We start from the raw sequence: 72,089 nt of genomic DNA on the forward strand, positions 1-72,089 counted from the left end.
GTGCATAACACCGCCACTGTATAGAACATATCATTTCACGTATATTTTGAGATCTCGTACTTAAACTGATATAATGTGCGGATATGTCATGAACACCTTTATCAGAAAAATAAGAAAAATTCCTAGTATTAAATAATACTGGTATTAAGTCATATTTTATATTTAAGATTTTAGCCAATGTAGTTGTCCAAAGTTAAAGTATAACAGCAGCAGATTTAGTTTCATATTGTGCAAAATTGAAAACTTGGCTTAAAGTTAAATCTGGTATTTAGTCTTAAAACAGTTAAGAATAATAAATTGTTAAGGAGCTGTATGCACGCTTAAATTTTGTATATATATGTATGAGTAAGTGAATGATTAGGGTTTATATGGCGACGAAGGAGTCCTTTGAATGAATATACGTATAGTGTGCTTCCTTGTTGCAGGATTGATTTCCATCGCTCTTTTATCGAGTCCTGCTTCACTGATTTTATACTGATATGGGTCAACCAGTCTTTGCACTATCCCATTAACAATTAACGCCAAGCGAGGAATCTACAGCTTCCTATTTTCAGGTCTTAGGTATGAGCCGACTCAGGACTGACCCTGGATCTACCGCCCCAGAAGCGGAAGCTCTACCAACTGAGTCATCGGGGCCGGTATATCCGTGTATCTATGAAAGTATGTATGTCTGTATATGTATGTATGCTTGGGGATTTACTTCGTATATATTTATGACGACGAGGCGCCATTAGGTATGGGTACATCTACTGTGTGTTTGTGGCACGACGAGTCCATTCCGCCACTGAAGTATCATACCGAAGACACCTTCCACGACACCCAACCCAGTTACATTATATTGACACCGGTCCACCCAGTCCTGATTCCTTGCTGTAACCTGTCAACGCTGAGCGCCAAGCGAGGCATCAACAAGAACTATTTATAAAGTTTATGGTATGACCCGACCCTGGTTTGATCTCAGGTCTCATAACTTCAGACGGCTTTGATTGTGTTACCTTGAACTCACAGCGACCGAATTGGTGAGAGACTCCTGGGTTATTACGCTGCGCTAGAAACGCCATGTGGTTGGATATAACATATATTAGGTGATATGGCGTACAGGCACGTCTTTATTTATTTGGGTTCAACCTTATAAGAGCATAACGTCGCTTTCAACGTTATCACGATTACGTCAGTACCGTGTCTAAGGAATGCTTACTTTAAATCTGGTGTACAGTTTATGCTTGTCATTTAGAAGCTGGATAGATATGGTTGAATCATCAGAACAAAAGTAAATTACATCTCATAAATGTATTTATTTAGAACCTTGAAAAGAGTACATGGCACTCATGAGGCAAACACCAACAAAATTCAGTATAATGCGCAGGTGAGGAAGTGTGAGGAAATTTAAGTGACATTTAGTTAACATGCATATCAAAGCCTTCAAGGTTAATGATTTCCTATGTACAAATTCATCTTTTCCATGCACAAAATAGGTCGCAATAAACTACAGACAAGGAAACTGATGATATTGGTATAAATTTATTTTGGAACATTTGCAAATGATATTTGTTTTAAAAGCGGCTAGAATAACAAGATGTCATAATGTGCCATAGTGTTGAAGCCGTACAGGTTGTTTTAACTCTCCGTACAAGATATCACAAAATATACTGTCTAAGGATTGTCTAAATGAGATCTTATGAGACTCTGCTGTTGTTGCTGTTGTGATCTTGACTTTCAAGCCTGTTGTTTGTTTCTTCATCTTCATCTTCTTCAATAACGGTGAAGATTTCACGCTTAACACATGCGGAGAAATGGAATTCTTCGTTGGAATCTTCATCGGAGGAAGAGGAGGCCCACAGCTCCCAGCTGTTGTTGTTTTGGCAAGAGGAGGATGCTGAGGCCTGGCGAGTCAATTCTGCCACATTGGTAGGCAATACTTCTTCAGATCCCAGCTTGTGTAATATGTCCAACAAGTGCGAGTCGTCGTGACGATGCCCATACTTAACACGGTCCCAGTCGACCTCTCGGAATATCTTGTGACGCATGATCTCTCTGGCACCAGCCGAGAAACCCAGCCTTTCGGTCACAGTCGGTCGGAGCTGAGATGTAACGAAATTCTGAGCTGTAGGTGATAACATAGATACGTCCGGTGTGAGAACTAGAGACGCTCTGAGCTCGGTCTCAGCTCGGCTCTTACCCTGCCAGGGACTTTTGGTAGTAATGATCTCATAAAATATACAAGCGACTGGCCACAGATCCCAGAGTTTCACCGGTGGAAAAGGCGACTGGACTTCGGGGCATGCGTACGCAGGTGTGATCTTCTGACATCTGGTAAAATTTTTCAAGTTTGCTAAACTCACTGCAGAACCGAAATCCCCCAAGACGGGATATCCTTTGTCATCGATGAGGATATTACCTGGTTTAACATCCAGGTGGAGAATAGACTTACTGTGGAGAAAGTCCAGGCTTGCCAAAATGTAGGCGCAAATCCAAATTGCCTCTTTCTCACTAAAATATTTCCGAGGGCAATCTTTTCTCATCCAGTGAGCAAGGTCCTTGTTTTTGTAATAGTCCATACAGATATATCGCTCATCACCAAGAACAAAACTAGCGCACATTTTCACCACAAAGGGACTTTGGCAATCCATGAGGTGGACTGCTTCTGTTAAACTGGTTTCATAGTTAAGCGTTTTCAATGCGAATGCTTCCTGACGATGTTGTAATGTGATAATATCAACCTCGCTTCTATGGTTTCTCGAGATGTTCCTTTGTATTTTCCAATCGTATGGACGTAATCTGTACCAGAACTCATCACGGGCGAATTCCAGCCTGAACTGAGGAGGGGAATCTGCCCTTGGTGAAATTATTTCAGAGAGATTAAGAGTTAGGTCAGGTTTCTGATTAAGTTTGTTCGGCGGATTCATGGAAGGAATCACTATTAAATCTGCATCACAATCAATTTCTTCAATAGCACTCAAGACAACAGAACTAACAATTCCAGAATTTGGCAGCGGATTTGTCACGTTGATATTTTGGGCGTACTTGAGTCCATTTGATACTTCTATCGGCGTGTAGCAATTTCTCATTGGTAGTTGATGCACTAAATCACCAGGTTGCTTGTAAAGAGGGACTGGACATGATCTCATAGAGAGAGGAGGACTTACTGTCTCTTGTGAACTACTGTCTTCCACTGGAGACTGATTGTCGGTACTGGATGAACCGTCTGAACTTCCTGGCTTTTCTCCATTCACCGTTGACTCTCCAGAGCCAGTCTTCTGCTGTCGTGGAGAGCAGTTAGGTTTCCCGAAGTTGCCTTGGCTAACATAGACGAACTCACTCTCCGCTGATCCTATGTTTCTCTCAGAACACCGCACATCCTCTTGATGTCCCTTTTGTCCCATCAGCCAACAGTCGTGTTTCAGAGGGTGACAGCAGGTCCCTACGGGGTTATCTACCCGGATTGGGCGTGACCACATGGCCGCGGTTCCTGATATGACTGCTGTTAGTGGCACAATGTCTTTACGAGTCTCTTCTCGAATCCCTCCACAGCAAACACATGTTTTCCAAATTCTTCTTGTAACCTCCACTACTTGTTGACGTAAACGTTTAAATCTCTTAAAGCGTCGACTCATCTTTTCACGTATAAGTCTTACCTAAAGTTTCCCTTAAAACTCGATGGATATTGAATGCGAAGAGATGCATGCACATTGTCGTCTGACGACGTTGAGCGTACAATGGTTGTCCGTCGCAACGTCATCCGGGTACTAAAACACCATTGTGTCGTCGAGAGTTCGGCAAACGTTTCGCGGACGTCACCGAAATCATACCCGCCACCAAACAGGGGGATGGAATGAGTAGCACGTTCGTCAAAAGATAATTGAAAATAGAATCTCAGAGAATAATAGTATTATGACACAACTATGGAGAGCACAGGTGGCTTATCTGTCTTGTATTTTGCTTTTTATGGATGTCTTAAATATTCAAATGTTAGAATAGGAATACAGAATAATACAACCATTTTCTTTGATTGTAAGGATATCAATAACGTTCTGTGACAGTACTTTATAAATTCTAGGTTTGAGTTGAAACCGTCTCTTTACGAGAAAGCCGGACTGTCACTAGTCCTAAAAGGATTCATGATTACTTGGTTTATATTTCTTAATACGGAGTACATGATGTGGCGTAATACATGTACATTAAAGTATTAAAAACTTTCAGCCTTCATGGGGAATAAAAACGGCTTTAAACTATACTTTTTCTAAGGCTCCAGCAGTCAGCTCGGATATTAATTTGCCTTCTGTGGTGACGTCAACAGTGATAGCTGCCAAAACAAGACACTTTTTTTTCAAAATTTTGTGGCCATATATTTCGTCATTTTCCTTAAAACCGTACTCTTGGTTGTATAGTAACTTTTCAGGTATCCTTTAAACAATGAGGTGGCGCCTGCGCTGCTTTGGCAGACCACCAAACCACCTCATCGATCAAAACTTCTGCCTGACCACCTATGTACAAGTGAAATATTCTTGACGATATAGAATAAATGAAACAATGAAATCAGTGAAGAAGGTAAAGAAAAATTTACTATCGGATACATGTAGATGTGAGAAGCTTGCGATAAATATTAGATATATACAGCGATCATCGAACTCAAAGAGATAACTGGCGATAAGGAAATGATGGATGGAATGTAGAGGAATTCGGGGAAACAAGATTGGACTGCTAAAACGGATCAAACATCAGAAAGCTTTTGGCGCATAATATTTTAAAACTTTGTAACAAAGCATGTTTAAAGAATCGCCGCTTTTTCTCATTCTTTTGTATTAATTTTCTTCTTTTTGCGATATGCCATGTCCTATTTTGTTACGTTGCGTGGCACATAAGTGATGCTAGGCGAATAGGGGCTAGAGATCTTGGAAGACTGGTGTTTACGTACAGGTAATTTGTGCTGAGCAAAGCAAGTAGAGGACGCTGGAAACCACATAACCTTGTACCACATACTCATGACACCGCACGCACCACACTCTCTATGTTCGTTTTACATCACGACTAGCAAATTTTGCAGAGAAATCTGGATCGACGTCAGCGTCATTGGGATCACAGTGATGAGGAATAAAGTGATCTCAGAAAACACAATTCTGTCTGAACCTTTGTTTTTATTAACACATTTGCATTCTTTTTATCTAAAATATACGCAGCATAATTCTAAAGGGCGTCTCAAACAAAAACCGCTAAAAAAAAAGACACTTTATCAGATGAAAGACCATTAAACACCCTCCAGAAAAATAGTTTGATTTTCTGTCGTTAATTTTCTGTTGGGACCCAGAGGTTATCAGTGACGTCACAGAAATATTTCTGGCTTGGAATAGGCTGTTTGAAAGTCCATTTGGTGAATGCAATCACAGCTGTAAATGACGATGCATGAAATATAGCCATCTATTTGTGTCAAGTGGCAAAAGTGACATAACTGCTCCAATATGGTCAGAAATGGCCACCCTAGAATCTAAAGTTTTAGATGTATTTTTTACTAGGTCGAATAGTATTCTAAAATAAAAAAATCAATCTATTTCCCGGGACAATATTTAATGTTCTTTCATCTGACATGTACTTCATGTTAGTGTATTCTTTGCCTTTAAGAAAACCTATGTGGGTCGCACATATCGGATAAGTCAAGCTTTGTCTATCGAGATGGCAGTGATGCAAAGCGAGCATAGAAAGCGGCTCTTCAAAGTAACTGATATATACAAGACTGAAAGTTAAAATGGATACTTTATTCCGAGAGATATACAAATATAAAACTAAATGATGAAACAACGTTAAAATGTGATGTTCATTAGAAAATAATTAATAAAATCGCTTTTATGCAATGCTGAAGCCATCAGAAATATAAGACGCCTCATCCCAGTATCAATGTACGGAAGCCACGTACAGACATTCTCGTGTGCAGATTTAATGACAAATTACAGGTGAGTGAGTGCTTGGGGATCAACGTCGCACTTAATAATTTTTCAGTCATATGGCGACAAAGGAATCCTTAGAGTGCATGTAATGTGCCTCCTTGTTGCAGTGCGGATTTCCACCGTGCTGCGTCACTGAGGCGGCTTACCGAAGGCAAGTAAGCTGCCCCGCCCGAGCCTTTATACTGATACGAGTCAACCTGTCATTGCGCTATCCCCCTAATGCTGAAGACTAGCGAGGAAGTTACAACTTCGTCTTTTAAGATCTCAGGTGTGACCCGACCCAAGCTTGACCCTGAATCTAGCGCCCTCCTAAGCGGACCCTCTACCAGCTGTGCTACTGGGTCCGGTACAAATTAAAAAGTACCAATAATTTCAATTTGCTACAGTGGCTTGACCAAATTAAGGATTTATTCCCTGCCACATGGACATTGTACTAATGACTACATTCTGTCATCACTGAGGTAACAGGGTTTCTGTTAAATTTAACAGTTTTATTTTTTGAGTGTACCTTGCTTAGAGCTCTTCTCCGTGTGATATCGCGTTCTCATTGGTGAGGGGATCATGGTTGTTCAAGATATCCAGAATAATAGTCTTTGCGTGGTCATAAGCTGTGTTGCCAAATGCGTCTTTCTTGTCCATCTGGGTACCGTGGTCAAGCAGGAACTCCACAGTATCTGGTAGATCGGAGCAGACAGCCTGCAAGCGCCAGAGGGTAAATCGAGTTTACACACGTAAACCTTTAGGTTTTAGCCGTAACGTATAGTACAAAGAGTTGAATAAATCAACTGTTATTGGAGGGCATGTGCGGGACATTTGCCGCCTAATGATGTCGGTTCCAAGCTTTGTAAAAACACGCCATTCTGATGGTCTTATGCTGTACTCGGTGCTTGTGAACTACTTCTTTGCTTTGTGATGATATCTATAAAGAAACTTTGAAGACCTATCACAAAAGAAGTACGCCGCTTAGACCGACTTCTGTAAAACACGTGAAAAGATTATAACTGTATAATCCACATACCTCCGACTCCTTCGGCGTTCTTTAGCCAACGAAAAAGCCAAAATGGCCCATTTAGCCCCTGTACTGTAGATGTTTTGTATGGCGTAGTACCTGCTATCGGAGATGTAGGGCCTATATTTCATCACGCAGGTGTTTGACCCAAATTCCTCGAATTGGGACTGTATGTTAAGTATACGTTCGACGACGCTTGAGAAGGATTACTTTATACAGTATGAGGCGTAATAATATACCATATTCTATTACCCTTTGATTCCTTTTTATTACATACAACGCACTACTTGGCTCTATGCGAAGTGCACATTATCCTGGTCGTTAGATACCCCCTATCACGAGACAGAAGCCTTTGACTTCTGGACGGGTCTATTGTAGTTCTATGGGTGGATAGAGGTTGTTGTTTACATTGAATAAAGCAGACGACAAATATAAACAAAGAAACAAAATGGCTATTTTTTCTGTCGGAGCGAACGTTTATTTTAAAGAAGAAAACTATCAGGTTACAGATAATTTAAAGCCCATAGGGACGTTTGAATGCTACACAGTAAGAGTTAATAATGGTTTCACGAAAATTTTTTTTTTTTACATAGGACCTGATAATTCTTCCTCCGGGTCTTTCTTTCAGCGGCCTCTCCTAAACGTCCCAGTTGACCACAAACCATGGTATGGCAATCAACCAATGGGTCTCAAAAAGTTCGGATCCATGATGTCTGATATTTCCCGCCCTGCAAAACTTAGCCGCCGGTACACGAATCATTGCGTCTGGGTTATGACAGCCACAGTTCTTACTGATGCCGGGGTTTCTGTTATGGACGTTATGTCTCTGACAGGCCACCGCAATGAATCCAGTGTACGGAGTTATGTCACCAAAAAGGTCCGTTTCAAAACGCCGTGAAATCAGCATTATCCTGCATGCTTCATGCGTACGTGTTATCAGAAAATGTTAAAAGTGAAAATGCCGTTGAGTGAAAATACTTCCATGTTAATCACGCCACTCCCAGTGCAAATGCCCGACGCTAGCTGTCGACTATATTGTTACACGTAATAGTAGCAATACCATCCAAATGGCAAAATCCCAGTTTTCAGTCATGCCTCAAAGTTTTGGAGGGCTGTTCAACAATGCAACAATAAATAACAGCAGAGTTCACATCAGCTTCACATCCTCTGGATAGCGGACTGGCTGCAGATCGCCATTTTCAATTCCCAATCCTTGTTTGATGTTTATCCGAGTTAATAAACCCTTTTTTTTTTTATCCACAATGTTCAGTCCGTTTACTCATGTTTTCTCTCCGCGAACGCTATGTCTGACTGCCGCCAATATATTGCCGTTGACCCAGATCTTCAAATTTGGTACATCATGTGACGTTTATGCATGAGTGCGACCTGTATATTTTACGTAACTGGTACGGCGCACTGAGTGAAATATGTGCACGGGGTTGGTTTAATGTACTATAACTTTGTACAGATTGCGTCATTACAAATTTAAATTGTGATCCATCCATTGTATTTCACAATACAATAAACGCAAATCATATTTATGTTCATGATACCTTCAACATATAAATTATAATATATTTATTTGCTTACTTATAATAAGCATAAACACATATCTATGATGTTGTTATTGTTTTGTTATTTATCAACATATGTTGAGAAAGAAATATTAAATTGAAAATGTGAACTGAAGTGTTCCATTATTTCAACATTCGTCACCCAATGTTAAGAATTTGATACAGAATACAACACGACCGCAAAGCATTTACACAAGTAAACCAAATAAATTTCAGTATCAAACTACTGTTAACCTAATTTTGTGTTTGAATTATTTATTTTTCGTAGGTAATTCAAACTTCAATTACGTTTAAACAGTTGAGCTCCCCACTTTTGTTGTCGTTTTGCTGATGCCAGAGGTTTCCAGCTCCTTTAGCTCTGTCAGACAGAGTTTGGGAAAACTTTTGATCTGCCCGAACTCTCCCTTCCAGCAACGAGCGACCTCCCCGGCTCACTATCAGTGTGGTCGCTCTTGGACACCGTGCCTTTCTCACCGAAGCCTACCCTGATAACAGCGTCTTAGCTGAAATATGAAAGCAACACTGCAGATGTGTTATTTTATAGTGCTTTATTTTATAGTCGGAATTGTTTTCGAGAAACAAACGTATTCTTTTTACTATTCTATCCTAGTCGTGAAGCACGTCCGTAATATTTAGCATGGCTTTTTCACACCCCCTGTAAAACACATTATGGTTTCGTCGAGAATTAGGTCACGCCCCTGTAGAACGTTCGGTTGGACGAGTGAGTGAGTGAGTGCTTGGGGTTTAACGTCGTACTTAACAATTTTTCAGTCATATGACGACGAAGGAATCATTAGGGTGCATGTACGTGTAATGTGCCTCCTTGTTGCAGGAAGGATTTCCACCGCTTTTTTATTTAGTGCTGCTTCACTGAGACGACTTACCGAAGGCAAGTAAATTGCCCCGCCCGAGCCATTATACTGATAAGGGTCGTTGCACTATCCCCTTCACGCTGAACGCCAAGCGAGGAAGTTACAACTTCCTCTTTTAAAGTCTTAGGTGTGACTCGATCAAGGATTGATCCTGGATCTACCGGTCCCGAAGCGGACGCTCTACCAACTGTGCTATCCGGGCCGGTCGGTTGGACGAAAACAACGTGTCAGGGAAAGTGGGGGCGTTTTTGCTCTTAATCTATACCGCAATGGCGTTTTTGTTGTAATTACGAAAACATTTTGCTTCTACCAAGGTAATAGAATAGAAATAATGTTGGCGTCAGGGTGGTCTAACGGTAGTTTTACATAAAATCGATGTGGAAGAGTTTACAAATTTTAGGTCGAAGGCGACATATATCAGTCCATAGACCTTACTTAATATCTTAATTATAGTGCACGCCTATAGTGCGTGAGGAACTTACTACATTAAGGGGTGTGTGCAGGTCAAAATCTGACACGTTAATATCCGCCCCCGCTTCACACCAGGCCTCTAATAATGGCATGTCCTCCATCGACGCAGCGCTGGCAACAAAAGAATGAATGAATTAATGTTTTTTTATTTTATTATACACGCGAGGTTAACCTTTGCATAAAACTGAGCAGAGCTCTGTTTGCGCACATGTTGTTTGCGCTTGTATGAAAATAGGCAAAGCTCGGTCCATATACACATGAGGTTTACCCTTGTATGAAACTGGGCATAGCTCGATTCGTTCACGCGAAGCCTACGTTTGTATGAAACTCGGCATAACTTGGTTTGCACACGTGATGTTTACGCTTGTATGAAACTGGACAGAGCTCAGTCTGTACACGAGGATTACACTGGTATGAAAATGGGCATAGATCAGTCCATACACGCGAGGTTTACCTTGTGTAAAACTGGACATAGATCAGTCCACAGACGTGAGGTTTACCCTTGAGTAAAACTGGGCATAGATCAGTCCATACACGTGAGGTTTACCCTTGTGTAAAACTGGGCATAGATCAGTCCATACACGTGAGGTTTACCCTTGTGTAAAACTGGGCATAGATCAGTCCATACACGTGAGGTTTACCCTTGTGTAAAACTGGGCATAGATCAGTCCATACACGTGAGGTTTACCCTTGAGTAAAACTGGGCATAGATCAGTCCATACACGTGAGGTTTACCCTTGTGTAAAACTGGATATAGATCAGTCCATACACGCGAGGTTTACCCTTGTGTAAAACTGGGCATAGATCAGTCCATAGACGTGAGGATTACGCTTGTATAAAACCGGACAGAGCTCGGTCCGTCCACGTGAGGTATACGCTTGTATAAAACCGGAGAGAGCTCGGTCTGTCCACGTGAGGTATACGCTTGTATAAAACCCGACAGAGCTTGGTCCATACACGTGAGCTTTACGCTTGTATAAAATAAGACAGAGCTCGGTCCGTACAAGTGAGCTTTACGCTTGTATTAAACTGGACAGAGCTCGACCCATACACGTGAACTTTACGCCTGTATAAAAACGGACAGAGCTTGGTCCATACACATGAGGTTTCCGCTTGTATAAACAGGACAGATCTCAGTCCGTACACACGTGCGGTTTACACTGGTATGAAACTGGGCATAGTTCAGTCCATACACGTGAGGTTTACCCTTGCATGAAACTGGGCAGAGCTCAGCCCATACACGTGAGGTTTGCCGTTGTATGAACTGGACATAGCTCGGTCCGTATACATGTGATTTACTCTTGTATAAAACAGGACCGAGCTTGGTTCTTGCACGTGAGCTTTACGCTTGTATAAAACCGGACAGAGCTTGGTCCATGCACCTGTATGAAACTGGATACACGGAGGATTCGAACCCAACTTTTTTTGTCTCTTTTTTTTGTATGTTTTTTTTTTATTTTTTTTTTCATCGATTTTTTTCTGTAATAATACATATACGTCTTGTCGCTGGTTGAAAATATAGGACATACCAACAAAGTTCCATGGCTAGTTTAGTGAGCGGAATTGATACTTTCGCTCCAGCCTTTACCAACAAACGTATCACTTCCAAAAGCTTCCCACGGATGGCGTCTATCAGGGGTGTTTTCCCCTCGCCGTCCTTCGCGTGGACAGACGCTCCGTTCTTAAGGAAGTACTGGACAATGTTCAAATGGCCCTCAGAGGCGGTGACGTGAAGACCTGTTCGTTTGTTATAGTCTGGAACAGATATATCAATTCCCTGAAAATGTAGAAAAACAAAGATACCTTACATTTATATAATATGAAGGAATAAAACAACTCATAAATTAACTGGTGGAACTCCAGTGTGTCATATTCAGTTAGTTTACAAAACATGTTTGCATGTTTATCAACTTTTTACACTCACAGTCATGCACACTGGACTATTTGTGCTTTAATATCCAATATATCCACGATATTACCAAATTTTAACATGTTAGTGAATGGAAAATTATAGTTGTGGACTGTGGCCTCCTCACTGAGCAGTGGCCAGCCACACTGGACACGCATGGTATAGGGGAGGCAACTCACGCTATTCAGGAACTTTTCCAGCGCCTTTAGGTCACCACTGTGAGCAGCAGCACACATCAGTGTTGGGAAAATAGCATCCCGAACCTGGACGATTTCCTGCCGAATTAAAACGTTGTTTTTGAACTTATACCGACCACGAGACACCACTTTTCTAGACAAGTCAGATGATGTGAAGTTGTCCTTCGCAACATGAATATAGGACTCGTACAGGGGAACGTCGAGGAAGTGAGGCGGCCACATGCCCATCCCAAATCCACATCAGTTGGCCGCAGTTTATTCAGGTTATCAAATATACTGGACAAGTTTTGTATCATATATAATTTTAGGCTATATATATATATATATATATATATATATATATATATATATATATATATATATATATATATATATTCATTCGCGGTCATCAATCAAATTATGCGTTAAGAAGGGAATTACAAAATCATGAAAATAAGACTTTCCGTGAAAAGTTTTGTATCCTTTTTGTTTTAAAATTCAAAATTTGATAAATCTGTCTTTAGCCGCTGTGGCCGAGGTGGTTAGCGTGCCAGTTTGGCCAGTTCAAGTCGAGCTCCTGAGGTAGGTTTTAAGCAACCTGCGAATGGTCATGGGTTCCCAGACTTCCACTGGTAGTATAGCATCCCAAACCCCACTACTATTATGCTATTATTTTATTACTGGGACTGGTGGGGAAAATAGAATCATCTCTACGGCGTTGCCGTTATATGCACACATGCTCATCTGCAGCCACTTTTACATCATTTGTGTAAGACCTGAACCTAAGTAACGTAAGTGGCCAGGTCTGCCAGCAACCTGTGGATGGTTGGCAGAGAAGGGAGACAATTCATCGATGTTATAAACGTTACATTTGATGTGTTCTTATAAATTCACGCCGAACAATGTTAACCTGTGACTGATCGGGGCAAAACAACATTTCTCGCCCCTATCCGTGCACAAGACATCTGCATTTACTTCTACATGTCCGTGTGTTACCTAAACCACAATATATTAGCTATTCTAACAAACTTAAAACCATCCTCACGAAAGTGAAGCAATTGTCATAAGCGACCTCTCCGTGGAAATATGGTTACTATTTTATTTGAAATGAACCTGCCTTTTTTCTCCTTTACACCAGAATACTGTCAGTTGAAAGTATGCATTCAAAGGCGTTCCTGTTGGTAACCCCGACATGTATAGGTATGGCTGTCAACTTACACGTACCAAACACATTTTCTTTGTGGCATTCACGGTTTATGAAAAACACTCCACGAGACTGATGTTGTTTTCTGGTTGCCAAGAAAATGACTTTTGCGTGGTCCGTATCTCATACCAACATTACCACACTTAAAACATGTGGCCAAAGCATGTCTCACCAAAGTGAGGCGGTGAAATTTGTGGCCCAAGTAGCCACACTGGAGGGCAACATTCCGAATAAAGCGCTTTCCTTTCAGATTTCTAGCATGAGTTAAGGTGTTACATAGTTCGGCGTGAATGTAAACACACGAGACATAAGATATACGAACTGGGTGAATTACCGCCCTTCTTTACTTGTGTGCCTTTCGATCATAGCGTTTAAAAAGGCTTCCATATTTTCATAACCTGACTAATTACACTGAGGATATGAGTCAGTGAATTTGTGTTTCCTCTCAAAGTACATAATGGTGTCAGAAATCTGAGAAGAAAGCGCTTTATTCGGAAAGTGGCCAACCAGTGTGGCCACCCGGGCCACAAATGTCACCGACTCACTTTGATTTATTTGATTATTTGATTGGTGTTTTACGCCGCTCTCAAGAATATTTCACTTATACGACGTCGGCCAGCATTATGGGATTATTATGGGAGGAAACTGGGCAGGGCCCGGAGGAAACCCACGACCATCTGCAGGTTGCTGAGAGACCTTCCCACTTACGGCCGAAGAAGAAGCCAGCATGAGCCGGACTTAAACTCCAGGCATGCTTTCGGCACATGAAGTGCGGTAATGTTGGTATGAGATATACCGACATCAGTCTCGTGAAATGTTTACCATAAACTGTGAATGCCACGAAGAAAATTTGTTGCAAGATTTTTATTATGATGCATGTAAGTTGAATGGATACTTTCCACTGACAATTTTCTGATGAGTGAAAGAAAAAAAAAAACGTTCAGTTCAAATAAGATAGTTACTATATTTCCCCAAGGAAGGTCGCAAATGACATTCACTTCACTTTGTTGAAGGTGGTTTCAAGTAAGATAAGAGAAGATAACGCATTATGGTTGAGGTTATACACAGTTGTGTTATACACAAGTGATGAATTGCGCTGATGTTTGATACTTATGAGTATTATAGTATCTACATGTAGGTAATATAGTGTGACCTTATTGATTGTTCGGTGTTAATATTTAAGTTCGCTTTGAACACAATATTTCAGACATATTATGACAGCATATCCAGGTACAGGCAACTCAGAATGCTGGCGTACATACAATGATGTCTGCATGAAACATTATGTCGAAGACACCTGCAGACATGACATCCCACCTGATCAGAATTTACCAACACCAAACCTCCTACAGCCGATAACCATTCTAATTCTGAGTCATAAAACGTGAAGCCAAATGTAACATTTTGCAATGTCTTTGAATGGTGACCAGCGTCGAGCTCAACGCTGTATTACCTCCCGAGGACGAGGAGAACAATTATGTACCACCATGGCGGTAAAATATTTCAAGATACATATATCTTCCCTGTTATCCGGAACCATGCATCCATTTGATTTTATTTATTTATTTGATTTGTGTTTTACGTTGTACTCAAGATTATTTCACTTATACGACGGCGGCCAGCATTATGGTGGGAGGAAACCGGGCAGCGCCCCGGAGGAACCCAGGACCATCCGCAGGTTGCTGGAGACCTTCCCGCGTGCACCCGGAGAGGAAGCCAGCATGATCCGGACTTGAACTCACAGCGACCGCATTGGTGAGAGGCTTCTGGGTCATCACGCTGCGCTAGCGCGCTAACCAATTGAGCCATGGGGGACCCTGCAACCATTAGAGGCACAGTCATTATTTATATATAAATATTGCTTCATCCCTAGGAAAGTTACATGGTGATAAAATAAATTCCTGAAAGAAATACTCACGACGGCTATAGAATGAAATGTGGCGTTTGGTTAAGATTTATGCAAATCACGGTATTTGCTCTTTTTGTAGAAATGGGCACCCCTGCTGAGATAATTCTTTGTGTCCAAACGAGTCTATATATACAAAATATGGTGCTTTATTTTAACTCAATCACAATCTCGACCAGCAGCCACCGGACTACAACGTTAGTTGTTTAATTTGTAATAACACAGGCATATTTCAGTGGAAATATTCGAATATACACGTTGGCCTTCAAATGTCTCATGTAGGCCTATAGCTATAATATACAATGGGTAATCTGCCTCACGTTATTGTTATGTGGCACGGTTTTAACTCGGGATGCTGGAAAATGAGGAAAAAGTGCTTACAGAGCGAAGGAAAGTATAAATGTGTCCTTAACTTTAGTGCATATCTCTTGAGAGTTGAGTTGAGTTCACACAAGATAAATTTATGCGTGTTCGGCATTTGTATCACTGTGAGGAGTTTAATAGATCACCACTATCACCGAGGGTCAAGAGTAGTTTACCTAAAACATTATAGGAGTGTTTCGGTGTGGATATGCGACAGTTTATTTCCGTGCCTTTGTTCTTTAGTCAGGCCCTTTTTTCGAGACGTAGTACTTATCTATCTAATAAACATGGAAAGGAAAAAAAAATAATCCTGTTTCTTTATTGCCTCTGGTAGTGTTGAACAGACATGTACGTGCACGTATGCAGGTCTACACACTAAGACTAGCACAGCAATTCTGAGCCGCCAAAGCATATTTCATCAACAAATATTTATCTTTCATCTACAGTTAATGATGTTAGTTCTGAACTTTTAAAATATTCTTACTTATACCCATTTCTGGTCAGTCGGCTGACAAAGATCTTTATGGTAGACTCCGCTGGTGAGTTGGCGATATGTGGCCAATTTTTATGTGGCTTTAGGATGGGCATGTAGCCGCCTCTCGTCCTCGGGGTTCTTCTGTCCCATAGGACTTGATAGGAATGAATACCTGTCTACATGGTAATCAGCAAATTTATGTCTAGGTCGTGAAATTACAATGTGTGCCCATTGTCGGTTTTGAACCCGCGCAACTTGCTGTCTTGTGGTTATAGGAGTTGTGCACTGGCTTAAGGACAAAACGCAGTGGAAAGGTGTACTTTTTGTCCGTATCTAAATATTCAGAATATAGTGCTAAATCGCATAGATTTCAGCTTACTAAGAGAAATTAAGGCGCCAAGAAAACGAAATACATAATGTTCACCACAATACACTCAAGAAAATTTGTATTGGGAATAGTTAACACTATGTATCTTGAATCTAAAACATTAAAGCTTATGACGAAGTTAGCAAGACTATTACTCGATCTGTGAACTCCTGAGTTTCGAGGGCTCGCCTGTGATGTGCCTAAACTCACGAGTTTCCAGTACTCCCTGCGATGTGCTTGAACTCCTGAGTTTCCAGAACTCATTAGTGGTGTGTACCTCTCGAGTTTTCAGGACTCACCTGTGATGTGCTTAAACTCATGGATTTGGCCAAACTTCGAAGCAGATGAATATCTTTGAGGGACACTTCAGAGCGAATCACTTTCATCTCCCCTCGTAGACTTTTCTTCATTTTCTAAGGAATAGTAAACGGACTGAGAACTGATTGATCATTTTACAAGAGGATCACTGTCCCATTACTTCTAGCTAATGGTTATCACCAAAATAATATATACACTTCAAGACGGAATATACACAGTGTGTTCGTTTACAAGAAGTCATCTTGTCTGTCACGATGAAACAACGATGAAACAACGTTTGTTTCGAAAGTGGAAGCTAGTCTTGGGTTTTAAACATTTTGAACAATTGGAGATCAAAGAGAGTTGTGCTTTTTTTGACCCACCTAGTATATTTATTTATTTGATTTGATTGGTGTTTTACAACGCACTCAAGAATATTTCACTTATACGGCGGCGGCCACATTATGGCAGTGGAAGGAAACCGGGCAGAGCCCAAGGGAAACCCACGACCATCCGCACGTTGCTGGCAGACCTTCCACGTACGGCTGGAGAGAAAGCCAGCATGAGCTGGACTTAAACTCACAGTGATCGCATTGATGGGAGGCTCCTGGGACATTGCGCCGTGCTGGCGTGCTCGGTCACGGACCCACCCACCCCTCCCCATCAATATATACAATAATGTCTATGGTACTCTGCTGTAGTTTTAAGAATTCAATCCATCGCTTTTATACTCCGTCAGGGGAGAGACTTGACTCGGGCACAACTTTTTGTTCTTACAAGCACACTGATGGTGAAAAATTAAGTCAACAACATAAATTGCAGAGACTGATAGTTCCTACAGACCTCTCGTTTCCTTTGCATGTCCCACTTGGATTTCCCTAAGACATAACTGAGCTTTGTCAGAGCTGCTTCTGCGGTCATGTCACTTCCTGGTATGACACCAGCATCGAGTAACGCCTGGAAACCATGTGTAGAAAACAAAATTTTAATCCAATGTAACAAATCGAAAGAAGAGCCCTCCGGATTAGCCTGACTATCGGTCCATTGCTTCAACATAATTCTAAACTTAGTATTATACGTCCTGAAAAAATGCAGAACTTTGAACACTATAATGCATGTACACGGTAAAATGATATTTATCCCCTGTGACTATCTGGCAGAATTCATACGGATCACATCATGACTGTCCCTGCCCCAAATGTACTGTGTACAGTGGGTTACGAAACAAGAACGCGCTAAACCCTGCAAACTCCTCACAGACCACCGTGTATACGCCGGTTGCAAACTTCTTGCAGTGATGCATATTTCCTACCCGTCACATTAGGAAAGCACATAGTGGAAGACAAGTTTTTGCCACTTCGTACTTTTGCCTCACTCTTACATACTTTTGTTTCACCCGTTGGTACTTTCGACTTCTCCTATATGTCAATCATACAAAAGGGCGAGTTTCCACCAAATCTCGCACTTTTTACCTTTGCCGTCAACTTTTTGCTAAACAGCCAAAAGGCAAACCGGAAGATGAAATGTCAAAAGGGCGAGCTTTCACCAAGGTACTTTTGCCTTCGGCTTTTAACTCGTAGATCAACTTGTGGTTCGTTAGCGAAAGGCAAAATGTAAGAGGTTTAATACAATGTCGTCTTTCCGACCTGTAATCTTTCGGTCAGTCATGCTTACTGTGAGTTAAAATCGAAAAACAAAAGGGTAAAAATGGAAATTTTCGCACTTGTTCGCACTTTCTTGTTCACGTCCGTTCGTTTGTTTTATATTCAGGAAAAGTACAAAGTACAAAAGGGCGAAACAACAGCACAAACGGACAAGGTGGAAATACACAAGGGCGAGGTGGTTGAACGTCGTATTTTCGCTCCGTGCTTTCGTCCTTTCGCTTAGAGTTTTTGTACCTTTGTTTCCACATTTTGTACGTATCCCTCTCACTTTCGACTTGTTCAATACTTAGGTAATGCTTACTGTATGTTTACAGTTTCTTTCCTTTTAAGCCGATAACCAAATTAGCTGTATGGCAAAACGGATTGGCAAAGCCTTACCTTTCCCGTGGCATATGTAGTCTCGACACCACCACGGTGACACTGGCTTATATTGAGTATGAGAATCCCCCGGGCTGTGGCCTCTTTGAAGAGCGTTATAAGATCCTCTCTGGCGTGGGGAGCATTTTCCGCCCCACACGTCTGCAGTACCACGCCCTGTATAGGAGGTTCCAAGAAAACGAGCACCTGTCAATTATACGGAATTGAAAGCAGATCAGAAAATATGACATCGGTATTGGCTTTTGTGTTGGCAATACGTTGTATGCATGCCTCCACGTGTAAATTTCTGCTGTTGAATCATTCACATGAACAGTTACAAAAAAAACCTTGACTGAAGTAAATTGATAGGTGACCACACTTCACTGGTTACCTGTGACCATTTGTTAACTTTCACACTATCGTCACTGCTCCGTTTTCATTCTCAGTGCTGTATTTTTTATTTTTTTATTTTAACCTGTCAACTAGAAATCGGTTGATGGAATAAGAGGTCCCCAGAGGTCTTCATGGCTCCTATGAATTACACTCGTGTGATTATTTATATAAACTGTAAGGACAAAGCAGCAATTTGAATAATTTTAGACCAATGAAGTCTAACAAATTGCACTATCATCACTGTAACTCGGCTAAAGCAATGGCGCTGGGGGGGGGGGGGGGGGGGGGGGTATAAGCTACTGCTGTTAAAACATTCACATACAGTTAGAATAAGCCCTTAACTGAGGCAAACTGACAAGAGTCTATGTGTCGAAACAGACATTCGTATAACAGCCGTCAGCCAAGATGGACGTTCCAGCTCAATAATCGCACATCCAATTACCAAAATGACGTTTAACACAATTTAAATTGCGCACGAAAATAGGACGATATCATGCAAAGAGAAGCAGTCAGAAGTTTTCAAAGAGGTTGGAAAGACATAAGGAATGTTCCAGGCGAATGAGGGGAATCAGTATTCTACTCGTGTACCATGCTAGAATATAAGTGGCAATAATAAAATATGTATCTCAGTTTCGCTTTGTTTGCAACTGTTCATATATCCAACATGGCGATCTAATTCAACACGATGAATATACCGCCGTATAGGGGCCGTGTTTCAACGGTTATGTGTGACTATAAGCCATTTAGCACATTGTCTTTGAGGCTCTGGTTTTCGTCTATGCTGTGTTTTTTTTTTATTTGAATCGATGGTCTGTCGGTATATAGATAAAGTCAAAGTTTGAGTTGATCACTTCATCCATGTTAGATGTGAGAAAACATTATTTTTGAGTGACGGATTTCTCATTTCCACAGATCTGGTCACACCGGTACATACAGCAGGCAGATTTTTCAGTTTCACACATCTGGTTACACCAATACATACAGCAGACAGATTTCACCTTTCCACACCGCTGGCCACTCCGATACATACAGCAGACAGATTTCTCATTTCCACACACATGGTCACACCGATGCATACAGCAGACATATTTGTCAGTTCCACACATCTGATCACACGGATACATACAGCAGACAGTTTTCTGAGTTTCACACTTCTGGTTACACCGATACATACAACGGACAGATTTGTCAGTATATATATAAGCGTCAAGTCCGATATTCATATACCATTCGTAGATAATCGCAAGATCCATTTCCAAAACAACGTTTAACACTAACTCCCAAAGACAAAGGTATGTAAGGAATTATACAAATAAGACATAAAGCCAGTAACACACAAGAGAGAAGCGGTCATCAGTTTTCAATGATGCCGGGCAGACAATGAATATTCCAGGCATGAATTCCATATCAAAGTTCAAATTCGTAGTCCGTGAATGAGTTCCATGTCAAATAACAATTAAACAAGTATCTCAGTCACGCTTTAATTGCAACTGTTCATAAAGGCATCATGCTGTTGTAAGGAGCATGGCTACCTTTACGGCCCCTAGACCCAGGTTAAGCGGTATTAGATACAGTTTGAAAATGACGAGCGTTACAGACCCTAACCGATCAGATCGTGATTCAAAAGTAACGGACGATTACGTCTTTCCCGTTAATATGTACAGATCTCATGCTACAAGAGGCGCCATTTATGATGTTACACATGACATACAAGATAGACGGTTACACTGGGCAACCAGCGCCATCTATGTTGTTAATACCATGAACGTGATAGACATGTACATGGGGATAACAGCGCCGTCTAGGTGGTTGATTATAATGCAGATCGCCAGACATTCTGAACGCTCTGTCCATACCTGCGAACGAGAGTGTTATACTGATTGTAAAATTTGAGAAACTTCCACACATCTGGTCACACGAATACATACAGACAGTTTTCTCAGTTTCACACTTCTGGTTACACCGATACATACAACGGACAGGTTTGTCAGTTCCACACATCTGGTCACACCGAAAGAGCTCCGCATATCTGGTAACAATGATACAACAAACAGATTTTCCAGTTTCCTAGAAACTGTACGCATACACCATATACGAATACATACCATCCGGAAATACTTGGGAAAAGCCGAAATACCCCTACATTTTGGCACATTTTTGAATTGAGAACTTCTTTACACCCCCATTCCTGAACACTGTAGACCAGTCCACTGAGTAAGGATAAATCACGGAATTTAGAAATGCATGATTGATTGACTGATTGATTGGCGTTTAACGCCGTAATCGAGAATTTTTCTCTTATAAGACGGCGGCCATTGTCATGAGTGTACGAAGATAACGAAGAAGGCCAGGAGTAAACTACGGGCTCGCCACAAAATTATGTGTGACCATTTGCCAACTTTCACACTGTCGTCGTTGCTCTGGTTTTTCTCTCTATGTTGTGCGTCTTAATGATATCGTCTTATTCTATTTGCTTGTGTGGAATTAATTCTAGACGCCCTCAAGGCTGCCAATTATATATGCCGTATTCCCTAATTTTTTTTTTTTACTTAAAATTTGACATATTTCAAATGAAGCATTTTCTTTGATTCTGATTGATTTATCCATCTTATACCGCTGCTTTGTGTCGAGATTAATTAAATTCTTATTTTAAAAAAAACTTCTAAAGTACCATTTCACGGGGTTTATGTGCATTTTGATTATACCGGACTTTAGGTGAACAACAATACTACTTACCATTGACAAATATATGTAAGTTGACCAGCGGGGGAGAGTTAGGAGAGTCATAAGCGCGGAAGCTGGAAGTGTCGTTCTTAGTAGTACGGCTCTCACGGTAAATTTATCACTGAAGCAGAGCATCACCTGTAGAAATAGCAGATCGAAGAAGAAATTTCTGGTTGTAAGTGATGATTTATGTTCACTTCAATGATTCATTGGTTTCAATACCTGTACTGGCATGATTGGAGTGTGAATTTCTGGATTGCTCTGCTTTCATTATTCATGCAGATTTGATAGAAATAAAACGTCGATTAGCTTGTGCCTCCGTTTTTACAGTCTTACGTTCATGGAAATGGTCTTTTCAAGAATAACATGGAGAGTTAATAACATGGGCAGTCAATCGCATTGACAATTAATAACATGGACAGTTAATAACATGGACAGTTAATAACATGGACAATTAATAGCATGGACAATTAATAACACGGACAATTAATAACACGGACAGTTAATAACACAGACAGTTAATAACATGGACAGTTAACAATATAGACAATTAACAACATGGACAGTGAATAGCATGGACAGTTAATACCATGGACAATCAATAGCATGGACAGTTAACAATATGGACAATTGATAACATGGGCAGTGAACAACATGAGCAATTAATAACATGGACAATTAATAACATGGGCAATTAATACAATGGACAATTAATACCATGGACAGTTAATAGCATGGACAATTAATAACACGGACAGTTAGAATAAATCCCTAACTGAGGTAAGCTTACAAGAGGCCCTATTTCACCAGTTACCTGTAACCATTTGCTATCACACTGTCGCCACTGACCTAGTTTTTCTCTCTATGTTGTACGTCTTAATTATATTGCTAATAGTCTATGGTCTAGTACCATAAAACTTCGGTTTTCTCACGTACAAAACTTACGACCATCTTATTAGTGGAAAATTATTAGCTATGGCGTTAAGCAAGAATCGAAAGGCTAGTTGGGCTCGCCTGATTCGTCAGCAACTTCGAGTTAGAAAGTGAGTCACATATGTGACAAAGAGCTGTGGTTTATTTAGAAAAATCTGGTGTCCTCCACCCATAAACTCATCTGTGGTCGCATAACCAAATAATTATTGGGTATACTATGTTATACACGTAAAATGCCAGTAATACATATAATGCCAGCAATACATATAAAAATATTTGTTTCTTCATCAAGCATGAATCGTAGCAAGGGATTTTATCTCTGGTAGGTCGTAGAGACCGGCAATCATCAACGCTGAGAGAAAATTATCTCGACCATCACTCCTCATTTTAAATATTGGAATCTGCAAAGACACCAAATCTTTCAAAAACATATACGCCTTCTGAAGGTGATAAAAAATCCACGACCTTCTGGTATACCCTGATGATAATAGATGTCGAAGAAGACAGCATTATCCGCCTTGTTGGCCTCCTGATCAAATTGTGTCCATAGAGCAAAAATATATTTAAGTCCTGGAACACAAGCTGTTTAATTCATACATAGCCTACTTTTCATATCGACATTTTGTTCAGCATGGAAATGATTTGGACTGAAAGCCAAACTTTGAGTTCTAATCAAAGCTTCGTGCTGGGTTTGGTGGCAAATTAGGTCAGGAAACCAAGCAGCATTTCCTTTTTTTTTTGACAGAGTGAGTGTCCTGTACTGATCCTAGAAATGTGATATAGGTAATATGGCGTACAGGGAAACAGGCTTTTCAAAAAAGGTCTTTCGAGTGCACAATAAAAAACCGCTCACGCTTGGTCAGGCCAAGGGAATCACATTGGCAATGGAGAAGACGCCACTTTTATGTACAAACCTTACGTAGCAGTGGTATTGGTTTCGGGTACTGGAGAAAACTTATCGTAATGTTTATTTATTTATTTATTTATTTATTCATTTATTCATTTATTTATTTCATCGATGTTTAACACCGTACTCATCAATATTTCGCTTATGCGAAGGCGGCCAGCATTATGATGGGAGGAAACCGGGCAGAAACCAAGGCCGGAAAGGAAGCCAGTATGAGTTGGACATGAACTCACAGCGACAGGGCTGGTAAGAAGCTCCTGAGTCACTGCGCCCCGCTGGCGCGCTAACCACCTGGGCCACAGACCATCATTAATTTTCCATAAGCGACAATGTTAACGTTTAGCACTGTAGCTCAGTCCCAAGCATTCCGTGGCCAATAAGCTTTGGTGCATACCTGGCCCAGCCTGTGAGAAAGAATCAGTAAAAATCCTGACATAAGTTGACAGTCAAAATCTGGACCTTCCTATGCCGCAATTTGGAAGGGGTGCCCAGCAAAGCCAAGGGGACGTAACTCGCCGCCTCATCACCACCTGTCTCCTTAAGTACACCGAAAATGGCAGGCTGGCAGCGAAAAAAGACTTTACACCCTGAAATACACAGAATTACATTTGTCCTCCCGAAAAACGGAAGTTGTAATGGGGTGTTGTTTTCACCTCGGCCACGGATCGCAATGTAGTCGTCTCGTTGGAATGTTAGGGTTAATATACATACGCCTAATTAGGGTTGTGATATGCGTATGTCGCACCTGTGATCCTGTTAGAATGACGGGCTTGCCCAGGTTCTCACAGATAAAGGAGAGAGCCGATGCTGTGTAAATCATTGTGTCTGTACCGTCAAGGACGACAAAGCCGTCGTACTTGTCATAACATTCCTACAACAACAACAACAAATTGAAGAACAGTTACATAGGCCTACTATGCTTATAAATCATTCAGTATGCAATGAAATCATTTATTACGGCACTAACCCATCAGTCCTAGAAAACAAAGAAAAAATTCCCCTGTATACATGTATATCTGACTTATATGAATATATCATTTAGGCCTATGTCTATACACATTTGGTTCTACGTATTTATGTGACTACCGTTACACATACATACATGTCCTCATCTGACGTAGCCTACACGTATACCTCCCCCATCAAGATGTAGACTTCACATGCGTGTTTATCTGACGTACACATATACCTCCCACATCAAGATGTAGACTTCACATACGTGTTTATCTGACGTACACGCATACCTCTCCCACCAAGCTGCAGACCTCACTAGCGTGTTTATGTGACGTACACGTATACCTCTTTCAGCTAGCTGTAGACCTCACTCGCGTGTCTATCAGTTAGGTGTAGACCTCACTCGCGTGTTTATCTGGCGCACATGTACACCCAACCCATCAAGCTGTAGACCTCACTTGCGTGTTTATCTGACGTACATGTATACCTCTCTCACTTAACTGTAGATCTCACTTGTGTGTTTATCTGACGTACACGTATACCTCACTGTCAACTGTAGACCTCACTCGCGCGTTTATCTGGCGTACACGTATACCTCTCTCACTTAGCTGTAGGTCTCACTTGCGTGTTTGTCTGACGTACACGTATACCTCTCACTTAACTGTAGACCTCACTTGTGTGTTTATCTGGCGTACACGTATACCTCTCTCACTTAGCTGTAGGTCTCACTTGCGTGTTTGTCTGACGTACACGTATACCTCTCACTTAACTGTAGACCTCACTTGTGTGTTTATCTGACGTACACGTATACCTCTCTCACTTAGCTGTAGATCTCACTCGCGTGTTTATCTGACGTACACGTATTCCTCTCTCAGCTTATCTGACGAGAAACCCACGACCAAGGGTGTGTGGAGGTCTGTTCTGTGTTTGGGCGCATAGTTTCGAACGTGCACTTAGATTACCTAGGATTATAAGACTGATGGCGAAGTGGGAGATTTGTTTCCTAAAGCAAGTATTGACATAGATAGCAAACTATAGTTTATAGCAAATATCTCTGTGTAGAGTAGGTTATAGCGGTAGTATTGTGCACAGAGTGAAGCATGAACAGAGCGCTTTTTGTTCTGTCCACAGCCCGGAGCAGCTCTTGGGCGGCCCCTTCTAGCCCTCTAACAGCCTTTACGTAATAACGCAGCCGTGATTTATCTGTTGACCGAACCAGCTCAGAGGAAAAAAAATAAAGCAATCGAGCTGAGAACTAATCAAAATAGCCACAATGTCATTATAATCGCTGTGGGAAGGGGCCTACCAGTTTCGGCTTGGAGTAATATAAAGTTTGGTCAAGCTATACAACAAGCTATAGGTAATATCAAGGAAGTCAAGAAGTATGGTACCAAAGACATCTTAATGAAATGCTCAGGTCCTGCACAAGTTAAAAAACTTTAGGTTTAAATACACTTATGGGAAGGGATACACAATACAGCCATCGACCATTTCTGTTCGAGAAGTTATACATACGGTGTGGAAGAGTTGACACAGGATGATGTTTTGGGAGCGCTGAAGAAGGGTAAGTGTGTTACAGTTGAAAGAATGTGTAAGGGAAAAGACAAAATTAAAACGCCATACATGTTGCTGTATTTCGACCTGAAGGAATTACCCACTGAAGTCACTTTAGGTCACGTCAGGCCTACGTCCATATTTCGACCCCATGCAGGGGTAAGCGGAGATGTCTGAGGTGTTCAGGCGACCATGATTTTGAGGATTGCAACAACTTAGAGAGACCAGTGTGTCAACCGCGATTCTCCCGGTCACTCGTCGGCATACCTCGGATGTACTAATAGGAAGCAAATGGACAGAGCCCACTACATCCGGGTTACCCAAAAGATCTCGTTCTCTGAAGCCCTGAGGAATGTAAGATATGACACAAGATAGACAGCCGTACCTTTGTGGGTCCTGAAGAGAGAACGTTGATAGAAGGTGATATTTCACCATCTTCTCCAGTATAACCAACCGTAATCCAGGCCATAACACAGTTTAAACGTGTCAAACCTGTCATGAAGTCCGCTTCAACCCAAACTGAATCCACCTCCTCTAGACAAACCGAAGATCTATCTTTTAATATGGCTACTCGTATCATTGCCATATTTGCTGAAATTATGCTGAAAGTCTTTGACCTGAACGACAACAAGACCTTCGTCTTTGAAATACTCCGTACCACCCAGGCCCGTTTGGGGCCCGAACTAGTAATTTTTTCTCCTTCAACTTGTGTATTGAACAGTTTAGCGGAAAACGCCGATTCATAAAGTATTCTCTCACTAGCTTGTATTTATATCTTGCCCTGCTTTATTTTACAACAATGGCTTTTCATCTGCTTCATCATAACATAAGAGGCATTGGCACGCACGGACAAGAATTTAAGTTCTACACTTTTAATATGAATCCTTCTCCACATGCCATATGTTTACAAGAAACATTCTTAAAGCCACACCTCAGTTTTACGCACCCCAGGTATTTTTTAAAGGAGAAGGAAATTATTTAAAAATTACACTATATGCTGAAAAGAGCACATTTTTTCTCTCTGGTGGTGCCTGCTGCATAATTTTGCGATTTTTCCTCGCCATACACGTAAAGCCTGAAAACGGCAAAGCTGGCATAAATCGCTGAGTCCATCGCGTCCTCCATGTTTAACACGCTGTAATGTGTTGCCTCTCAGCCAATGAGAGTCGTTAAAACTGCCGACTTGTTCGTGTAAACGCGGAACCTATGTCCAACATTCCGATTTCCCGATCGTCAAGCGGAAAACGAACTGTACTGTTTGCTAATTTCTGGGAAGAAGAGTTTTACCGGAAATGTACGAACTACCCTTCGGCGGTTTCCGTCGGCAATTCTCCTCCTAACATACAAGACTTCAGGACTAGTTCTTAGGGAAAATGGAGTCGCCCACAGCGGATTTTGGCGCTGACTTTATTTACAATTTATCAACTTGAAGTACATATTAGAATTTTTTATGGCATGCACTCGCAAGGAAATGCATACTCTTTTCAATCGTATTTGACTGATATTTAAATTCTCTTCTCCTTTAAGGAGAATTGACAAGTATGCAAGGGACGATGGGGGGGGGGACTTGCCATGTTCCTTAAACGTGGGATTTCATCTTCTGAAATTAAAATCCCCCAGCTTAAAAACAATGAGGCCCAAAGCTTTAATATAGCAAGGCCTTCTGGCCCTGCTGTCAGCATTGTTAACATATATAACCCCTCCAAACGTGTCAAGCGGAACGATCGAAACATTATTATGTCTGTCGTTATCCATTCATTTATTTTGTGCGGGGATTTTAATGCCTACAGTCCGATCTAGGGGTAATGCTACCACCAACCGTAATGGGAAGTTACCACTAACTGTAATGGGAAGACTGTCTCTGAGTTTATCGATGATTACAACATTTGTGTACTTAATGATGGGACGGGCACTTGCACTCAGGCAGTGTGTCTCACTTTGACATTAAGTTATGGTCATCCGACACAAGTTTGTCCTTCGATTGGTCAGTCGATACTACTTCAGCATGTGGCGGTGACCTCCTCCCTATTTTAGCCTAGTGTAATTTCCCCCTTGTGTTAACGAATTCGGTCACACTCAAAGCTAGAGTGTCAAATTTGCTAACTGGCCACTTTACCAGAAATATGTACTAACTGGTTCTCGGATATTTTCACTGATAATGATGTAAGCATATTTTGTGATAATATTTTCAGTGTTATTAATGCTGCAGCCGCCAAAGCTATCCCCAAGTCAGTGTGGATTTACAATAAAATGCCCGTACGTAGTTGGAATGACGATTGCTCCAGGGCAATTGAAGAACGTATATATCTCTCAACGTTCTCGAGAGATATATAGGAGGATAGCACCTCTAACACCTACGGGAGATGAAGAAGGATAGCAACTCCTATATTTACGGGAGGCAGAGAGGGGAGGATACTACCTCTTACATTTCGGGGGAAACGGAGAATACGACCTCTTACACTTCGGTGGATAAGGAGAGGTGGATACCATCTCTTACACTTTGAGGGAAAGAGAGAGGAGGATACCAGCTCTTACATTTAGGATACCACCTCTTACAGTTAGGGGCAAAAGGAGAGGAGGATACCAACTCTTACACTAAGGGGAGAAAGGAGAGGAGGATACCAACTCTTACACTTCGGGGGGGGGGGATAAGGAGAGGAGGATACCAACTCTTACACTTTGGGGGGGATAAGGAGAGGAGGATACCACCTCTTACACTTCGGGGGATAAGGAGAGGAGGATACCACCTCCGATACTTACGGGAGGTACAGAGAGGAGGATAATTCCTCCATATTGTCTAGGGTTATGCCATGCCTTAGAGCGTACTCTCGGTCGTGAAACAAGGGACTTTCAATGAGCTCGTTGTATAGATAATTCGCTTCCGGTTCATATCCTGTGTGAAACGAGAAAATTACAGTCACTATTTTAACTGGGTTTTTAAGACATCAACATAACCTGCTGAAGGCCATGAGCTTTCCCCAAGCTCTACCCGGTTCCCTCCTATCATAACGCTGACTTCCGTCGTATAAATGAAATATTCTTGAGCACAGCGTAGAGCACCAATTAAATAAATAAATATACAGGTAGATAGACTGATTGATTAGTGTTAGTGGCCGTATTTGATTCATTTCATGATACGAAAGTGGGCAGCTTCACTGGTTATGGAAACCAGGGCCCGGTTGTTCAAAACTGTTTCAGGGCTTAATACCAGATATAAGTCTTCAGTTTTTCACTTAGTTTAAAAATAATTGCGCATCAGTATATTAAATATGACCTAAATCTGCTGCTCTTATAATCTGATTTTGGACAACTACACTGGCTGTTGAATTTGGCTAAAGTCGTAAATACAAAATTTGACTTAATACCCGTATTAGCTAATACACTTTTCAATAACTACGCCCAGAGTATACGGAAATAAGGCCTTAAACAACAATGAAATAAATGACAAACAATATTATACTGGTCCTCCGTAAGGCCGAGTTCTTAAGACAACATTAACCATGTATGGGTAGTTAAAACACGCGGTCCGTAACTAAGCTGCTGGAATACCCATTTGTACCCACGAAAAATACGTTATGATATGGTCTACGTTTGGGCTTGACCAAAATGGAAATTATATAACGTATGCCATGACTCTTTATCAAAACCAAGTAAAACGTTACGGTGACTGTGACAGCAGATTACAGGTTGGCATGCCATAGCACATAGGAAAGTACGGAGACAACACATCATAAAGTTTCCTGATCCAGTACTGTATTATGACAGATATACAGTAAGAGTACATGCATATATGTGCAATCAGCCCACTCCGGGTTTCCTGTTCGACTGACTTCTTGATGTCACCGCGCAACTCTCTTACTATTGTAGGTGTGAATACGCGGAAACATATAGTTCCATATTTAATATATGGATCAAGATGGATCAAGGTTATCACAGTGGCTGTATCAAGGAAGGCAGTTCCTTGATAAAAAGTTGATCCTTTTTAAGGACGGCCTATACAGCTTGATCACCCGTGTGTACTAGATACGTTTTGAAATCTGCACCTCATTTCCTTTATATGAACAAATTTAAACTGTAGTTTTACGCCCACTCATTGCCCGTGAAGACCTTGGATTTTGCTATTGTGTAATCTCATTGGATCAGTCTCCTACGGTCCCATGCAGTTACTCCGGTTTTCCACCCCATTAAACTATACGTTATAGCATCTGTTCTTTTCTTTAAAGAAATGAACTCACTTGTAAGTCTGTAAAAATGGTTAATCGTGGCCCTTATTCGCACTACTATTACTTGTTTTATTTATTTATTTGATTGATGTTTTACGCCCTACTCAAGAATGTTTCATTTATACGGTGGCGGCCAGCATTATGGTGGGTTTTTATTTATTTAATGGGTGATTTAGGATGTACTCAAGATTGTTTCACTTATATGATCGATGGATTGATAGTTTTTAGGGTGGAGAAACAATAGCTTATGCTGTTGGCCTACAACTCAATCAGAAGCTTGTATTGATCACTAAGACATACAGAGCACGGATTCAGTCCTCATCTTGGATCCCTTGCTCTCCCTTGTTGTTTAGACACTGGAGACAAGAAGTGGTCAGCAACACTCGTGTGACCGTTTGCTTAATCTCACGTTTGTTGAAGATCACTTGTCTACCACCAGTAAGGTGGGCATACCTGTGAGTAACACGTGGTAAAGTTGGAATTCGTAAGTACCGAATATCGGTGATTTTACCCCTGACACTCCGGTTATTACCACCCATTAAGCTGACCCCAATCCTAAATCAACAATTTTTCACTATATGGCGTTAAACATCCCAGTAAATAAAATCACGAAAATATATCACGAGCATTGTAAACAAAGCATTCACCCTCCTTTTATACTCTAAGTAAGCGACTTCAAAAGCGTTTCAGCCGCCGTCGTATAAGTGAAATATTCTTGAGTACGGCGTAAAACACCAATCAAACAAATAAATAAATCAAAAGCGTTTCGTGTGTCTTTTTTTTCTCTTCCACCAATCAGATTCCATGTTTGATTTCATTCTTTGTCATCCACAAGCACATACCACGCTCATTCAAAACTTCACGCTTATGACATTTCTGAGTCTAAAATGGCAAATTTTTCCATCACTTTGAGAATTCATCTTGTTTTCCGGTTACTTCAGATATATATATTTCTAGTCTTTAGTCGTTCGCTGTATTTTTGATCAGATGCTTTAGATTCATTTTGGTTTTGTTTTGTCTTTTATCACACATGTACTTTTTAGCTAGAATCATCAGTAAATTTAAGATGTCTTTTTTCCTGTCTCGCCCCATCCCATAATTATAATTTTAGGCGTAATTTTTATATTAACCTTGCATATTTGTGACAACCACTTTTCATTCTCGCTCCAAAGCTTTTGTGATTCGGGACATTCAATGAATTTGTGCTCTATTGTATCTTTGTCCAGTCTGCAGTAATCACATATGTCGTCCGTTCTCTGCCCTGTTTTATGGAGATAAGATTTTGTTGGTGTTATCCCGGGTAGAATTTTATATTGAAAATCTCTCAGCCTCGTATATTGAGTCCACTCATATATAGATATGAAAACATTTTTCCTATTTTCTCCCTGCAGACCTAAGGACTTATCCATTTTTCGAGAATTTTTAGCTTGGATTGTGAATCGTTACTTAGTAGGTCATAGAAAATCTTTGTACCTCGTTTCTGCTTCGCCAATAATCTGAGAACATTGGGGAAAGAAGGACAGTAGGTGTCTTTTTTTATTGTTTATGAGTTTAATCCATTTGGTTGGAACACTTTTAAGTAGCCGATTATAATCCAGGAATGTACCATTTACTTTGAATTTTTGCTTAAACTCGGTAAATGTCAACAAATGTCCGTCCGGTTTTGCCAGGTGTTCATCAAGTATATTTCTGATGCATTTATTATCCATTTTTTGTGTAAACCCTTCCCAGAAAGGGTTGCCTATTCTTATTGTTATTTGCGGAATATATTTGCCACCTGAAGTGGACAGTCTTTCCAAGTCATTTTGACAAAAACTTACACTTGCCATTTTCGTTTCGCGAGAAGTAGTTTTCTCATCCAAGACATTTTTATTGATTGTATAAATGGCATCAAATTTACCATACGAATTCCACCTTCATCGTAAATTCTGTTTAAGATCAATCTTTGTATCTTATTGGGACCGTCGTTCCATATGAATTCATAAAGCAGCACATTTATTTCTTTCAGAGTATTGTCAGGTGGGGATGGGAGGGAAAGAAACAAGTGAATTAATTTTGACAAAGCTAGGGATTTTATAACTGTTAATTTTCCTTGTAATGATAGGTTCCTGATCCTCCATTTTTGAAGGTCATTTTTCAAGTTTTCTATTCTGGCAAGATAATTTATTTTCCATATGTTGTAAAAATCGACCGTAGAAAAATTTTTGCCCGGTATGTTTAGTTTTTCGACAAATCTAATTTAACCAAGTGCCACAATTTTACATCTGAGCCCGAGAGAGTTCCTATCCACGCATCCTTGGTTTTTCTATGTTCATTTTTAATCCCGAGTATTCATAATACTCCTAAGCAACTCCTAATGAACTTAAGCAAGTTAGAACGTGACTTTTCAGATCCAAAAATAGCTGAGTATCATCAGCATATTGGCTTATTTTATGTTCTGTGTCGTTTATGGATAGTCCCTTTACGTTATGATTGCTTCGTATCATTGAACCCAATATCTCGGCACATAAGAGAAAAAGATATGGAGAAATGGGATCGCCTTGTCTACAGCCCCTGCTGATATTAAACACAGGAGACACAGTGCCATTTTGAAGAATGCGGGCAGAGATATCTGTATGAAACAATTTAATCCATGATCTCATATCATTTCCAAAACTGAACGTCATAAGCACTTCTTCCATGAATTTACATGAGATAAAATAGTAGAAGTCCCAAGATTCCTTTAACTTTGGTTTCGAACATGATGTCGTAAATTAGACGTCTAATGGGGCGCCAGTTTTTCAAGTTGTCTCTTGGTTTATTTGGGTTAAGTTAGCATGTTATAATTCCTTGCTTCTGAGATATTGACATTTCGCCTTTTGCAAAACCTTCACTGCCCGATCTTAGAACAAATTGTCCAACGCCTTTCCAGAACATTTTATAAAATTCAACCGGAAAACCACGCATTCCTTTGTCGTTTATCATATTTCTCAAGGCTGTCGTTATTTCTTTGAAGGTCAGTAAGCCTTCTAATTTGGCTGCCTCCCTTTTCGAGAGTCTGTCTAGTTTTATATCTTTCAAACATCCCCTAAGGTCATTTCTCTCCTAACCTGTTTTCTCATACAGATTTGAGTAATAATTTTTTGTGCCGCTAAAATTTCCGTCGTTTGATATATTTCTTTTTCATCACCGAGTGTTAATTTTGAAATAAGTTTGTTTGTATAATTTCTCTTTTCCAGTGCCAAAAAATATTTTGTCGGTTTTTCTTCCCGTTTAATTTTGTTTGCCTTTGATCTGATCAATATACCTTCCATCTCTTTTTCTCTAAGGTTATTAGTATTTCGTGTAGTTAACAAGAAAGACAGAAAAACATAAAACAATACTAACCATTTTCCCCCGCCTTCATTCCTATGGTACCACTTGTATATAACACCAAGACGCTTCGCTCCGCCACCTCAGATTTGACCTTGATCAAGTCTCTTACGTCCTCTTTGATCAGTGTCAGTGGCCGCGGAATGTTTTCAAAACCTTTTCCCGATAGGATGGATCAAATGACAGACCCATTCCTTCTCCAGGAATCAAAGTGTTACGTCTACGGTTAATTAAAGCGGACGACATCGTTTTAGGCTCTATGAAATCTGTATCCTGTATTTATGTCTACTTTACACCTTGGCCTTGAGTGAGTGAGTGAGTGCTTGGGGTTTAACGTCGTACTCAACAATTTTTCAGTCATATGACGACGAAGGTGATTAGGGTGCATTAGGGTGCATGTACGTGTAATGTGCCTCCTTGTTGCAGGACGGATTTCCATCGCTCTTTTATTTAGTGCTGCTTCACTGAGACGACTTACCGAAAGCAAGTAAGCCGCCCCGCCCGAGCCATTACACTGATACGGGTCAACCAGTCGTTGCACTATCCCCTTCATGCTGAACGCCAAGCGAGGAAGTTACAACTTCCTCTTTTAAAGTCTTAGGTGGGACTCGATCAAGGATTGATCCTGGATCTACCGGTCCAGAAGCGGACGCTCTACCAACTGTGCTATCCGGGCCGGCCCTTGGACTTGAGGTAAATCTGAAAAGAACCTGGTACCTCCTGCGATTCAGTGATCATCAACCTTCTCCCTGAAATTTTGTATGACGACTGATATTTTATACTTCTGAATGGAACCCTCAAGGCAATGCAGATATATACAAGCTGCACCAATCACAGGGAGCCAATCAGAACGTTCCACCACTTTAAGAACTCACAGTTGTCGCTCTGAATCATTTGATAAATGACTTTGTTCATGTAATGGACAGGACTCTTCGCACTGTTACCCATATTGCACTGTGGGGCTTAACAGGGGTGTATACAACCCGGTCGGTTTAAGGTGATTTTGCCTACCACATTAATGGCGTCTTCATCATCCTGCATGGATTAAGCAGGATGTGGTGGAGGCTCTGAGTATGCAGGTAACAGTCATCTGTGTGCTTGGAAATGGATGAATAACACATAAATGGACACGTGTCCAAATAATCTTTATCCTCTCAGGAAATATGACGGAAATAACTCATTCAGGCCAGAATTCCGTATCACAGCTGCCCGACAAACATTCTGTAACACAGCTGCCCGACAAACATACCCTAACACAGCTCTCCCACAATCATTTTGTAACACAGCTCTCCCACAATCATTCTGTAACGTAGCTCTCCCACAATCATTCTGTAACACAGCTGCCTGACAAACATTCCCTAACACGGCTGTAACACAAACATTCCCCAATACAGCTCTCCCACACACATTCTGTAGCACAGCTCTCCCCCAAACATTCCCTAACACAGCTCTCCTACAAACATTCCGTAACACAGCTCTCTCCCTAAACATTCCCCAATACAAGTCTCCCACAAACATTTCCTAACACAGATCTCCCCCAAACATTCCGTAACACAGCTCTCCCCCAAACATTCCCTAACACAGCTTCCCCACAAATATTCTGTAATACAGCTCTCCTACAAACATTCCGTAACACAGCTCTCTCCCCAAACATTCCCCAATACAGGTCTCCCACAAACGTTTCCTAACACAGCTCTCCCCCAAACATTCCGTATCAGAGCGCCCCGCCCTCCAAACATTCTGTAACACAGCTTTCCCACAAATATTCCCCAATACAGCTTTCCCGCAAACATTCCGTAACAAAGCTCTCACACAAACATTCTGTAGCACAGCTCTCCCACAAACATTCCCCAATACATTCCCCAATACAGCTCTCCCACAAACATTCCCCAATACATTCCCCAATACAGCTCTCCCACAAACATTCCCCAATACATTCCCCAATACAGCTCTCCCACAAACATTCCCCAATACAGCTCTCCCACAAACATTACCCAAAAGAGCTCTCTCATAAACATTCTGTAACACAACTCTCCCACAAACACTCCATGACACAGCTCTCCCAACTACATTCTGTAACATTCTCTCGAGAGAAAAGAATTTAAAGAATTTAATTCAATCGTTGCTGCTGGAGGGTCTGTCTGGGCAGCTGAAAATATGCCTGAGGGGTCTGGAGAACTGGGATCTGAGAAGCTGGGGATATATCTGAGCTGAGATATGCCTAGGGAGCTGGGAATATGTCGCGAGCTCAGAATATGCTTGGGGGAGCTGGGAATATGTCTGGGGAGCTGGACATATATCCCGGGAACTGGGCCCCGGGAGCTGCATGGGGACATTTCTGGGGAGCTGGGGATATATCTGGGGAGCTGGGGAGCTGTCTGGGGATCTGGGAATTTGTCTGGGGAGCTGGGGATCTGTCTGGAATCCGGGGATCTGTCTGAGAAGCTGGGGATCTGCCCGGGAAACTGAGCTTGTCGTTGGAGATGGGGATCTGCCCGGGGAACTGAGCTTGTCGTTGGAGCTGGGTATCTGTCTGGGGAACTGGGTATTTGTCTGATGAGCTGGAGATATATCCGATTGCTTAGATGGTTGGGTATCGATTTTCTCATTTTCAGAACCCGGCAGGAGTGTGGAAAAGTGCAAGCAATGGGTACGATTGGTAACACCAGTACAACCAGTCCAACGACGGCATCGTAAAAGGGCGGAGACGAGTGAAAACACCGTTTTATTTGTAGCAAAAGTATTTAAAGATTGTTGCTTTAGTGGATCTCTAATTCAAATATGAGCAGAAAACTATAAAAGACAAAACCCCTGCGTCGCACAATGTAATCTGGTAGGAACAACTGACGTTTACTTTATACGGAAACCGACTACAAACATTTCACTTGCCGCCGTAAACTTCAATATTGTTCCGTTCCAGGAACCCAGTTACTTGTCATACGAATGCACATATTAACTGTATAACTGTAGAAAACTACATGATAAAACGGAACGAATGATCACGAAATGGCATATGCATGTAAGTCTACTTATTTGACCTTGCCTAACATTATCATTTTTTTTATACTCTTCACAACTGAACTGACTCAGTTAAAGATCATTGTGCACTATCAACAAAAACCATGACGTTTTCATTTCACTGGACATTCTGATTCACTATTTGGTTAGTGCACTTACAAAAGATATCGAAGTTTTGAGTTATGACTGTGTGTCTTAGAACAAAGATTGCAGCCAATTTTCAGGCCAAAGGGTTTTGGTTTGAGTTAGAAGACGGTGTACCTAAACTAAACTGCCACCCTTCCCCAGGTGATATGTACCCCACAAACCCTTTACCCGTTATATACAGTAAATGCAGTGAAGACGATGGCGTGATTATTTCTGTTGGTAAAACTTTGTATGCCAGTGGTGCTGTTTTACGTACATTGTGCCACCGCGTCGGCAAATAGCATAGTTCGTTCCGCATCAAGATTAACTCTGTATATCAACGACTGTTGAGATGCATGGTGTCAAAGGTCAGGCCCCGGGGTCATGAAGCTATCTTAGACTTAAGTCAAATTGTAATCATTAAATTTGGTATGTTCCTTTCTGTTGTTTTAGCTGAAATTTATTGTACAATAATTTATCCAGAATTTACGTTGTCTAGCAATACTTAGACCTGATTACACCAGAAATAACAATTTTAAAGTGATTTTAAATTTTCACTTCAGTCTAAGATCACTTCGTGATCCCAGGGCCAGGTCCTTTCTGTGTATTAATTTTTCTTACGTACCTAATACGTGTTAAAATTATTTTAATAAATCATTCAAGTCATGGGTGAATGTAAAATAAACATTCACGTAGGTCATGGGATGTCCTGTATTTTTGCATTTTAAACTTTTAAATTAAGACAAGGAACATTCAGAACAACAGCCGGAGGAAACAAACAAATAAACAGCTTTAAAGAACGTGTACAGCGAAATCTGCTGACAGGTTTGTACCACTGTGGCGCCAGTTGTTTGCACAGAATGTCGTATCACGTATTTGTTACTTTGTTTAACGCCATTTATTTGCTACTTTTTTTAAACACAAAGATGAGGTCGCGAAAAGAGGAGGCGCGCGTAAATACTGAGAAGACATGCACAAACACATAGAAGGTGTGCACAAACACAAAGATGAGATCGCGATCGAACAGAAGAGGCGCGCACAAATACCGAGAAGACAAGCACAAATCCATAGAAAAACGTACACAAACATAGAGATGAGGCCGCGCAACAGAGAAGGCGCTCGCAAATTCCGAGAAGACAAGCACACATGAACAGAAGGCGTGAACGTAAACGGCAAGCGCATGCAGATACTGAGGCAGCATGCACAAGGCGCCTGGATATAGAAGATGTGCACAACTACATAGAAGGCGTGCACAAATACTGCTCCAAGTTGCAAGGAGAGGAGAGACGACATGCATAAATAAGGACAAGGTGAGCACAAACACAGGGAAGGCATGAGCAGACGGTGTGCACAAATTACACTTAAAGCGTGGACAAACTGATATGGAGGGTGTGCGCAAATATATACATGTGGTAGGAGTGGACATAGACCGCAAGCACAGATACAGAGGCGTGGACAGAGAGGATCAGCATAAATGCAGGGACAGTTTGGACCTAGAAAATGTGCACAATTCATAGAAAGTGAGCACAAACACAGAGACGAAATCGCGATCTAAGAGGGGAGGCGCGCACAAATACCGAGAAGATATGCACAAATACACAGAAAGCGTGGACATAAACGACAAGCGCATGCAGATGGAGAGACAATATGCACAAGAGGCGTGGGTATAGAAGCTGAGCACAAATACACAGAAGGCGTGCACAAATACTGTTCCAAGTGGCGAACAGAGGAAACGCCCACAAGTACTGAGAGGGCATACATAAATACAGAGAAGGCGAGCCCAAATACAAGAACGGAATGGGCAAAATAGGTGCACCAAACACATTTCTGAGAGTGAGTGAGTGCTTGGGGTTTAACGTCGTACTTAACAATTTATGACGACCACGAAAGAATCCTTAGAATGCATGCAATGTGCCTCCTTCTTGTAGCACGGATTTCCACCGCTCTTTTACCTAGTGCTGCTTCACTGAGACGCCTTACCGAAGGCAAGTAAGCTGCATCGCCCGAACCATTAAACTGACACGGGTCAACCAGTAGTTGCACTATCCCCTTCATGCTGAATGCCAAGCGAGGAAGTTACAGCTTCCTCTGTCAAGGTCTTAGTTGTGGCTTGACCCAGGATTGACCCAGGATTGACCCTGGATCTACCGCTACCGAAGCGGGCGCTCTACCAGCTGTGCAAGCGGGGCCGGTCATTTCTGAGAAGACGAACACAAATACTGAGGCGGTGTGCACAAATAGAGAGATGTGCACAAATTCATATAAAAAGTAGACATTTACAGAGAATGTGATGTCAACTACACAGAATGCCGGCACAAGTACACAGAATGCCATGGCACGTACAAAGAAGGCATGGACAAGTACGAAGAGGTATACTGATGGAATACATGCATTTATCTTGGCCGACGCTTGCGCTCTCGGAGTACCGCCTAGCACAAAAGATTAAAGGCAAAGAAAACACTAAAAAAAACCCATTAAGTACTGTCTAGGAAAATAGTTTGGTTTATATTTTTCGAATATTTTTCGACCTAGTAAATTGCATTTTTTTAAACTTTGGATTCTACTGTGGTCTTTTCTGACTTTATTGGGACCAGTGACGTCACTTCAGCTTTTTGCCACTTGACAGATGTAGATTGTTATATTTCATGATTCAAAATAGAGCTTCATTTGAAGGTATCGATGCATTCAACAAATGGACCTTGAAACGAACTATTTCAAGGCAAAAATATGGCTGTGATGTCACTGATATGTGTGTCCCAAAACATCACCATAAAATCCTATGTTTTAAATGTAGTTTAGTTTAGTAAGAAAAATTCGAAAAAAAAATCAAACTATTTACCTGGACAGTGTTTAAAGGTCTTTCATCAGAAAAATACTTTTTTCTTAGTGTTTTCTTTGTCTTTATAAAGGGCCAGTGTACATATGACGTTTCAGGGCATCACTGCAACGATTTTTTTCCTGGGACAAAGAAACAAACGAACTATTTGTATGTCGGGATACTATTTATTTTACAAATTTATTTCATCACATAGATCTAAAAAATCATATTATTGTAAACTTGCAAAGTTCAACAAGGATGATGGAACTGATCCAATTGTTTTCATTCAGAAATATTATCCGAGTGCTTACACGATTCAGACAGTGCAGGTGTATTAAAAAGCTTTAGACGTCAGAGGTGTAGTATGATGATTCAGACAGCGAAGGTGTATAAGAGCGCTTCAAACATCAGGGCTGTACTATGATGATTCAGACAGCGAAGGTGCATAAGAGCGCTTCAAACATCAGGGCTGTACTATGATGATTCAGACAGCGAAGGTGCATAAGAGCGCTTCAAACATCAGGGCTGTACTATGATGATTCAGACAGCGAAGGTGCATAAGACCACTTCAGACGTCAGAGATGTAGTATGATGATTCACACAGCGAAGGTGTATAACAGCACTTCAGACGTGGTGGGTGTAGCATAATGATTCAGACGGCGAATGTGTATTATACAATTTCTAACGCCAAGGGTGTAGAATGATGATTCAGACGGCACAGGTGTATTACATCATTTCAGACGTCAGGGGTGTAGTATGATGATTCACACCACAATGGTGTGCAAGAACACTTCAGAAGTCGTGGGTGCAGTATGATGATTCATACAGCGAAGGTGTATAAGAGGACTTCAAACGTCAAGGGTGTAGTATGATGATTCAGATAGCGCAGGTGTAATGTAGCGCTTCAGACGTATTAGAGTGCTTCAGACGAAGGTGTATTATAGCATTTCAGACGCCAGGGTGTAGTGTGATGATTCAGATAGCACAGTTGTAATGTAGCGCTTTAGACGTATTAGAGTGCTTCAGACGCCAGGGGCGCAATATGTTCCTTCAGACAGCGTGGATGTATTACAGACAGACCGAGTGCACGCTCCTTATTCTGACGCCGTGACAGAATAGTTATAGGACATTGATTCACACAACACAAAACTAACCATGTGGACATTTTCTAGACATGAGTAGACGTCTGGAAGAAGTTGGTTATAACGCTCTGGGCCACTCTGTAGGGTTCTGTCAGAATAGGGGTTTGAGTACGGACGTCCTGTAGGAGAGATCCCACGGCTGAAATAAACACAGTTCTAGGACTTCACAACAATGTAAACACTCACATACATAAACATTCACAATAGACTTGATTAATTTAGAGTTTATTGTTTCTTCAGAGATCACATCTGGAATATGCAAGAGAAATCTTTTGGAAAATCTCATTAAATAAAATTTATCGATTAATAAATCAACAAAAATAATACATATTTCTCTTTTGATTTCACCTTAAGGATCCTGTACGCTCGTATTCTGTGCCCACTTTCACAAAATTTTGTAAATCAATGTTCCTAAACCACCTCCCCTTGTGAGTGAGTGAGTGCTTGGGGTTTAACGTCGTACCTAACAATTTTTCAGTCATATGACGACGAAATAGTCTTTAGAGTGCATCTAATGTTCCTTCTTGTTGCAGGACGGATTTCCATCGCTCTTTTATCTAGTGCTGCTTCACTGAGACGCCTTATCGAAAGCAAGTAAGCCGTCCCGCCCGAGCCATTATTCTGATACGGGTTAACCAGTCATTGCACTATCCCCTTCATGCTGAACGCCAAGCGAGGAAGTTACAACTTCCTCTTTTAAGGTCTCAGGCGTGACTCGAGCCAGGATTTATCCTGGATCTACCTCGCCTTGTGGTGCTATATCCCACAAAATGTCATTTACCAAAAAAGTGGTATTCAATTCTATGACAGTGGTCCCCTATTACGGATTAGTCGGATTATAAATTTATGTAAAGTTTCATCGAAAATGGTATGAATGTCCTAGTTATGATCTCAATAGTTAAATTATATAAATATATTTAAATCCACCATTCCTGACATGACGTCGCCGCTATCTTTTGTTATTTTGAATAACATCGGCTGATAACAGCAGAAAGTTTGATTAGCTTCTTAATTATCCATAAATGGCCGCAAATGTGGACATCTCTCCGCCATCAAAATAATCATAAGAACACAAGGAACATATTAAGGCTAAACACTTCACACATCTAATTCGGTATTTTTACATCTTGTAACACAGTTGTACAGCCTAAGAAATGGTTACATTTTCCGCCTAATTACCCACACTAAGGCACAAAACAAGCCTTTTGTATCCTTCTACAGGGAGCTGTACAAATTAAAAACAGTAGTATCAAATCAATCATTCAAAGTTTACTATTCACATGCATGTCAGACACATGGCGTGGTGGCTTAAATGGACACACGAGGATTGCTGTACTAGTCCATGGACCAAGGCCCCACATTCCACATTTTGGTACCACCCAGGGTAGCCAAGTCTCTTTGCTAATTTTAAGTTGGTACATGCATTTAGTTCATCTTTTGAAATGATAGCCATCGCAGATGGGTAGCTTTGTATTGCTTATGCTCTTTTAATAAACATACTTATTGTTCAATGTGCTAACTCATATAGTGCCAACAGTCATAAAATGACAGTGCTATTTGAACCCCCAATCAACTCAGGAACAAAAGTGTTTACATTTAGGGATACCTCCTTAAATAACTTAAGCCAATCTTCTCAAACACAATGGCAGATTTGCTGATGACGCCTTAGCCTTAGCTGGGATGGGAGAAGGGTGAGCTACAGGGGCGAGAAGGACGGCACCAGCAGTTTTCCTTGCAGCCAGAAAACGATAGAAGACATAAAGTCTGTGTTTTATAACATTTTAGGGCATTCTATCGCGGTTGTGTTAATAATTAACGGCTGACTTCAGGTCTAAATATCCAAATGGTAAATTCCGAATGGCACACACGACCCCAAACACCAATGGAAACTGCAAGAATTCTTCCAGAGGGATATTCAGACACTCATTTATCTGTCAGCGGGTGCCATCGTTGTTTAATCAACGCTATCCTTCATAATTTGACGTCTTAATTGCATGGTGGCTTTAATTACGGAACCCTGGGTGTTGGCAGTCATTGTTTCATTGTATGGTCAAGCGGTCTGAATAAAGAAGAAGATTTCTCTTCTCACTCGAAAAACAACGTAGTAATTCATCTAATTCGCTCTGAAACATGATTGTTTGTGGACGTTTTGATCTGGCGTTCTATCTGTCAAGCGTAGCACTTTTTGATTCAGAAGGAGAACTTATAAGAAGAGTTTTTCATTGTACGTTTTCATTAACTTCTACAATGTGCTTCTGTTCTGTTCATGTTGCATGTTTGGAATTTGGAATTCTTGGTGGAAATTCAAAAAAACTGATCAGAGGTTTGCTCTGACATTGTAATTTTCAGACTTGTTGATCAAAGATAAATAAATGCCACGAACGTTTAGTTACCTGAACTAATCTACCTTATCTCGCCGTAATAATGGGGGTAAATAAAAGAAGTACACGGCAGGGCATTCCTTGCAAATCTTACATGTAAATGTACAGGCGTTAACTGCTAAATTTTTTCTGCTTCATAAAAAATACAAACCACCCTTTTAAATTGGTCTTATTACATAAATAACTGAGAGTCAACGACACATTGACGTTTTCCTTCCTAAGGCAACGCCTTGTAAGGTGATTGTTTAATTTTTTTTATTTTAAAGCTGCCATTGGAGAATGGCATCAAATTAATCATTCAAAGTTTACCGTTTATGTAAATTACATTTCTTCAGATGTTTAGTAATATAAAATATGATATTTTCGAAAAGCACAGGTGGATTGTCCTACATAACCACATGAAGGTTGTTTTACATGATAGCTTATACATGTATATGAGAAAGACAAAAAGCTATGCACGTTTTTAGTCCATGCCATTGTCTTTGAATATAATTAGATAAATCTTAATTACCGGTGGTTTTATATATGTATATATTCAGTGTTTAATATCGATTATTTGAGTCTTTTATTGTTGGACTATGTTTAGTGTAAATCAAGATCTGGTATGTATAAAATCTAAAGATTTCTGACATCAGAAGATCCTCTACTGTGTACTCTCTTACCGGGTCGAAGATAGTGGGCGTTGAGATATGTTTCGGTCCACTGGCATACGGACTGTGTGAATTGGCAGTGATTGATAGTTGAGACTGAGGTATTGTAGGAGGCGAACAACTGTCTGACAAGAAGGCTGAACTGTGAGATGATTAAGTGTAATCAGAATGTGGAAAAGACACTGAAGCACTTCTGTTATATGAATTAGCCTACAGCTTCATATACAGGTTACTACCTCATCGACCTACTGGCTGCTATGACACTTACCTGCGGGTAACACCAGGGTAAAGGGCCATCCATGTGATTACACAAAACACATACTAATCTCTAATACAATTTCATGCCATCTTACATGAAGGACGGAGGTTGGACAGACTGTTTTGAACCAGAGAGTCGATCCAGAAGAACGTGATGCACATCGAAAGACATACCGTCTGTTCAGTGCCTCTGACATGAATTCGTCTCCAAGGAATTTAAAGTGTCGCTTTAAAACATTCGCAGGATAGGAATGTAAGCAAGAACTTCAAGGATACCATCCAGAATTTCCAGTTGTGATAAATCCTAGATCTGACGTAGTTGTCGAGCATTGTGTCGAGGAAGCAAGGAGGTTTGTCCACTTGCTGGATTCCCACGGCCGGTAGACAGGACTGCCGTTCTCTGTAACAGTATGTTACCTGGTTCGTACAATGATTTATTTATTTATTTATTTGATTGGTGTTTTACGCCGTTCTCAAGAATATTTCACTTATACGACGGCGGCCAGCATTATGGTGGGTGGAAACCGGGCACAGCCCGGGGGAAACCCACGACCATCCGCAGGTTACTGGCAGACCTTCCCACTTACGGCCGGAGAGGAAGCCAACATGAGCTGGACTTGAACTCACAGCGACCACATTGGTGAGAGGCTCCTGGGTCATTGCGCTGCGCTAGCGCGCTAACCGACTGAGCCACGGAGGCCCCTGGTACAATGATAAAAACAGAGATGTCACATACACGACATACGGCAGATACTGTGTTAAGTCTAACGATATCTGTTGTAAGTTCTAATCGGACTGCATCTAGATTTCATTACTCTTTTTACAGGAAACCTTGATAAAAATTTAAAATTCGTTTTTGATACACACACAGCTAACAGACGAATAATCTTTCTTTAGCAAACATTCTTTTCTGGCCACGAGCTGCACCACTCCATGATATTGTACCTGATACTCACTGGATCTCGCTAGACATCCTTTCAATTTGTTGCCGTAGGCTGGCTATCTCCTCATCTCGCTGTCGGCTTTCACCTGCCAGTCGGCGACAGTGGTCAGAGACTGCATAAAAGAAGAATGAGTTCAATCAACTTTTGGAAAATTATCAGGACAAATCCGTAAAACAAGTTTCCAAATCCAAAGACAAAGAACAGATCTGGGAGACAAAGAAATGAGATAAACATACACAATGTATATGAACACAACCCTGTAAAAGCGATGATTTAATGTTTTTAAGTGTAACTTTTCATGGTTTGCACATTATTTAGCACATAATTTAGGTTTATTTCTTTGTTTTTTATTTATTCATTGGAGTGATTGGCATTTTACGATGTATTCAACAATATTTAACTTAGTGGACAGATGTCAGTTTTATATTACCTCCACAAAAGATATTTTGTCTTTGCCGGCGTTAATTTGTCTGTCTCTGTTGGTGAGAACTTTCGGGAAAAGCTATGCAGATCAATACTTTTGGTTGTAATTCTTATAGGAATCCGGATACGGTAGTTTTTGTAAAATTCTTCGCTTTTGGCAGACAAGACAAAAATGCATAGTATAGGTCTTTCGTCTGCTGGGCAAGCATTTCTGCATTAAGCTATGACAGAGGTTTGCGCTCTCCTATTGCCTTCGAGTTAGTATAGGAAATCTACAGTAACCCAGCACAGTTTTTCAACTAATTAAACCACGAGTAGAGTACTGAATGAAGTTTTGTTTGTGAGTTGTATGAGGCCTTACCTTTAAAAAGTTTTGCTGATTTGCTGTCTTGGCACACAGGGTGATCGTTGATTTCCGGAACCAACTTCTCTAATTCAAAGAAAGCCCGCTGCAACAAAAGTAAAACAAAGCGGGTCTTGTGGACTTGTATAACAGGTGCCGAAAACATTCTTTGGACGGTCCAAACTAAAAAATATTGATGATCAGAGAAAACGTGTTCACATAACGCCTAATAACTATAGACTTGTAAGAAAATGAAACAGCCTGCTAAAGGAACCATGCCAGTTAAAAATGAAGAAACATAGCATTCTAAACCGAAGCAGTTTGGTAGAAATAATCTGGAGTGAATATTTGACGCCACTATGGAACCGAAATAGTTTATACTCAAAAAGAGACACCAATATTGAACCGAGTTACATGTATTTTGTACTCCAGACGAGACACCAGTATTAAACCGAGATAGTTTTTACTCTAGATGAGATGGATATTGAACCGAGGTAGTTTTTACTCCAGATGAGCCGGCAATATTGAACCGAGGTAGCTTTTACCTATGAAGAAATGCCAATATTGGACGGAGATATGTGGCTTCTCAAAGTAAAATTCATCAAGAATCTGATACATCAAGCGCAGTCTTGTGAGGTAGGTTTGTTTGTTTGCTTTAAACTGGTTTAAGTGTCGCTTTGACTGCCGATTCATGACCCAAGAAAACCAATTTGGAATGGATCTGATTTTAGTGGGTGGGGGGGGGGGGGAGACAAGAAGCAGAAATAGCTGGTGTATAACAATCACACTTTGCAAAGTAAATTTCATCAATAATCTGGTTTGACTCGCTTTGACTGCCGATTCATGCCGATTGCAAATGGACCCAAGAATGCAAATTTTGACTTGATCTGATTGCAGGTGGGGGGAGACAAGAAACCTACAATGGACGATAAGGTTGTGCAATCTAAACTCAAGCTGCAGCTGTTGTTAGGATGGCCATGTATTACCTGTATTTTTCCCCCGCCGCCTCAGCTCGGCTCTGACATGGGGGAATCTCTTATGGCGGGGGACAGGGTTACATGGTCGTCCCTTTTTACGACTCTCCTTCTTCCGTGTGGTTTTCGCCGTATCCTCGCTCTCTTGCTGTTCTAACGGGGCATGTAATGTTTCAGTCCACGCCTCAGGGGTTACAGGGTCGTAACTTTTCTCTTGGTTATAACCCTGCCAGAACAAAAAATGCTCTAGAGACCTAAATACTTTGTAAAACAAAAAGACGAAGAACAACAAAATCTAGCTTCTCATTTTCTACGTCGCTGTCTTCCAACTTCAGTTTCCAATATCGCTCTCATCGAGGATACACATTTATAACTGGCGTAAAGAAATTCGCGTTAATCACCATTAAATCAACATGACAACAGTGTGTATGTACGCATATATATACTTATATATATACGCATGTATACATTTATGTATGTATACTTGGCTTTTTACAACATTCTTTGCAGTTTTTCAGTTATTTGACGGCGAGGAGTCATAGGTGTGTTTAGATATACTGCGTCTTCTTGTGACGGAGCAAGTCCACAAAAGTGCTGGTGCTACTAAAATATCATGCCGAAGACACGAGGCATGAGGCATGACACTCCGCCATTATACTGATACCGAGCCAACCAGTCCTGTTTCCTTGCTCTAACATCTTAGCGGACAGCGAGAGCAAGGCGACAACAACTGTGGGCCTTTCGTATGACCCGACCCTGACCACGTGAAAACAGCAGTTAGCAAATCCCAATACTAGTGAGTGAGGTCTAACGTCGTACTTAACTATTTTTCAGTTATAATACACCTTAGGGTGTATGTGATGTGCCTCCTTGTTGCTCTTTTATCTAGTGCTGCTTCACTGAGACGACTTACCGAAGGCAAGTAAGCCGACCTCCACGAGCCATTATACTGATATGGGTCAACCAGTCGTTGCACTATTCCCTTCATGCTGATACAACTCCCTCTTTTAAAGTCTTAGGTGTGACCCAACTCGGTACTGATCCTGGATCTACCGCTCCCGAAGCGGACGTTCTACCAACTGTGCTATCCCGTAATCCCAATACTAGATCGCCTCTATGTTAGCCCTATCATGCACGACAAACGCGGACTACAACAAAATAAAATTAAATTTATGAATTAACGAAGTCATACCGCCCGTGCAATATACCTGCGGAAATATACTCAGGGATGTACGAGTCAATACAGGTACAAATATTCTTGCATAAACAACCACACTAACAAGGATTTTCAAAGGTGTTGCACAAACAACGTGTATCAGCGAGAAGCAAAATTAATAATTGTGTCATCTATTACTATTACTTTCAGGTACAAGCTAAAGATGTATACTAGCTTGCTGCCATCCATTCAATAGCATAAGTATAAATAATCAAATATTTGTTTATTTATTTGATGGTTGTTTTAATCTTTAATAAGTGGAGCTTTCAAAAGTGGAACTTATGCTCCCCAATTCAACCAGATACCCTACCACACCCCCATCTATAATTCCAGACCGATGATAAAAAAAGGACCAGGAAATTAGATTGAAAGCCGTGTTTAAAATTGAAAGTTTTCCATTTTGTTGGAATTTTAGTTGTAATCCTATTTTTGCTATCACTGAGTTAAGCCATAATCATTGATTTATTCATAAAATGAGCATTATTTACCTGAGTTGAGAGAAAGGTTTCTCTGTCGAAGTCAGAGAATGGATGATCCTCTAAAGCGTAGTACAGGAGGTCGACAGGAAATCCCTCCCCTCGTACCATGGCGAACTGTATACAGTCCTTAAGTTACCGGCCCATAAATGGGTAACTCCCAATAAAAATCGCAACTTACGCCAAAATAAGGTGTATGGCTATCTGATCACTCCTTTGTTCAAATTGCATGTTCTTCAACGCGTCCACAAGAAAATCATAACATGTAGTGCTGACTTCAATAGGGAAACGTATATTTGCGCTATTTATATGTATCAGTTTACACTGTATCGGGTGTTGCACGAGTGTAGACGTCGTGAAGCCAAACGTCAGCAGATAGTGCACGAATATAAATAAGCTGACACAGTTTCTGTTTAACTCAGTTCAGGCCTATGTAATAGTGTAATATATAGGGCAAGCAGCACACACCGCGTACGTCTATTTTACATTCAGAAAACAGCAATTTTCAAACTCGCATCCAGCTGTATATATATATATATATATATATCTTACACCAGAACATAAAATTTACTTTCGTGGGAAGGTCTGTCTATTCCAACAACCGAGGTCGTGGGTTTACCCCGGGCTCTGAATAGCTTCCTCTCATCATACTACAAATAAATCATTCTATGTATAAATTTACGTGTGCGCCGTTAGAAACTCATTCTCATTAACAATGTTCTTAGGTATGTCTCACTAAAAGTAGTTTTTCTCATGCTCGCACTCTCCTCGAGGACAAAAAGCGGTCGACGGCTCTCGTACAGAAAAAGGCTGTTTGTCTGGTCTTTCAACGTTTTTTGAAGGTCTTTCGTCTTCCACCAATAGGTATGGCGTGCTGCACGTCACATGTGGGAAAGTTAGACAGTAATTGGAGAAAGCTTTGTGGTTTACCTTGTGTGCCCCGATTTTCTCCACCCTATAACCTCATGCTCACAGTATATAGTGAAAACTTCTTGAGTATGGCGTTAAACAAAGATCAATCAATCAATCAATCAATCAATCAACTTGTTTTCTTGTAGGCCTATATTTTCTTCAGCCTAGGGGCTTAGCGTACCTGCACAATGACTCAAGAGCATCTCACCAATGCTGCTGCAGTGAGTTCAAGTTCAGTTTATGCTGGCTTCGTCCACGTCGCACAGGGAAGGTATTCCAGCAACCTGCCGATGATCTTGGGTTTTCTCCCGGGTTCAGTCTAGTCCAGTTCCTCTCGCCACAACGTATATCGCACAATTGAAATAGTACATGGGAAGATATGCCAGCAACCTGGTTGTGGATTTCACCGAGGTCTGCCCGATTTCATTCCACCATAAAGCTGGCTGCGGTCATATAAATGAAATATTCTTGAGTACGAAAAACACAAAACAAATAAATAAAGAAATCATAAATGAAAAAGTCTCTAGTACGTCGTGAAACGCCAGTCAATATATGTCTTCGGTCCCAGGAATCACTAACCGGTAATGAAGAGTGCTGCATGATGACTGTTTACATTATATGACTGGCTATGTAGATTGAAGTCAAAGATAATAAAGAGTCCAATGGAGAGTATTAGCGAGTGATTTCTCACGTCGTACTTATTCATCTGTGGTGTCTGACGATGAAGTCTCCAATATATAGGCGAGCGTAATTTCTCATTCTATACATACAAGCGTCGGAGTATCGGTGTGTGACTTGTGACGATGAAGGATTCATTGAGCAATATTGGCGAGTAATTGCTCACTGCACAGCCATGGGTCAGTGAGAGAACTTCTGATGGCGAACGGTCTAATCAGAAATATTGACAAGTACGTAATTATGACGGTAATTTTTGACGGTGCATCATTCTGTTTGGGACTTATTTGCGACGACAGCGACGGCGAAGAATCTAACCAAATAAAAGTAGTGATAAATAAGTGTCCACATTAGATGACAACAATGTGCAAGAGCATACTGGGTAATAATTTCGCACAGCAAACCAGTGCTTTACAGAGATTATTAGTAAATATTTATTAGTTCATTAGTATAATGAAGCAGTGGCATACATCTGAATATTAGTGAGAATTTTCGCACAACCGTCTATATAAATGAGAGATTTTGTAAATAGGTATGTTGATCAGGGATTTCGTACAGATATGCAGCAATGCACAAGAGCATATTGGTCAGCGATTTCGTACAGATATGCAGAAATATACAAGATCTTATTGGTCTGGGATTTCGTACCGATATGCAGCAATATACAAGATCATATTGGTCAGGGATTTTCGTACAGATGTACAGCAATATACAAGATCATATTGGTCTGGGATTTCGTACAGATATGCAGCAATATACAAGAGCATATTGGTCAACGATTTCGTACAGATATTCAGCAATGCACAAGAGCATATTGGTCAGGGATTTCATACAGGTATGCAGCAATATACAAAAGCAAATTGGTCAGGGATTTCGTGCAGGTATGTAGCAATATGCATGTACAACAGCATACTGATCAGGGATTTCGTACAGATATGCAGCAATATACAAGATCTTCTTGTTCTGGGATTTCGTACAGGTATGCAGCAATGCACAAAAGCATACTGGTAAGCGATTTCGTACAGATATGCAGCAATATACAAGATCATTTTGGTCAGGGATTTCGTACAGATATGCAGCAATATGCATGTACAACGGCATACTGATCAGGGATTTCGTACCGATATGCAGCAATATACAAGATCATCTTGGTCTGGGATTTCGTACAGATATGCAGCAATGCACAAGAGCATATTGGTCTGGGATTTCGTACAGATATGCAGCAATATACAAGAGCATATTGTTCAGTGATTTCGTACAGGTATGCAGCAATATGCATGTACAACAGTATATTGGTCAGGGATTTCGTACCGATATGCAGCAATATACAAGAGCAAATTGGTCAGTGATTTCACATACAGTGCGGCAGTAATAATGAATTGATTGTATATGTTATCATCGAAATGGATTTAATGTGGACCGACACTAAAAATCCGTGTTCGAATCCAGCTCTCGCTGTTTCGACTGCAGCTTCTATGGTCAGTTGGTTTTCAAGTACTGAAAGAAGGTCGGTGCATGATATACCCCGGCCAGTGCGGTTTCCTCCACCCATAAACTTAACTGCTTTTATATAAGTTAAAAAGTAAATAAATCCACATATTATAATTCGTGCGTTCGTAAATGCATTGTTTCCTGTAGAATGAGTCCCGTTTATTGGTTCGTCATTTGGCATATACTGCGGTCAGTCAACCCGTATGTATGCATACGGTCATGAGTGACGTACGGTAATATACCCTGATTTCCTCTGCTAACAAACATGCTGGCCCCCTGATTAAGTCGTAAGAAATCTAAATGAATTAGTTTTGACCGAGGCTTGAGCATGGAGCAGTTTTCCGGTCAAGACTATAGCAAGGGTCAAGGGGGGTAACTCTACATGACAATTTTCGTTCCTCGTGGCTGGTGTGCTTATGGTCCAATGGTTATGTCGCCTGAAGTGCCGATCTCGTTATTGACAACAAATGCAGTGATTATGAGATTCTTTGCTCGTCGGCTTTCGGTGATTGGCTGCTGCCTTATGACAGAAGGTTTTGTCAGACAGCTGTCTTTCGTTTTCTCTGGGTTCTGTCCGCTTTCCTCTCCAACCTTAAAACCTTTTAGTACCGGTAATTAACGTTCTTAAATACACCACCAAAATCAATCAATCAAACATTATAATCTAAGACAGTGTAACTATCGTGTCGCAATACAGAATCGAAAGGAAATAGTATACCAACGTACATGACATTTGATACTTAAAATTAGTCTCACAAAATATATTGTATATATTCCGATACTTTCAGCACAATGATACGAACTAATTGAAAGTAGGAATGTTTTGTGGTAGTGTATCACTTTATTTAGGAACAGTGTTTATGCTGGCGATAACAACAGAAAACTATCGGCGGTGGCAGATATAACCACCGAAAAGTATCGATGGTGGCAGATATATCCACCGAAAACTATTGGTGGTGGCAGATATAACCACCGAAAACTTCCTGCGGTGGAGGATATAACAAATGAAAAATATCGGTATTGGGACATATAACAATGGAAAAATATCGGTGGTGGGAGGCATAACCATAGAAAACTATCGATGGTGGCAGATATAACCACAGAAAACTATCGGTGGTGGCAGACATAACCACAGAAAAACTATCGGTGGTGGCAGACATAACCACAGAAAACTATCGGTGCTGGCAGACATAACCACAGAAAAACTATCGGTGGTGGCAGACATAACCACAGAAAACTATCGGTGGTGGCAGACATAACCACAGAAAAACTATCGGTGTGGCAGACATAACCACAGAAAAACTATCGGTGGTGGCAAACAGAACCACAGAAAAACTATCGGTGGTGGCAGACATAACCACAGAAAACTATTGGTGGTGGCAGACATAACCACAGAAAACTATCGGTGGTGGCAGATATAACCATAGAAAAGGCTATATTAACAGAAAAATATCGGTGGTGAAAGATACAACAATAGAAACATATTCTTTGAGTTGAGTAGGCCTACATGTATAATCAATAAATCCAGTTACCATAAACGCGTTGTCTGATTGCTATCAAATAACAAATTATCATATCGTTAAGTCAACAGATGACATAAAGTTATGTATGTTTTGGATAGACAAGTGAGATATTTCTCCTTATACAGAGAGCATACATTTATTATGTTCACCACTTCTTACCTTCCTTTTTCCTTGGCGTCTGAGGCGTGGCCTTTGACAAGGTCGTCGTGACTCACATAAAGTTAAGCATAAATCACTGTCAACAGTTTATTGTGTATACACACACCCCAATATCTGGCTGTAAATGATATACAACAGCTTAATTACATTACTGACCCATATCCCTGAACACGTGTATAGACATGTGTATATTAAATGAGAATTCTGAACTGCTCTACATTTTTTATGTCACACTTCAAGCAGTACGACATGTAGGCCTATCGCATGCGTAAATTAAGAACAAAAATGCATTGACATTTTACGTTGCATGCTCCACTGCTATACTATCAGCGACGACCATCACTGTATTAATGCGCGTGTAACTGTGTGTACTCACCAGTTTTATTTATTTATTTCATGGGTGCAAGCCGTACTAAAGAATATTCCACTTATACAACGGCGGCCATATTTATGATGGAAGGAAACGGGGCTGAACCCGGGGGAAACCCACTACCATCCGCAGGTTGCTGACAGACCTTCCCACAAATTTCCCAGCTGAATGACTTTAAAGTCTTAATACTGATTAACATGATGAGGATATAAGCATATCAGGAGCACATATAGAAACATATATTGACAAGGCAAGTGAAATGAAGTTTTTAAACCACTTCATTTATATCTCGTTTAAATTACCTAAAATATACATTATTTACATGCAGTATGAAGCGAATTTGTTTAAACGAGATACAAATATGTCGTTGGAAAACGAGTTAACGTTTTGTACCGAAATTTATAAAACATATATATACCGAGTTACAGTGACATGGCTTACTTTCTTTTAGGTCTTTACGTGTTTATTATTACAGCATGTCACACACTAGAGCATCTCAAATGTCTCTATGACCCTCTAGTGTGTGACATGCTGTAATACTAAACACGTGAACACCTGCAAAGAGTTAAATCATGTCACGGTAACTCGGCCTATATATGTGCCTCAGGCCTTTCAATTTGTATACGCATTTTTTAAAGCAAGGAAAGGAGATGCCCAACTGACTCTGTTTATCAGGTCCAAAGCAGCATTTGCTGGTCAGTATATATGGACCTTATAGGGCATAAATGCCTTGAACAAGACGCGAATTTAAATTAGATTTATTATAATTTCCAAGATTAAAATAAATCGATGATAGATCGCGAATAAATGATACAGTCAAATGTTTGATGCATTTATGCACATATATAACCTATAAGAAATGGTGAGGCACCACGATGGGGACTAAAGAGCAATAGGTAGGAGTACCTGATATTCGTTTATCAGTAAATAGGTTGTTATTTTTTGATGGCCCCATTTTTAAAGGGGACCGTTTCTTTCCACGGATGCATCACTCGTGCTATAACGGACTGACCTGTCTGTCACACTTGACTTCGCCACATCATACCGTATAACCAAGGACGGCCAGGCTTTGTATTTGTATATATAAATAAGAGCTGCAGGCGGTAATATTTATTTAATGTTGAACTTTGTGGCATCATATATATATATATACATATATATTACATATTATATATATTACAGGCCTGTTCTCAGATATAACACTGACATACACGCACATTATTGTCTATAGTATTGTCACGTTCATGTCATGTGGCACGGTGAGGTATTCGTTTAAATGCGAATACGTATATAGTTTCATCACAATTGCTTCACAAGTTGTCGTCACGTGCCATTTACAGCGTTCACTCATGAAACAGACATCTTAAAAAGCTAAGTTGTGGCTGTCCATAAAACTGAGGGATGACACCATCAAGTCTTTGTGCCTGCACTGTATACAAATTATATAAATACTGTACATCTATCGTATATTTTTATTCCATTCCAAAGGTTTCTGTGCGGCTTTCTGGGATGTTTTGGACAGTAGACATCGCAATTTTGACTTAAGTTTTCATTTGCTTAATATGGACGTGCATTAGCCTATATATTTAACGGCTCTGTGTTAGTTGGCATGTATAGGCCTATATACGATACCTGTAAAGAACAAATATCGGTGGCGATTTCAACCGCTTACCATTGTTTTTAACGTTTATACTAAAATTATAATTTCTACTCAAAACACAAACTGTCAGTTTTTAACTGAAAAATATACTGACAATGGCAGCACAAAAGTCGACCATGGAATCGAGCAAGTTTGCGTGATAAAACCGTACACTTTTTGAGGATTGTACCCAGTGCTACGTGCATTCTGAGCGCCTGGCTGTAAACCATGGTAGTGGTGAGTAAGTGTATATAAGACAGCTTCAGCTGTGTAGACATCAAAGAATATCTAGACAGCAATAAATAACTTTTAGATTAATGTTAAAATTACAGTCAAAATGTTTTTTTTATTATTATTTATCTGATTGCTGCTTAACGCCATATATAGTCAAGCTATTACTATAATGTGTATATATCGCACAGACCATGCAGTGCATACAGTCGCGTATTCTTAACCAATAAAACTTCTTGACTGCCGTCATATAAAAGTGAAAAAAAAATCAGAGATCAACATAAAGCTCGAATAAATAAACATCATCGAAACCTTGTACACGTAGCCTACACGTCTACTGCATGATGATGAATAAAGTAAGTGCATGTGCCTGTCTTTAAAATCGTCTTTTTTTCTTTATAAGCTCTCAGCCGATCTTAGCGCTCAGCGCCGTCTCAGCCGATCTGAGACGTATATACAGCCTTATTTTTCAAACATTTATAGATCTTGGTTAAAATGAATGGGTAAATGTTATACCAAGTAAGAATATATCTATGCAGTAATATTCCATTTAGTGGACAGCTAAAATTTGTTATATATGAAAACCGTTCTGGCGCATTGCCACAGAAGGTCAAACTCAAGGATGACGTTTGAAGTCGCAAACTCATATTTGGTCATCTTAGGTTTAAACTAACCTTGAAGTGTAGACACAGCGCAAACGATTAGATTACTCTGGAAGTAAAATCTTTTGATTTAATCAATCTGCATGATGAAAGTCCATTAAATCCTGCGATTTTTGAATGACCATTGTAAACTGTGCCTTGCAGGGTAGAAATCCTATCTTCCATGGGACTGACTTATTGTCCTCTTTTCACTTAACACTATATACAGTTTAGAGCAAGCCGTCACGAAACAATTATCAAAAATTAATCTGTTAAATTTAGCAGAAAAACTGGTTTATGGTTTATGGTTTATTAATATTCAGAGCCAACAGGCTAGGAGCCCACTTACAGGTCTGATAACAGGGATACATACTGAGTAGCAGAAGCGTATTATACACGTATGTAGAGCTAGGTAAATATACAATACAATTTTTGTACAAAGATAGTGTAAACACAGGTAAGCATATGATGCCATTCTTGGTACGGAAATGTTATAAGCCTACGTGTAAACATAGGTGAATATATAAAACTATTCTTGTTGAAATTTCATAAAAAATAAGAATTGTAAACCGTTATAATCAAAAGTTAAGATCATGAAATAAGTTAATCACAGCAAAACCGTTAAAAAAATCGAGTGAGCTGACCGTCTAAAGAATTGTTGTGAAGAAAAAATTTCTATGGAATGATTAAAACTCAGATCATTATAGGAATTCAAGGCTCGAGGGAAAAAAGAATGTTTTCGAGTGTTAATTCTAGTTGACGCAGGCCGAAAAGTTACCGTTTGTCGTAAGGCTCGGGCAGGAAAATTAAAGTTAACCTGCTCTACTAGGTAAGGCGAATCAACAATAGAGTGAACACATTTGTGTAGGTACTTTAAATCGGCAGCTCTACGGCGATCAGATAGTGTTGGCAGCTGAAAATGTTTACACATAGCACTGTATTTTTCAGAGGAATAAGCGTCATTAGTTTTAGAACAGATATTTGATGAACTTTTTTTGCACGGACTCTAACTTGTCTGAGAGATATTTTGGGATGGGGGACCATATAATTGACCCATACTCCAAGTTGGAGCGAACTAAAGATCTGTACATATATATATAAGTGACTTATAAGGAGGTTTCTGTAAAAGAAATGCACGATCGCTTGAGAAAACCAAACATTTTAAAACCTTTTCTAACGGTATTGGTGACATGTACTCTAAAATTCAGATTACTGTTTAATGTTATCCCAAGATCTTTCACAGTCTCAACTCTTTCAAGTGCATGTCTGTCTATGCTATAATTGGATATAATTTTGTTGGTCTTATTCGTGAATGATATGACACAACACTTGTCCACGTTTAACTTAAGCTGCCAAACTGAACACCAGTTTGTTGAACGTGCAAAGTCTTCCTGTAATAGCTCACATTCTTGCGCGGAAAGCACTTGTTCGTAAATTTTACTGTTATCTGTATACAGTAACAATTTAGAGTGCCGAACACAAGAAAACATGTCGTTTACATATTAAATAAACAGTAGTGGACCAAACAAAGACCCTTGCGGCACCCCGGATAATACCGGCTTTCATGAAGATTCTGTGCCCTGTAGGACAACTCGTTGCGAACGGCCTTCGAGACAGGAGCGCAGCCATTTGAGCAGAGGGCTTTGGAAGCCATAATGCTTCAGTTTATGTATCAACATATCATGACAGAAGCTGTCGAAAGCTTTACATAGGTCTAGGTACACAGCAGTTTTGCGTCAAAAGCCTTGGTGATACCTTGGTGATACCATCAACATAACAGGCTAGGTTTATAACTGTCACTGTTATGAAAAAAATCCATGTTGATTTAAGGCTATTTCGTTTCGAACACGTTGAAACAGTGTTTCATATAAAACCTTTTCAAAAATTTTACTGAAGAGTGGTAACAAAGATATAGGGCGGTAATTAGTAACGTCAGTCAGGACGCCTTTTTTGAAAATTGGAATCACGTTAGCTCTCTTAAAATCTCTTGGGAAGCACTCATTTTGAAGAGATGCATTGAAAATTAAGCTCAGGGGAACGGCCAGTTCCTCTGCACACTCTTTCAAAAGCAGACCTGAAATATTGTCATATCCACAGGCCTTGTGGATTTTTTTTTACAAAATTCAGTAAACAGCATAAAGCATGGCCATTAACAGTAGCATTGCTCATTATGTCGTCACACTGAACAGAGAGCGGAGGCATTTCCGTTGTTTGTGGTCTGGTAAAAATACTATAGAAAAAATCGTTAAACATCGTGACTGAGTTGATATCCTTAGCCTCGATATTTTCATACCTAACAGAGCCCGGAATTGAGCCTCTTAATTGCTTGCTTTTGCGAAACCCCAGAATCGTTTCGGGTTGTTTTCCGTTTCTGACTCAACATTTGAAATATATTCCTTATATTTTTCCCCTGTTTTAACTTTTTGAATTTTTTTCGCAGAATAGCGAAATTAGAATAATGAACGTCACATTTATCTTTTTTTGTAGATGTTATAAGACTGTTCCTTATCTTTTAGCACGACTAGTAGTTCTTCATCAAACTAAGGTGGAAACTTGCGCCCACGAATTATAACACTTGGAACAGAGTTAGAGATTGACGCATACAGAATGTCATAAAAATTTGACCACGCTTCCATCAACGTCTGTGTTGTCTATGAGAGAGTTCCAGCACACTGTGTCTGAGTTATGTTAGAATATATTCTGTTTTTACATAACACAATATTTTGTCATATCAACATACTATCATCTTAATCAAATAGAATGGTTATGTTGAATTAAAAGAATATGTGTGTTAAATTCAACAGAATAATCTGCTGCGATAACAGAATACTTTCTAACATTACTCAGGTAACAGACATTCTGTTTAACAGATTTAGCGGATTAATTTTTTGGGTCGAATGAAATTTGCAGCAATGTATGATTTCTGTCGGCCATCAAACTATCCGCAGTAAATCAAACGGTGCAATACAGTATCGCCGATATTTGAAAACAATGTATTCTTTCTTTTCACTGGATTTAGTACAGATCCATAGTACATGTATACCATTTTACAGCAGTCCCAGGTTTATCCCTGTCCATTCTTAACATTTGTTCTTTTGCTTTGGGGGGGGGGGGGGGGGGGGGGATTATCGTGAATACAACGCAGGCCTATATATATGGTATGATATAATGGCGAGAAGCTGTAATTTCATTTATATTCTTATCGTCTTTGAACTAGTACTTAGCCATCTTTCAGTTAACAGGATGAGCATTGCGACACGAACACAGTTATTGTAGTTATTGTATAGCGGCCACAGTTACTTATAGTGTTATTTGTAAAGGAATTTAGGATGGTCATTTGTGCTTTAAACGTCGTTATAGCGCACGTATGACATGCTGCCTATACTCAGCACATGCGGGCTCACCCATTTGTATGTATATACATGCAGGACGCAGGTGAGGCGAGATCGCTGTCTTGTTATGAAGTTTACATAGCCTTATAATACCATCTTGTCACACGTTTTAGCTGTTCCATTAGCATGATCGCCTGATGTCTATGGTGAGATTATCTGCGCAAGTGCGACGTTTTAAACAACTGCATGTATGGTGTTAAAGGGAGGGGCGTTCGCGAGATAGTGTGAGCCTTGGCGAGACTAGACCTACAGTTGTTCCTGTAGCATATGGGTTGTCAGCTGTCACGCACATCCGCAAACGTCAAGTGCAAAAAAACATACAAATTACGTAATGTGCAAATTACTGAACTTTCAGTAAAATAAAAAGTCAGATAAATAATTTAGCATGAATTGAACTTTAAGTTTAAAATGCTCCACCATAATTCTCAGATTTCTAAGTCCTAAGTCATGTTTCCTCTGAAACAGATGTGTACTGAAACCGAATTCTATCAAGCTCGGTTGTTTTCAAACACATTTCCTTCCCATAATACATTTAGTTAGCAACACTGTCGTTTACGGATAAAATATATGTAGAGCTAAATATAGTTAAAAACGAAATCCATGAAAATCTTTTACGTATTTTGGGCATGGTTAAAATACTGATGTATTCCCAGTAAAACATGGCGGGATTACGTGATTGCATACATGCCCGATTTCTGTGTATTGCGCATATCTACACAGTGAGACATTTTTACGGTCTAGATGAAAAGCTTGGTTTTTTTTATTTCTTAATGCGTAGGCCTAGTATATGATATGGTCTAACATATAAAATTACAAAAAAAAAAACATAATGTCGGGGACTGTTTCTCAAAGTGGTCTTAACGCTACGTCAGTTGCAACCTCCAAGGCGGAGTATTTGCCGTCAATATGCGGTGTCATGGTGATTAGGACAGCGTAACGTTAGAAACATCAGCTTTCTTCTTATTTGTGAGCTCTCTGTATGCTTTGTCCATTGGGTCTTCATACACAGGGCTAGCATGCATGTTACAGCTGATAAAAATAAGCTGTTGCCATATACAATTACGTATAATGTTGTGTCGTAAAACTGATCCGTTGTAAACCGAACCTTTTCAACACGTGTTACTTTTATGTAGGGCGGACGTACTCATATAGACACGATATGCGATTAAAAATACACGTCTTTTTACCTGACCCTCTAAATATTCATACGTGCATACATATAAATGACTTTCTCTATATGTTTATTGGTTTTGCTTTTTTCTTACCAGGTGCTAAAAGACATTTCAAAAAATTGTGTTAAGTTCTGGGCCAGTTGTTCAAAACTGTTCTAGGGAATAACGCCGGATTTATCTTGAAGTCAAGTCTTCAGTTTTTGTACTTAGCCCAAAAATAATTGTTTACATTGTGTATAAAATATGAACAAAATCTGCTGCTGTTCCATTTGATCTCCGCAGTGTATATATTACGTTAGTTAGATTGGCCAGTGCCAGGCTTAACAAATGCATATTTTATCAGCCTACACAAATATGGTTCTTAACAAAATGCATAATTTTATCAGCCTACACAAATATGTTTGAATAAACACCTTGCAAAGGATCAAGTATATAGTATATATATATATATATATATATATATATATATATATATATATATAGTTTGCGCAATCCTGGACTCCATACTGGATCAACACAAATATGTTTGATAACACCTTGCAAAGGATCAAGTATATATATATATATATATATATATATATATATATATATATATATATATATATATATATATATATATATAGTTTGCGCAATCATGGACTCATACTGGATCAACACAAATATGTTTGAATAAACACGGATCAAGTATATATATATATATATAACAACTGGCGGATGGTTGTGGGTTTCCCCCGGGCTCTGCGTGTTCCTGTGTGGTTCTCAAGCCATTGTTCTACTAGGGTGAAGAAAAACAGTATTTAGAACAGATACTATTTATATATGAATCGGTAATGAAGTGCAAACCTCAGGGAAATACTTGTCAAGTTTGAAATCTTTTGATGTAGGGGGAATTTTCACTCAAAAAATTAATCTGTTAATTTTAACAGAAAGTCTGTTGTCTTCAGTGACGCTAGAATGTATTCTGTTATTAGAACCCAATATTCTGTTTTTATTCAACATGTTATCCCGTTAGTCTAACTGAATCGTTAATAGAATGTGTGTGTTATATTTAACAGAACAGTCTTCTGCAATAAACAGAAGACATTCTAGCATCACTCAGACAACAGACTTTCGATTAAAATTAAGGGATTATGTTTTTTTAAGTCATGTAAATGAAAATTAAAGTGGATGTTGGTGAGTTCAGTGCATAGCAGAGGGTCACGTTATCGTCGTAGGACCTTCTTGTGACGTAAACGAAAGGTCACATGTGAATCGTGACCCAGACAAGTCTGTGTGACCTTATAGGACTTGAAAACTATAGATTACTTTCTCATCTCAATTAGATTTTATTGTTAAGAATCTTCTCATCTGTAAATTATTTGTTTATTAAGCCATACGATGTTCTAATTCCTGATATACCATCCCAGATATATAAAAAAAACAAGCTAAACACACAAGAGTACATATATTATTTACGTTCAGTTTGTAACGGGAGTATTTAAGTCGGCATAGCAACATTATACACAAGTGTGTACACACTGGTCTGTTGAACTACCCCTGTATCAGTATACACATTATGAGCATACCCTGTGAGATATTATCTGAGGGTATAACACTTAGGCTAGCTCTTATCTCACTGTAACGACAAAATGCTTCACATAAAATCTGAATATGAAGTGGAGCACGGGTTGTACAAATTTCCATACCGAAGGCTTTTATCAATGGCGTTTTGCACGACGTCGCATTTATGAGCGCTACAAGGAATGTAGTTGGATTCCGTTTAATTGGCAGGTAGGACGTGCACCTGTTGCACTTTACAGGCCATATACGCATATGAACGCCATGCTATATTATGCAGGTATTACATACAAAAGTTGTCAAAATGGCCACAAATTTCGGTCATTTCAATTCAACGCTTTAGTTGTAGAAAATATCATCTTCACAAATGTGAGTGAGTGAGTGATTGGGGTTTAACGTGGAACTTAACAATTTTTCAGTTATATGACGATGAAGGAGTCCTTAAAGTGTGTGTAATGTTTCTCCTTGTTGCAGGACAAATTTTCACCGCTCTTTTATCTAGTGTTGCTTCACTGGACGGCTTATCGAAGAAAGTAAGACGCCCCACCCGAGCCATTATGACTGATATGTGTCAACCAGTCGTTGCACTATCATGCTAAACGCCAAGCGGAAGTTGTAACTTCCTCTGAGGTCTCAGGTGTGACTCGACCCAACTGTGCTAGTGGTCCGGTCTGGCTTCATGTGTGATGTTGCTGTTGAAAGATCATTTGGGTCACATCACGACGCTGTCTCTATAGATATTTAAGAGCTGCTCACTGAAGTATCACGCGAAGACACCGGACATGACAAAAACAGCTATCCTTATACTTTATTTTAACGTTTGCTGTGTACATAATAGTCCATCATTTACAGTACCATTCATGAAATTAATTTTGATATAAATTATAAATTATTCTCTTTCTATATATATTTGTAACCATGGTGTAGTTCCCAATAACCATTGGTGTACAATTATACGTAACAGTTAAATTCTAACCCATATAAAACTAGAGTACACACGAAACACTTGTGTTTCATAAAAAATATATAATTAATCAGAAACAAAGGGGGCCGGTAACAAATGCCATTTTTTTTTAAATAAGGGCCTATATGCAAATGCCTGAAAAAAAGTTTGATAGGTGAGTTACCATATCGGAGATTTATTTGCAAAACTATTATTGGACCGTCTGCGTTAATATTACAAAATTGAAATATTGTAGTATATACCATTTATTTATTTATTTGATTGGTGTTTTACGCCGTACTCAAGAATATATCACTTATACTATGGCGGCCAGCATTGTGGTGGGTGGAAACCAGGAAGAACCCGGGGGAAACATCCGCAGGTTACTTTCAAACCTTCCCACGTACGTCCAGAGAATAAGCCAGTATGAGCTGGACTTGAACTCAGAGCGACCGCAATGGTGGAGGCTCCTGGGTCATTACGCTGCGCTAGCGCGCTAACCAACTGAGCCACAGAGACCCCTATGCCATTTAAATTGAATGTATAAATGTATATGTAACTAAATAGCACATGCTACAGTATACTTGTTTTCCATATAAGGTCATGCGTAGCTAAAACTTTCAACCAGAGACACTTTGTGTACCAGTAGGCCAGAAGAGATAGGGCAAGGTAGAACTTATCTTGAAAGGTGCTGACAAACTGGTTTTTAACCTTTGTCGAGGTTTGCAAATCATAAATCAACTCTGTATATTCAGAACGTTATACTGATTGTTTTGTACCGGCTCTCCGACTTTTAAACGTTCGGGTGTTGTTGATATACAACAGGTTGAAGAGAAATAGACGCGGGTATACAGCAACAACCCCTGTATATCTGAACAAAGACGGGTTGTATATGGGCACAGATCTGAGGTATAAAATGTACAGTTTAATACGCATTCACAGAGGCATATGCGTGTTCCTAAAAGTGAAGTCTGTATGAAAAATTGTACAGCTTTTACAACATTGCTGTGAGGTTAGATACAAGGCCTATATAACCTATAAGATATAAGAAAAAACACAAGAAAACAAATATATCTTTTATTTACTTTGCAAGATATAAAGTTCAAATACTGAAAATGAAATTTTCTTGCAAATATATATGCGTATGTTTGGTATCTAATAAAACATATAGGCCTAGCAATACATGAAAACTAATATACAGTTTACATAAAGATGATGCATTTACAACGATTTATCAAGAAGTTTTATCAGGAAGTCCTGTGCATAGCTTCATTTGTTGTAAACCATACATAAATACATAAGTAAATGAGTAAATATATAACTGGGTAACTGAGTGTTATATAAGCATTAAAAAGACTTTCATAGAATTACTTTAAAAAATCAATACACTCATGCTTCATGGTCAAATCAATGGACCACACTGGCTCATGTGACCGATTGTTGCGCATGACAACAAAAAACGAAATGGCGAAGTAGTGTACGATACTGCAGACTTCGTTGTGTACAAAGTCAGGTCGATGAAGTCGAAAATAAGCATGTGAATCTCTCGTAAATATATACCTTACAACAAACTCATTCCGATTGTTTACAAACTCATTCCGATTGTTTAAGTTCAGTTCCAGATTCAAGTCTTTGAATTGGTCATTCTTGTATGCAAGGATTGAGCCACCTTCAAGCCAACGAAGGAAGTCAACGTGACATAAGAGTCTGTAAACCGTTAACAACTTGCGGTTATGACATTTGAGTAAACATATTTCAACAAGTTGACCCTTTCAGGAATAGCCCGTTATCATTTTCGTTTTATTTCTAGTCTCCAATAGAAACACTAACGATATATCTGAGCCCTTAAAAATTGCCAATTATACATGTACCCACACCCGTCAATGGTTCAAAATACAATAAACCGGCTTACTGCGTGCATGATTTCCTCCATGATTATGTTTACATTGGTGGTTAGCAGAAAGACATCTAAGTGTAGGCCTACACCTGGCCAATCAGGGTATGCTGTAATCACAAGATCGTGTATTATGTTATGTCATGAACTTGTAGCGGTGTCCCATATATATTCCTAACCGCTGTAGGCCAATGGGGTTAACTCAACCAAAACACTCCAAACGCAAGTCGCCGACGAACACGCCGGTCGAAGACATCTCTCAGGTGTTCGTTTGTGGACAGATCGGGTGAATACGCTGTAGAAATGCTCTGCATACTGGAGCCACATGGGAACGAGCGGTGTGTTGCTGAAATGTTACCCCGGGCAAATGGGACGATTGTTGGGCGCAGGATTTCGTCACGGTACCTTACCGCATTCAAATTACCGTCGATGGAAATGAAGTGAAGTGCAATGGCCACGACTTATTCCAGCCCACACAAGTACCCCACCACCACCGTATTGCACCCTACGCACGACGGCGATGTCGATCCACCGCGAAACCCGCTGCCTCCCATCGGCTCTGTGTAACTGAAAACAGCGATTAGCTGTCGTGACGAATTCTTTATGATGTCGACTGAGACGACTAATCGTTGACACATTAACGATAAAGAAGAACCTTAACGCCTTCATTTTCACACTAAATGTTCCCACGACACAATAGCTTTGTTATGTAACTACATTGTAAAAAATATTTTTTAGCCAGTTCCTATTAAAAAAAAACACATTAAATTTGGACCGCCTGCTTATCTTGTCGCCGCGAAACCCTGCCATGGAAGGTCTCACAAATCACTGAATACAACAGACAGGGCCTCACCTGTCTGATGGTTCAAAAAGGTGAATAGGCTTGAAAGCGACAACACTTTAGTTTTGGGGACTGGAATGTACACTGGTGTAGGGTTTTGGTCTTGGTCATCTCTCGATACTATATTGACGAAATATTATCTTGTGAAATATTGCAAAAAACAAATGCGTTGCGTATATAGTTTTGTTCGGTATATATAATAACTACCACTGTTGAAGTTCATATCAAGTCCGATGTAGATTTACATTCAAAAATCAATCTGTTAATTTTAACAGAAAGTCTTCTGAGTGATGGTAGGGTGTAGTGTGATAGGCCTATGTAGGCAACGTGCCATAGCGACATGAACGACAACAACGCTCAAAGTAGACACGCGTACGTTTTACCCACAGACCTATCTGTTGCCATGCCGCAAGGTTAACAGATAAGGTTGAGGTTAGACGTGTTTCGTTAATATCCATGAATAGGCCACGCCTACCTGGAGAAAGGGTCGGAATCTTACCGCTGCCAGAATTTCCACGTAAATACATTATTTAACGTCGTACTCGACAATTTTGAGTCATATGACGACGAAGTAGTCCTTAGAGTGTATGTAATGTGCCTCCTTTGTTACAGGACGGATTTCCATTGCTCTTTTATCTAGTGCTGCTTCACTGAGAGCACTTACCGAAGGCAAGTAAGCCGACCCGCCCGAGTCGGGTCTGATACGGGTCAACCAGTCGTTGCACTATCCCCTTAACGCTGAACGCCAAGCGAGGAAGTTAGAATTGATGCCATCGATGAACTTACTGTAACAGGGACCAGCTTAGTGACCCCATGTGGACTCTTCCCCAACAGTTTTTTTGACCTACTTGTTTCCGGACTTGACGCCATCTTGATCGCCCCAAGGAAAAATGCTGATAAGCTTTATTGCAGTCTTATACGTTAGGCCATATTATCTACAGCTGATCCACTGAATAGCTTAGCCTGATAAATAAGCACAGTAACTCCGAACAAATCATTTTGACGATCTCAATATTTCGACTTTAATCAAGGCCATCCTCTGGGGAATTGTGGGAGTAGGAGTGTGCTGAGCATGACTTAATTAAAATTGAAATACTGAGATAGTCAAAATGAATTTCTCATGAATTTCTTTGCTCATTTATTAGGCCATACCATATACTACATGTACTAAGAAAAATAAACCCAAACGCTTGATGTATCCTTTAACTTTTTTTCTGTGTATACAGATCTCAGTCCATGCTTGTTTACGAATTATTTGATCATTGTCTAACGCCACACCAGAAGTATTTCACACATACGATGGTGCAGTATTGTAGGCCGAATTAAAACCAAGTGTAACGAGAAAGTGTCTCAGGTGTGTATCACACCTGGAATATTTCCTCACTTGCATGTTTATCAGCATTTTCAAAGCGCCATCTTATATACAGACGATGCCAGCAAGTTGATTTTCTTTTTGTAATGAAGATTCGCTTGAATTTTATTTTTCAAAATCCCACAGAGTTCAAGTTGGCGTATGCTCAATGGAGCAAAAATTCATGTACATGTATTAACCCAAGGTACTTCGTATCGAATGGATTGCTGGGATAGATGTGCAAAAGGTATACCTTGTCACGGCGTTTTAGACAAAAATTACTCATCAAATACATCTCCATAGCCTGCAGTTTACAGACATTTATGTGCCTTACCTTTTTCGTTTGTCGATTTATTGCAAGCACAACATCGATCGGTTATTTCCTATGGCGTGTGGTCGAAATTTCTTGGTGGAGGGCGCTCTGGCGTTGGTTTGAGACCATCGCTAACCGAACAAAATCTAGCAATCTCTGACTTTAGCGGCTCAAACACGCTCAATATTTTCGCCAATTTTGTCAGTACTGAATATTAACCAATAGTATTGAACATCTGTATGCGATATTGAAGCCCAAAATATTAATGTAAGAATTTCAAAGAAATTTCATAAAATTTTGAATATTTTCTGATTTCACGTTTCTATGAAAAGAAAATCTACTTAAAAAAAGGTAGGCCTATGGTTGCAAAAGTTGTGTATTTGGCCAGGTCGCAGGTCTAGATAAATAAGAATCAATCATGTACGCACATTTTCGAATAATGAAACTTTTATGTGACAATTTGTATGTTGCACCGAAATCAACTCACACTTGGATTAAGCTGTACCTTTACGTAAAACAGCGACAATAAACCACGGGGCTATATAAATACAATAGAGACAGAGGATTTTGATACCGCATTTTTCCTCATTATGCTCAAGACATTTGCCACACATATAGATTGGCCGTTTCAAGCAGATAAAAATACACGTACTACAGTTTAATGCTATACCGCGTTCAAAGCTGTGCATTACATGGAACTTGTTTACTGTGAAAACTCGGAGTACAGCGCTTACCTTTCATTGGTATTATTACGCATGAAAACTGCGTAATTCTGTAATACTGTATATTACATTTTATTTATTTCAACACTGTTTTTAGCCTAAGTTTTCGACGTTTTATTTCTATTTCTTATGTGTGGGTCCATTATAATTGGGCAGAGCCCGGCGGAAACCCACGACCTTCCACAGGTTGCTTTCAGACCTTCCCACTAACGACCAGAGAGTAAGAACTCACAGCGACCGTACTGGTGAGAGGCTCCTGGGTCATTACGCTGCGCTAGTACGTGCACTAACCAACTGATCCACGGAGTCCCCCGCCAGATTTAATTACACCATCATAATCGATATGTACAAATATATAGGCATAAATAATGCCTATTTGTAATCTACACTAGCAACCCCAGATATAGGCCTACAGTATAAAGGATAGACAATCTGGGGTACAAATCGGGAGAAGTCCGATAGCTGTAGGTTTATGTACATGTGACACCGGTACAATTAAGATCACGTACTTTTAACAAAGGCTGAGCGTACAACTTCATTAAACAGGGTGAGGGGATGAACTTTGAAGCCTACTAGACCTACTCATGCATGGTCTGAAAGCATTTACAGAACCTTAACAACTAGGTCTATATGTCTTGACATAATACACGCGATATCATACAGTGATAATACGACACGTGTGTAGATATTTAGTCGAGAATTCTGTCAACATGCTGTACATGTGGCGGGGCCTGTTCTTTCCTTTAGATCAATAGATTATAGGCCTAGTTATGGTACGCTTTTGGCGTGCACTTCATGGCTAGACGTCCGAACTCATTAGACGAGATGACAGTCACACCTGTTAACTTCTGGCTGCCAGATTTGTCAAATCAACCCATTGTTCCACGATTGTTTGGTGCAACTATCACAACACTTCTGGTCGTCAGCCTGTACAGGTGGCTGACCTGTAGTCTGGGTCATTCCTCTAGCTGCTCGATCTCCATAAATTTTTTACTCATACTACACGACTTGAAAAGCAGAATTTGTTTTTTTTAAATACAGGTATAAAATTATATCTCATAAGCCAGTTTAATATTCACTAATCAGAAAATGACCCTTTTGTAGGTTTATCAAATATCGCTTAAAGACTACGTAGAAAGTTAAAACTATCAGGAATTCCATATCCTTTAACCTCACGTTTCAAGATGGCGTGATGCGACATAACAGCTCGTCTACAACTCCTCACAGCCTCGAAACACTCCCGCAAGTCATTTGGGTGACGTCACACGAAACTTGTGTGCTTTTTCCACATATGCCACAAAGTATTCGCTTATTTACCATTTACTGTTTTGTTTCCAAGTTATTATCCACTCTGCTACCAACTTTTCAAGTTTCTGTTCTACACAAAATCAACTATATCAGTGTTTGCACTTTGGGCCCCGGTTGAGATGCGCGGTGCATTGTGGGAGCTCCTATATAAACCACATGTTGACCGTCTCCCGCAAAGAAAGAGAAATATGCGGGGGGACGAGTTTCCAACAGATTTGCTTTTCTTGGCTTTAGATGAACAGAATTTTTATGGGACAGATGAAAATGGTTTCACGGGGGTGCAGGTAAGGTGACAGATAGGGTTGTATTCCAATGGTAGCGATAATTTGAGTTTTCTTATTTTATGCAGTTTCTCACATTTTGTCATTTGAGTGTTCTACGAGTCCAGCCTTCAACAGATGACTTTTAATTCCTTTTGAGGTAAACTCCTCGTTCGCTTGTTAGTCCATATTCTCAGATTTACTCGTCTGAGCGTTCCACACTGTTTGTGGTATTCCAGAACTGTACCCTTGTGGGTAGCGCCATCCAATCGTACTATGTGGTTGTGCACAGATCACGCTTTGGCGGCTGTACAAATCGGCAAGAAAGTTGAGCAGGGTTGAGAGCGCTTATATAGTGTTTTAGCTGTCCAAGTCCACGTGATGTGTATGAACCAATGAAACGACTAGGGGGCAGGGCGTGAATTGATCTCCGCCAATCGTGAGCGATCACATGATTTCCAGGTAGGAATGCATGATGGCCACGTGACACCATATTAAAAAAAAGTGACGTCAATCGTTACTGCAAAGCTAAATATAGCAATTCCAAACTGGAACAAACTGGCCTCATCTGGAATTTACCTTGAAGTCGGTGCGATAGGCAACTCGAGGTTGGGACGACACTCAGTAATTTTGTCTGATTATTGCCAGGGTATATTAGAAATAAACTGTCTGAATATACAATACTATCATGGCAAGAATAATTAGGGAATGTAATAATGTAATTTTTATTATCCTCAGGCTCAAACACATATTAGCTCTGCTTGGGGGGGAGGCTACGCATACTAACGGATACTACTTCAGCTGCATCAGCCCCACCAAATTGTATAGCGTTCGACCGCTCCTGACCTCATTCGTTGGATAGAATATTTTTAAGCGTTTGAGTGATGAATATACTTTCGTGTGTAAACGGTTAAAAGTTGGAAATGAAACCGTGCCTCTGATTCAGACTCCAAATAATGATACTGTACACTCACGCACATCTCCCCTCCCATCCCCGCCAAAAACTCCCAAACCTTTTAGGCCTAAAAGTTAAAAGTGTCATTTCCAGGTTCAATGATAGTCTCAGCCTTACCCCATCATTGGCTCATTTTGTAACTTATAAATATTCATAACTTACTCGTAATGTACAGTAATTTTTGGTCATCTGGCCAACCAAGGACCCCAGAGTCCAGTCAGCTGTTAAGAAGTGTAGGCTAAATGTTAATCTATTTAATAAATTTAATTTTTATCATAACCAAGAAGTTTCAAATTGTTTAAACGCAATATTTTGTCATAATTTGGCAATGAAAACTGTAATGTATGTAGCAAAGGAAAACATTATTATTATCAGTACATGGCTTCTGTAGTAATATGGTAAACTGTAAATGAATAACCATAGGGTGTCTTTTGTAAAGGAAACCAGTGAAGTAAGTGAACATGTTATACAAATATTCCTCACCATCTCATGTTTCAACTGCATGGTTCTCGCCAAGATATGGTTGAAACATTGCCGATCTGGCCTTTTAATCCTAATCACTCATTCACTCATTCTAAATATTTTTTTGCAAATTGTTATAGCATTTAATTACTCTCAGAATAGTGCCTGTAGCTGAGTTTTGCTTATTAACTCATAGATGTTTACATGTACAAAGTCGGCATTATATTTAGCATTTTATGATAGCCCGTCTTCCACTAGGTTTGCTTTATCCAAGCAATGTAAAACATTGTCTCAAATTTAATTACTATCACCACATTTGGAAATTTTGTGTCTGTTTTGAACTTTCTTCCCTCAGCGAATCACATAAGTATAAACTTACAGAAAAAGAGAACCTGTTTACATGTTTGTCGCATCAGAGACTAATATAACATATTAGTCCCAGGTCCCATGAAGATTTTTCTCTTCATTAAGATAGCATGATGATAACATGGGAGAAGTGAATATTTATTGTGTAAGCATCAACAGTTTCCCTGTTTATATAGAAATAAAAGTTACCAAGCATTAACTTGCTGCATTTAAATTGTTGCGTTTTGCTTATGTTGATCCATACCATCAAGAGAATTCAGTAGCGGAAGGGGAGATAACCTTGTGCAATTTTGGTAAAGCTTCCAGTGCTGTGCAGTAAATTTTGAGTGGTAAGAGAATGATGCGGCACCCTTAACATATATTGTTCAATTATAATATGGATGAAAAAACATATTTGTTTGATTGTGAAGACAATTTATTAAGGGACTGAACATCCAAACACAAGGGGAGAGCTTCAACATACATGCAACTGGTGTAGACTGGTGTTGACAGTGATATGAATTGACACTTTGAGAAGGAGA

The 72,089-nt window shown here is 40.1% G+C and overlaps 4 protein-coding genes across 6 annotated transcripts in view; 1 reads left to right on the top strand and 3 right to left on the bottom strand.

Annotated features, from left to right (window-relative positions):
- Window positions 1–1,676: 1,676 nt before the first annotated feature.
- Window positions 1,677–3,614, bottom strand: LOC135461641 (developmentally-regulated protein kinase 1-like). The gene has a single exon (XM_064738826.1). It carries the CDS (start codon window positions 3,612–3,614, stop codon window positions 1,677–1,679), a length of 1,938 nt encoding a protein of 645 aa, XP_064594896.1.
- A 6,223-nt stretch (window positions 3,615–9,837) lies between these two features.
- On the bottom strand, window positions 9,838–36,231 carry LOC135461650 (L-asparaginase-like). Its single transcript, XM_064738839.1, is given in 16 exon segments — window positions 9,838–9,976; window positions 11,395–11,642; window positions 11,954–12,049; window positions 16,565–16,678; window positions 17,406–17,519; window positions 18,605–18,790; window positions 21,078–21,136; window positions 21,139–21,186; window positions 21,713–21,814; window positions 21,817–21,838; window positions 22,939–23,034; window positions 24,286–24,411; window positions 26,369–26,444; window positions 28,809–28,941; window positions 33,638–33,778; window positions 35,784–36,231. Coding segments are annotated over 16 exon segments (2,148 nt in total).
- A 3,942-nt stretch (window positions 36,232–40,173) lies between these two features.
- LOC135461659 (carbohydrate-responsive element-binding protein-like) lies at window positions 40,174–48,502 on the bottom strand. The gene is made up of 7 exons (XM_064738851.1): window positions 48,404–48,502; window positions 46,749–46,925; window positions 45,744–45,831; window positions 44,972–45,071; window positions 44,292–44,415; window positions 43,770–43,899; window positions 40,174–40,865 (listed from the first exon to the last, which is right to left on the bottom strand). Exons 1-7 carry the CDS (start codon window positions 48,500–48,502, stop codon window positions 40,753–40,755), a joined length of 831 nt encoding a protein of 276 aa, XP_064594921.1. The 3' UTR covers window positions 40,174–40,752.
- A 21,142-nt stretch (window positions 48,503–69,644) lies between these two features.
- LOC135470757 (uncharacterized) overlaps window positions 69,645–72,089 on the top strand; it is a 10,336-nt gene continuing 7,891 nt past the window's right edge. For all 3 annotated transcript variants that reach the window (XR_010444404.1, XM_064749800.1, XM_064749811.1), the window contains exon 1: window positions 69,645–69,809. Coding sequence is in view for 2 of the 3 variants with exons in the window: in XM_064749800.1 (XP_064605870.1) it covers window positions 69,645–69,809 (165 nt within the window). In the remaining variant the exon portion in view is untranslated. The remainder of the gene's footprint in view (window positions 69,810–72,089) is intronic.

Source organism: Liolophura sinensis, chromosome 1 (assembly GCF_032854445.1).
Source record: "Liolophura sinensis isolate JHLJ2023 chromosome 1, CUHK_Ljap_v2, whole genome shotgun sequence".
Lineage (NCBI taxonomy): Eukaryota > Metazoa > Mollusca > Polyplacophora > Chitonida > Chitonidae > Liolophura > Liolophura sinensis.

What these genes read in the sequence shown, in the direction of transcription:
- LOC135461641 (XM_064738826.1), bottom strand. Translation starts at nt 3,614, where the DNA reads ATGAGTCGACGCTTTAAGAGATTTAAACGTTTACGTCAACAAGTAGTG.
- LOC135461659 (XM_064738851.1), bottom strand. Translation starts at nt 48,502, where the DNA reads ATGGTACGAGGGGAGGGATTTCCTGTCGACCTCCTGTACTACGCTTTA. An exon ending in ATCAGCAAAACTTTTTAAAG is followed by an intron (nt 45,072 to 45,743) that starts GTAAGGCCTCAT and finishes TCTTTTATGCAG; the next exon opens with TCTCTGACCACTGTCGCCGA. An exon ending in CGCCCACTATCTTCGACCCG is followed by an intron (nt 40,866 to 43,769) that starts GTAAGAGAGTAC and finishes TGTTTATTTCAG; the next exon opens with CCGTGGGATCTCTCCTACAG.